The sequence below is a fragment of the Bacillus rossius genome, chromosome 1 (assembly GCF_032445375.1).
Source record: "Bacillus rossius redtenbacheri isolate Brsri chromosome 1, Brsri_v3, whole genome shotgun sequence".
NCBI classification, from domain to species: domain Eukaryota; kingdom Metazoa; phylum Arthropoda; class Insecta; order Phasmatodea; family Bacillidae; genus Bacillus; species Bacillus rossius.
Genome location: NC_086330.1, coordinates 100,839,324 through 100,911,412, shown reverse-complemented (window position 1 = coordinate 100,911,412; position 72,089 = coordinate 100,839,324). Strand labels below are relative to the sequence as shown.

At 38.8% G+C, this 72,089-nt stretch overlaps 1 protein-coding gene across 1 annotated transcript; it reads left to right on the top strand.

The window, feature by feature from the left end:
- The first annotated feature begins 12,867 nt into the window (after positions 1-12,867).
- LOC134540795 (U-scoloptoxin(19)-Tl1a) lies at positions 12,868-70,628 on the top strand. The gene is made up of 3 exons (XM_063383723.1): positions 12,868-12,979; positions 68,824-68,970; positions 69,642-70,628. The coding sequence occupies exons 1-3, from the start codon at positions 12,889-12,891 to the stop codon at positions 69,776-69,778; spliced, it is 375 nt and encodes a 124-aa protein (XP_063239793.1). The 5' UTR covers positions 12,868-12,888; the 3' UTR covers positions 69,779-70,628.
- Positions 70,629-72,089: the final 1,461 nt, after the last annotated feature.

The following is a 72,089-nucleotide window of genomic DNA, read 5'->3' as shown; positions in this document are numbered from 1 at the left end:
TGTTGTTGTTCTATGCTACCAAAAGACACAGGTTAGGACAGAAAGTTCAAGTTTACCAATGTGATCGGACCAGGGAGATTTGGGCCATCGCCCACACCACGCGTGACGTCAGAGGGCAACGTGGACCAATCAGCGGTCAGTATCCGTCGGACACAGTTTAGGACATTGCAATTCTAGACGGCCTTCATCCGCTCGTCTGTCAGCCACCGAGAGAATTTCATTTTGTTTTTAATTATCCCTTACGGCCAGAGATTCAAAACCTTAAATCGACATTCATTATAGAATCTTTATAATTATAATATATGCTTTCAGATTCACAGCCATGCCTTACCTGGAATTCGAACTCGTCCGTCATATTATTTTTTTTTTTCATTTCAACGCTGCCAAATGTTGAGAAAACTGAAACTTTCGAGAAAAATTAATTTGTTTAATTAGATTGTTTGAAGAATGCGCTTATAACTAATTGAACGCATTTATTTTTACTCTAGTATTAATTTAAACATGTTCGGAGTTACCATGCGTAATAAATTACACTTCTGTGCAGTGGCGGATTTACACATTTTCAAGGTATAGGCTGTAAAGTTTTTGCAGCCCTTGCCTCTACAATTTTCATGTCCTAGATTATTTTTACAATCCAACAATTTCGTTGAAATTGCACGTAAAATAATTTTTGGGTATATTTTTGAGCTAATCAAAGCCTAATTATGTACGATTAATAAGGCGGGGTAATGCATGATACACAATAATGTACATTTGGTAAACATGAATAAATAATCTTTATTGCGCTTACAAACAGTTCAAAAATATTCAACTCAGTCAAATTATAAAAGTTCTTTACAATACCTTTTTGCGCGATTTTTTGTTGGAAAAATCATCGATTATATCGTCGTAAGTAATATTGTTCATTATATACAAACCATCCAGTTCGCAGACTCCAACCAGTAGTAGGACTGGCATGTATGGGTCGCTCTTTAGACTCATTCAAAGTGTGGGTAGAGGGCGCAGAGGCCGATTACTGGTTGGGGGGCGGCTAACTAGCTGTTTTACTCTTGCTACACGGATTCACGGAATGTACAATGACAATGGAGAGGGGAAAGTCATCGGCAAAATTTGTTGCAGACTTCTATCTGTAAAACATCAGAAAACAGAAAATCTTCATGCAGAAATCTTTTCATTTCTATGAGGTAGTAAAAAAAATAAATAAATAAAAATTCGATCCTCAAATTTGCCGCTCCAAAAATCTGCCGCCCTAGGCTCAAGCCTACTCAGCCTGCTGGTAAATCCAGGGCCGGCGCGTCCATATAGGCGAACAAGGCAACCGCCTAGGGCGCCAAGTAGCTGGGGGCGGCGCAGCACGACACATAACAGCTGATATAATATGTTTAACGATTATTGAAACTAGATGAAAATGGGTTTTTGTAACACTATGGAATGTTTATGTAATTATTTAAAGTCCACGGTGACCTGTTTCTGATTTGTAATAAGTAAAAAAGTAAAAAAAACACAAGCCTGCTTACATTTGATTGTTGACAAAATATTAGGCTTACGTGATGTATTTTGAGGAAAGGAAAAAATTTTTGGGGTGTCCGGTTGGGGGGGTGGGAATTAAGGTTTTCGCCTAGGGCGCCAATTTACCTTGCTCCGGCCCTGGGTAAATCCGCCACTATAGCGAAGCGAAGCCAAGAAGACTGGATGTCAAGTTCTCGTAGGATGCAGAAGAGTCATGCCTGCTGTTTGTAAAGCTAGTGGGAGCTGTGCAGTAAGAAGGATGTTGCTTGCAAACATACTGCTGGAGTTACTTCTATGGGGCACCTTTCCCCTTAAATTCGGAAAACAGTTAAGCCGGTATTCCAACACACAAAAATAAGGATTTAAGAGTTGTATAAAATTATGTTACACCTGTAACCTAACCGCGTTCCTATAGTACACGATAGGAAACGGCCAGTCCCTTATTTTTAGGGAACGGATTTTGGTGTCCTATCCGTTGCCGATCTGCTTCCCAAATTCCGCACATGCGGAGAGCTCACTTTTTCGTTGATTTCGTCCAGATGGCGGATACGCGTCTGGCGTCATTAACTCGTATATAGTATTTTTTGTGATCATCAGGGTACGTACCAAGCGTGCTGGTGTGCCAAATGAAACTTTATGATAGCGGAACTATCATGGAATACATTTTGTACATTTTAATGGTCATAACAAGATATAGTCGCAACATAAAAAGTACTTCAGACAATTAGAAAGGCGGTTTTAATTTTTACAAACCGTTCGAACGGATTAAATTGTGCGTCTACTAAGGAAGTTATTAAGTTTTTTTATCCTCTAACCTTTGTTTCTTTCACCCCTCTCAGTTATGGTTTGTTGTATCATAAATGCAGTTTGACAACAGTTTTTGGTATTACTCCTTCAAGTACGTGAAAATGGAATCGATTTTCGTCATATTATGGGAGTTATAGCGATTTTTGAATTCGTTCTAATTTATTGCAAAACCGTGAATTATTATGTACAACTTTCATCTGAAATAATTTTTATACGACCTACCATTACTGCAAGGGGTGGAATAAACAGGGGTTGAATGACAGAAAAATTCAAAGCTCTGTTAGTTGTAACTTTATCAAATCCGTTCAAATTGGTTGCAAACTCTACAAATATTACCTAAAACATTTGTCTGAAACAATTTCGGATACAATCAACCACTTAAAATGGTGGGGAAAAATGGGTTAAATATGCGAATATAAATTCATAACTCCCTCAGTAAGCACATCATCAATCCTTTTAAATTGTTTGTTAATCTTATAATTTTTAGCTAAAACTTTTGTCTGAAACAGTTTTGATAATACAAAAAAATATTGCCAGGAGGTTTAAAAAAACCTGGGGTTGGAATAAGAAAATAAATAAAACTTCACTACCATGTACGCTAACGAATCCATTCTTATTTTTGTTTAATTTTATAAATTTGACTAAATCTTTTGTTAAAATAATTTTTTTTATCTAACCATTACGGCAAGGGGTGTAAATAACAAGGTTTGAAAGTATGTATACTATCAAATTCGTTATAGTAATTTTATGACCAAAATTTTATCTAAAACTTCGGCTGAAACAATTTTTGATAAAACGAATTATTACCACGAAAGCAAGAATTTAAATTTTTAAAATCAAAATTTAATTTAATATCAAATCCGTTTGAATTTATTTTAAAACATCTTATTATTATCTTTAAACATAGCGCAAAGCAAATTTTTATACGACCTCGTTATTACAGCAAGGGATGAAAAATAGTTTTTGAAGGTCAAAAAGTGAATAAATACCTTATTTGGCATAATATGTAATTCGTTATAAGCTATTCCATGCTGGATGCATTGAATTAAAAACATTCATAATATGGAAAATGAGAAAATGTTTCATCGATCATTTTGTAATATTGGAGAACATAAATTCAGTTTGCACATTAAGTTCAAACCAGAAGTTTCCAAAATATTTTTAGAAGAATTGGTAATTGAAATCTACCTACACCTGTAGGCTGTGCTGAAAGGTATTTTTTTATTTCAACCCCTGTTTTTACGGTAATAGTTCGATTCATCAATAATTGTTTCAACCAAAGGTTTTAGATAATGTTTATAAAGTGTACAGTAAATTATAATCGATTTGATAGTATACATAATAAACAATTTGTGATATTTTTTTTCTTTCAACCCTTGTTATTTACACCCCTTGCAGTAATGGTTGTATAAAAAATTATTTCACACGAAAGTCGTAGATAATATTTACAGGTTTTACAGTAAATAAAAACGGAATAATAGTGTCCATGGTATTTAAATTATGATTTTCTTTACCCTGATTTTTTCAACCCCTTGTAATAATGGTTCGTCTTATCAAAAATTGTTTCAACCAAAGTTTTAGATAGTTTTCAGTAGATTTATGATTAATTGTTATCTATTTTACAGGTTACCTAATAAGGGAGTCAGTATTTTTTTCCTTTAACTACTGTTTATTTCAGCCTTAGCAGAAATGGTTGGTGGTATCAAAAAATGTGTCAGACAAAAGTGCTTGATAATATTTATAAGGTTTAAAAACAGTTTGAACGGTTTTGATAGTGTATTACTAAGGTATTTTTTTAATTGTTTGGTATTTTACCCCTTGTATTTTACACCCCTTGCAGTAATAAATGATTGGTCGTATAAAAACGTATTGCAAACAAAAGTTTTAATTCATATTTTAATGTTCCGCAATTAATACGATTGGATTTAATAGCATACGTTGTACGGAAATCATATATTTTTTATTTCCACCCCTGTTTTTTTAACACTTGCAGGAATGTTTTGCCTTATCAAAAATAGATTCAAACAAAAGTTTTAAATAATGCGTAAAATAACTACAAACAATTTGAACGGATTCGACTGTGTGTTTAATCAGGAAGTTATGAGTTTTTTTTTTGTCCTCCAACCCTTGGTTTTGCACCCTTTGTAGTTATTGTTGGTCGTATCAAAAATGTTCCAGAAAAACGTTTTAGATAAAAATGATACGATTTTCAATCAATTAGAATGGATTCAATTGTAAGCCTTCTAAGGGAGTTATGATTAGAGACTGGAAAAATTCGCGAATTCATTTCGCGATAGGCTAAAATACAAATAGTTATACCTCAGTGCTGCCTCTGTTATTGGCTCACAACTCACCTGGATGACTCTGGGCCAATGAGAAACACCCAACCGAAGCTTTATCGAATCACAGGCTGCTATGTTGGGACGTTTCACAAGACAGCAGCCAATGAGTGGGTGGCATTTTACCGAGTGTACGTAGAACTATGGAGTTCATCCTGGAGGTCATTGAACCCGCGAATTTTTCCGGTCCCTAGTTATGATTTATTTTTTTTGTTCTCAACCCTTGTTTTTTCTGTACCTTTCAGTTATGGTTGGTCGTAACAAAAATATTTTTAATAAAATGTTTGATAGTACTTCTACGAGTTATAATACGTTCAAACGGATATGATATTTTTCATATTATGGGAGTTACAGCAATTTTTCTGTTTTTTTTTTTTAACTTTCAAATTTATACCTACTTGTCGGATTTGGCCCAAAAACGAACTCGACCGAGATTTTCCATTAATTTATTTTATGTATCAGTTTGTAAGTGATTTGTCTAAAATTAAGGCAGTTATCGTGGCCACAAAAATGTTATATATATATATATATATATATATATATATATATATATATATATATATATAGGGTACATATATATATAAATATATGTGTGTGTATACATTTATAAACCTAAGATTTGACGAAGGTTTTGGGGTCCATGGACAATGAAACGAAAAACTATATAAAAAAATTCCTGAAGTTGCACCATGGTAACGGCTACAATAGGTAGTATCTATCTAAAACATAAGCCAGTGCATAGCAGGCCAAGCACGCGACTGTGCACACAACCTGTGCGGAATGGGATCAGGATTGTAATATTAGTTATTTCCAGCCAATATAATTTCACGATGTATCTGACATCTGTAGGTAGTTTATTAAAAAACTACCTTAACCACCAAATTACTATCCCGTAACATATGACCAGCAATTTGCGAACACATTTTTTCAACTTATATTGACTAGGGTTATGTGAAATTTTTAGTTAACTTCTAACAACGAAACAATTGATTTACATTACTGCCCAATTAATTTTTATAATTAATAAAATTAATTAATTTTTAAGTAGTTTTTTCACCTGAGGATTGTAATATCTCCACAGATTCTCGCCACAATATTGTTACGATTTATGTAGTGTATGTAAGGGATAGCCCAATTATGTTAATTTTCACAGTTTTAACTACCAATATTTACATCACTAATAAATAATCTAACTTAAAAATGCCTAATCACTAATTTCTTGTACTTACATGTTTGTCCCCAAGTCACTCAGTGTATGTCAAGTTCCACAGTCCGCACTCCTCGCCGGACCCCCGTCGCACCCGCGGCACTCGCGGCTCTCACCGTCGCGGGACTCTGTCGCCGCAACTACCGTCGCGCAGGCCGGCGTCCCAGTTTAAGAAGTCTCTGGCGCCCTTCTAGAACTCACGAGTGCAGCTGGGGCCAGTCGCGTCACTCCGCGCCGACCCGACGCCCGAAGTGTCGAGAATAGCGTCGTCGCTCGCTCACGCGACGGCCCGCGGAATTCCCAAGGCCGCTCAGCGATAGATAACGGCGCCGAGGCAGGACGATGCGCGGGGAGCGGAGGGGGCGTGGGGGTAGCGACGACCCTTGTAATCCGGCCAGGCACGCGTGGCATGTCATACGTCAGTGGCGGCCATGCGATGCGCGCATGACGCTTGTAGCCTGGCAGGGCCGCCAGCCAGGTCCGAACTTGGCGCGCGCCGCGGTCTGGTCTCTCGCGTTCGTAACAATATGACTGATAAATATAAACAGTTCTCGGTCCCACCAAAATGGCATCTCACTCTTCTCTCATTGGCTGTTGCGCCACGCCATCCGTCACAGAAAATAAAATATATTCATTTCCTTCCTATGCGCATTACCTCTCAAGCACAACGACCGTCCTGTGCGGTGTTGTGAACCAGTAGGTTCGGAAACATGGCAGTCGTATCTCGTGCGCACGAATTTACTGTTACTACTACCGTTATTTTTTTCTGCTCTGCACCCGGCTTTATACTTCATTAACACTTCTTGAGGCAACTCTTTGCCCAGCTGATGGCGCGCGCCGTCTCGCGACTGTGTCATGTGGCAGTGACTAAGTTTAACAATATTATTTTATTCATAACTAGCTGCTGTGCCTATGCTTCGCTTTGTGTGTGTGTGTGTATATATATATATGTATATATATATATATATATATATATATATATATATATATATATATAATGTTACGATCCTGAGCAAGGCCACGTCACGCGCAGGTGCAGAGCTAGCTGGGCTGCATCACATGCCACCGTAACATGAGATGTGCCGTGCGCACCTGGGTCGACGCTTCCCCTCCCTCCAGCCCTCAGCTCCCCGCGCGGCGCTGTTAGTTTGACATCCGAAACCTGACAGCTGCGGAGTTACGCGAGCCGCCGACACGTGTTTCGAGAGATTTCTGCCGTCGTGTCGGCGCGGAATGACGCGACTGGCCCCAGCCGCGCTTAGGAGTTCTGGAAGGTGTCTGGGCTGATATAAAAGCTGGGGGACGCCGACCTCGAAGTAGTTCAGAGTGAAGTCGGGAGTTTTCCCGTGGTGGGGTTTCCGGGCGATAGAGCAGCGAAGTCTCTGGACGAAGGTTCCAGGGTGAAGAGTTCAGGGCGCGGCGGAGTTCCGAGCGAAGTTCCGAGCGAGGCATCGAGTGGGATCTCGGCGAAGGCAAGTGCGACGGCGGCGGCGGAGTGCGGCGTCGGAGGCCCACGAGGGGTGCCGCGGCGAGAGTTGCGCCAGAGGTGCGGCCCAGCGAGGTGTGCGGTGTGTAAAAACGAGTGATTGAGGAAGCAACATTTTTAAGTACATTTGATTAATTGGCATTTTTAGATTATTTGCTAGTAATGTAAATAGTGGCAATAAATAAAACTGTGTGTGTGATAAAAATCTTTAATTGGCCTATCATTTTACGAACCCAGTAAATCGTAACAATATATACATATACATGTTAATGGAACATACATATTTATGAAAAATTACAGATATTTGTAAGTTTGTGTATTCTCATGAAAAAACTGTATCACTGTTGTATCACTGTTCGCAGTGATACTGGGTTCGGATTCTTACCTGGGCATTTATTCTTTGTGTTGTCCCAGTACCTCCAATATTTAATTTTCCCTGAATAGCTTTCCAGTATTAACTGGGCACATTACTAAGCATAGTAAAATAAAATAAAGTCCAATCAATGAATATACAATTTTCTTCCGTGTTCAAAAAATATATACGCTTGAATGACGTATTATTTAAGATATAAAATCATGCACCAATTTTCTTAGGAAATAATCAGTATTATCTCGAAAAATGTATTTCATTTATGCAAAAACAATCATAGCCATGAGTTGTACAAAGATACAATATCTTGGCAACTAATTTCCAAAGGAATCTTTTGTAGAAGTACTGATTTTTTTTTCTGTGTGGGAGTCTAAAGGCAGAACACTCTCGCACTGCTCATTTTACATGCCCCTTCTCGTTGGTACGCCACTGCCGCGTCTCTTACCAAAAAAATCGATTTTGAGAATCAACCCAAGAAACAAAAAAAAATCATAATATTAAGATAACCGAAAGAAAAATTGATTCAACAGCTTTCCAAGCATCTTCAAGATCTCAATTATTTAACCAACACACCTGGATGCGATACCCGACTCCATGGCAGACTGATTGCCCTCTTCCACTCCACTAGATTCAGCCGGAAGCGTGGCCTCCAACCCAGACGCCAAGAGCATCATTCCCTTCCAGCCCTCAGCCCTCAGGCCTCAGCCCTCATAGTCATTCAAAATAGACATTTCAAATAACAAAAATTACGGCAGAGCTGAATTTTTGTACAGACCTTGGGTACACCAGTAGAAGTAAAGTGCCAAAAGTCCCCATAGAGCCCATGTGTGCTAAAAACGTTATTCAAGGTCAAAGGTAAAGATTTTCTGTTTTTTGGATTTTTCTCAAAAACTGTAAGTTTTATCAAACATATAGCCCAGACAAAAATTGTATATTAAAAAATTATCTGCAAAAATTGGTCTTATATATTTTTTCCTTAGAATCACCATTTCTAATATATCGCCATTCTAAAAGTTGAAAGAGTTAGAGTTAGCAGTTTCGAGACGTAGTGGAACGTTCGTCGCGAGTCTCAGATGCTGAGAAGGGGAAAAGACATGCAGGCACAATCTACAGTTCCCTAGCCCGAACTCTTTTTCCTGACCATTAGCGATGGAGAATTTTCCGGGTTCGACCATGATGAATTGGCGGCACTTGGATTTCCATGACGTAGTTTAATTCACTCTTTTGCCTCACCATCGCCATATTGCAACACCCATGACACTGCGGAATCGGTGCTTCACCAAGCCTGATGTCTAATAAGTACGAATTAGAGTTATAGTCTTTGACGGAGTGCCTCCCATTTCATGTCATTATTTTATGTTTACGTTAACCACAGATAAACATGTAGACTTTTTTTTTACGAAATGAGAAAATATTCACATCGCATACTTTATAATGAGTAGCGGCCAAAGTTACATTTTTAAGAATAATTAATTGGATTTCAGATCTAAAACATTTTAGGTCTAAAGGCAATGATACTGGCTAATTCACGATAGGATTGCATGTCTATTAAAAACACTTATTTTATTTTACTTAGCTGTTAACATCCTCTCAAATTTGAGGATTTTGAAAGGCCAGGTAAAATTAAATAAAATTTTCTGAATGAAATCACAATCGTTTATTGAATTAGCCAGAAGCATTGCTATTAAAAATTAAAAGTTTTAATCCTATTTAACAGTTGATTCTCCTTATTTGTACACCCCAAAATCGTTAAGAATTTAACTTTGGCAACAAATTATGCAAGTATGTTTTTTTTTTTTTTTTTTTTTCAGTTTATGGAAGTTAAAACATTGATAAAGGGTACAAGTTTACTGGAGTTTAATTTGGCTACAAAATAATGACCTGAAATGTGACGGACCCACTTAAGTGCAGTCACTTCCATAACATACAGTAAAATTAAATTTGTTTCCAGAATACTTAAATTCACCCGATTTCTTTTGGGTACTTGGCAAACATGGTGTGTGCCATCATAATTACAGACAAGTGGCTTCACGTATTATCCATGTAGTAATTGCATTTACTGCTACCTCTCTGGTTTCAACCATACATTAATTACCTACGCCTAAATAGACCTGCTTTTATAAAATATAAAGTTTTATCCTGACGCACTATACACATATTATTGTAAAAGTCACGTATTGCATTAAGGGGCCCGCCTACCCGGAGTATATTTGTTCTGTCCGGCTGCCTTTGTGACCAGGCTTCCTCGCGTCCGGAAGGTCGTGGGTTCTAGTACCGAGCGGAAAACTAGGGGCGGTGTTCCAAGACGTTCGGGTAAGGTAGCGAATAAACACTGCCTTGTTGGGATACAACCGTAACCTAACTCGCGGGCCGTATTCCAGAACGTGTACAAACCGAATCACAGCAAGGGAACAAATCGGCAACAGTTTTAATAAACGGTGCCCTGCGCGAGCCTAGAAACTGGTTCCAACGCATTAAAGCCGACATTTGGGAGCCATCGATACAATTGTTACAGAAAAAAATACTAGAGATAGCAGCGCCATCGCATACAAATTAGAACCGCCTTTCTAATTGTCTGAAGTACTTTTTAAGTTGTGACTTTATCTTGTTATGACCATTAAAGTGTACAAAATGTATTCCATGATAGTTCCGCTATCATAAAGTTTCATTTGGCACACCAGCACGCTTGGTACGTACCCTGATGATCACAAAAAATACTATATACGAGTTAATGACGCCAGACGCGTATCCGCCATCTGGACGAAATCAACGAAAAAGTGAGTTCTGCGCATGTGCGGAATTTGGGAAGCAGATCGGCAACGGATAGGACTCCAAAATCCGTTCCCTAAAAATAAGGGACTGGCCGTTTCCTATCGTGTACTATATGAACGCGGTTAGGTTACAGGTGTAACATATACAACTCTTAAATCCTTATTTTTGTGTATTGGAATACCGGCTTAACTGTTTTCCGAATTTAAGGGGAAAGGTGCCCCATAGAAGTAACTCCAGCAGTATGTTTGCAAGCAACTTCCTTCTTACTGCACAGCTCCCACTAGCTTTACAAACAGCCCGCATGACTCTTCTGCATCCTACGAGAACTTGACATCCAGTCTTCTTGGCTTCGCTTCGCTAGCCGATATTACCAGCAGATCACGCCCAGCCAAACGTCAGCAGGTCACATCCTCGGATCATGAAGTACTTCGGCTTCTAGAAGTTTTCAGAATTCCAGGGGCACTCACGCAGATTCGTCCATTGGTTTGTACAGCACGTTGTGCAAAGTAAACTGGTTTATGTACACGGCCGCTGATACATCAGTATCTTGACGTCATCACATTTGTCCACAAGCATTGTCTACGCATCAGCAAGCCAATTGCGTGTATGCCATCCGAAATGAATAATAACTACAAAAATACTCCTTACAATTAAGTATTAACAATCTGAACAGTTAATCTTAAAATTAAACAAGTCTTATACATTTTATTTGATATCAATAATGTTCTACACTTTAATTTACCATGTCCCATCTGCTCGTCACCGGATTCTAGTGTTGCATGCAGGACACCACGCTGTGTCTGTGAGGCGGGATGATAAGTGCGACGCTCGCTGGTGCTCCTACCGCGGTATCGCCTCTAAGCGCGATGCAGTGAACTGGCGCGTCGTGTATAGGGCAACTATGAAATTTGATAGTTAGCCATAATCTCATTTGGCGGAGAATTGAAGATATAAGTGTAATGTGAGGCCCTTGAGAGTTATAAAAATATTTACCGGGTGGTTTATGCCCTAAATTTATTTTGAAAACATGCGTTTTCAAAATGAAACACGGTAACATTACTATTGATACGCCCTTTGTGTATTATTGTAGAGGATGCTCTTCGTAAACAGACACCACTCTGATATCTTACGTCGTTTTCAAGTCGCGTTTTTCTTCTGAAGCTCTGCACACCGTATGTGTTCCCAGGTAAGCGGGAGCCTTAAAACTGACATGAAAAAGTGAACGAACTTATATAACCTCAACGTTCTGACTGCGTCCGCCATGACGCAAGCTATTTTGACAGTTTCTGTTGTCGAATTACCCTCTCAAAGTCAGTATCATAAAAGTTTTTCATGGTAAACTTGCGCACGCGGTCTAGCTCCATCTTTTATTTTATCGTGTACACGATCTGCTGGCTAGACTGCACAGTTCTTTATGCAGTGTGAATTTCTTTTGTATGAATCGCCGTTGCCTTATTTGGAAAGTGTATTATTTTAGCTGCGACTGGACTCGGGTTTTGCTACCGGCTCCGAGGTCATAGGAGATGTCATATCATCTGTGGTTCAATCGTGGAAGTTAACGTTCACCTGCAGGATTTTGGAGCGATGCTTGTTACCAACCGCCGAGCCTTCATATTGCCAGCCGGGGCATTCAGTGTGTGCGAGACCAGAAACAGGAGTTCATATAACTCGCTCTATGCACTTCATTTCAAGGTGTTCTAGTATCTCTTGTATCAACGGGCGTGGCGCGTGTAATGCGGGATAAGTTGGCACACGGGCCTGAATTGTGGCTGGAGATGTAATTTTGTTGTGTAATGCTAATTTTAAGTACATATTGGTGTACAGGGGAGTGTGGAGTTGGGAGGAGGGGGTGAGGAAAGAAAACTCCCCCACCACTTAGCTCGGCTGTCACCGCACTTATTACGTGAAAGTTCGTATTCTGAGCTCATCGCTCATCGGACGTCTACAGTCTAAATCCGTCCCTGAACCTTGCGGGCGTGGGTAAATCCCGTCTAACTACCTTCCCCCTCCCCATTAAGCGTGGTTCATGGTCAGGTACCAACCCCTCCGTCCCTCATCCAGTCACCCCGGTGACCCAGTTGGAGGTCGGGACCCCTCATTGGTCGTTGCCCCTTCGAGCTTTCACCGGAGCCGACCCCGCGCTAACTACATACGGGTCTTCCCCTCTCCGACCGCGTCATGTCTCCCGGCGAGCTCGTTACGCAAAGAGAAGTTGGACCTCCTCCTCGCTGGCTGGCGCGTGCTGCGGCGTCGAGGCGCAGATAACACCCCCTCCCTCCCCCTCCTTCATACATCACATCCCCCCCTCTCCTACTAGTCCCGTCCCGTGTCGCTGGAGGGGTATATAAACATTAGTCTAGCCGCGCCGACTGCACTTTTCCTCAGTTCTCAGTACACCATGCTGCAAGCCACCCGTCTGCTGCTAGCGTGCGCGGTTCTCGCCGCCGCCGCTTGGAGCGCCACCGCCAGGCCGCAGAAATCCGCAAACGGTATACTTCGTCACTTACCGTGTTTTCACTGGAGGAAGTGTGTCTTCCGGTTTGAAATAACGTAGACTCTAATTGAGGCGGACTGATTTACGTTGTCTGCGCTATGACTTATATCCTATAATATATTGGAACGCTCGATTACTTTTTTTTACTAGTGCATGTCGTGCAGTTTTTAAGCATAAGTAATATTATTTGTAAAATAATATATTTACAGGGTGGAATTTAATTGCAGTAATACATAATAACGAAAAAACATATATCCATATTCTCACTCAGTACAGTGGCGTAGTCAGGATTTGTGTATGGGGAGTGTTAAGAAGCATTGCCCCCCCCCCCCCCCCCACCGAATTAAAGCGGTGGGTCCGGGGGTCCTCCCCCGGGAAAATTTGGATTTTAAGGTGTAAAATAGTGCTATTTTAGCAGTTTTCGGTTCTTAAATTTAAATATTGTAATGGTAAAAAGTTTATTAATTTTAATATGAAATTTGTTTGAGTAATGAATAAGAAATTAATTGAATCAGGAATTTGCAAAAGGTACCAAGTCCAAGTAAGTAGATTGTTGGGAAACAACAGAAAACATATTATTGTCGACCTGGTAATGAAACAGGTTATCAGTAATGGATCAATTGAAAGTATTGTGGGTGTGTGATGATTTTAAACGTAATTCACATATATACACTTTTGTCTGAAATATATTAAAAATCAATAAAGTTAGTGGACTTGGTACTTTTTGCAAATGAAGTATCATTCATTCAAACAATGGCACATAGAACATAATGTTTTGGTTCGATAATAGTACAGTGTTGGTATATTATAATGCAAAAATTATTAATATGATACACAAAAACATATTTTACAACAAAACCACCTGATACCATTTACCCATAAATAAATGTTAAGTATTAAATTTACACATCTGAGAATGCATAGTGTCATTGGTATAGATTAGTGGAACCTTAGTACATGCTATTGAAATAAATACAAACAACATGAAAACAGATCCTTCAAAAACAATAATGTAAGTCATAAACAAAATAGTGCACTTGTGGCATACATGGGCATGTCTGTTAGTCTATGGCAGGCCAATGTAGTATATTGTCGTAGAATGTGAGAGCTTCATCATGAACTGCAATGTACCGCAAACATTTGTGAATGTCTTTAAGTTTTGTTTTTTTAATTGGTACAGTTCTATTTCTGTAAGCTTTGTTTGTAGGCATTACAATGTGTCTCAACTGTCCTGGGAGCTGGAGATGAAAGGTATGATAAACCAACCCCTGTAGCTGTTCAAATACTTCAACAACACCTTGATGAATGAACATTATTATAATGCCCTGCCCATGTTCATTAACAAAAGATACCAAGTTCAGAGATTGATATCTTCAACAAAAGGTACCAAGTCCAGGACTTGGTACCTTTTGCAAGTTCCACATATATTTACTAGTCCGTTAATCGTATTTCTTATACAGGACTTGGTTCCTTTTCCTGCTGACAGCAAAGAGAACACTTTGGAGATTCGGAATCTCGTATAACACGAATTTGCTCAAAAAGTGGACTTGGTACCTTTTGCAAATTCCTGATTCAATTAAAGATTTGGAGCTAAGGAGGGGGGGGGGTTGAACCCCTAACCCCCCCCCCCCCCTGGCTACCCCCCTGCTCAGTAGCCCTTTGTAGTGGTTAAAAATTATATTGGCAATTAGCCGTTGAAGTTAAGTGCCATAATCACATTTTAAAAACATTTATTAATAGAATTTTGAAATCATCACTAAACATCAAAATAGTATATGACCGACCTATCTGGATTTATTTTGTGGGTATGAAGTCTATCGGCTTCTTTGCCTGTGCATGCTATATGCAGTATTTTGTCGTTCTGCGTTCAAAAATGAGCCTGCAGTTTTATTGCAAGCGACGAACAATGAAGTTTAGATTCACACAAGGTTATAGAATCTGAATTTCCTAATCGAGAGATCATTTTGAAAATAATCGTTTTAGCTAATTATTTTAACAAAATACGCATTGGTGGTAGGTAATGTTGTGAAAACGTTTGTGGACCGCTATGTTGAATGTTGTTTTAAGCCAGGGACTAAAACAGAATGTTCATTGGGTCTAACGGAGAATTTGTCAGACTCAATGAAAATTCAATTTGACGATCGCAACTGCGGATGTGGTTTCGTTACGGATGAGTCAGAATTCGACTGACAAGCTTCGCCTGTAGGTTCATCGCGTAAAAATAAGTATAAAACATAGGCACATATGTGCGACTTATAGTCAAATTTGCTTTCCAAGGCTGGTACCTTTACACATCTGATGTGTCTGCTGTGAGGTGCCATCCCAGCATATGCCAGAAGTTATTTCTGGTAACCACTAAAACGTAGCAAACAATTAGAAAACAAGCTTGAACGAAGTGGACTGGAACATAGCTTAAAAATTACAAGCACATTTTGGGGGGGAAAGTTTTCATCCGCATGTGCGCCGAGCTAAATTGCGATAAAAATTAAACGACAGTCGTTTAAAAAAAAACGATTCTTATTAGTTTTAAGTTTATTTTAAGACGTAATATGGCTTCACGTCTCGTAGATAAGGTTATTTAATGGCAATAAGGGTGGCGAGATGAAAATGTAGTATTGACAAAACTAATGGGTTGGAGAAACTGGAGTACTCCGATGAAACCAACCGCCCCACGACAAAGTCCGCCATGTTACTCACTTTCGAAAATACTGGTGTGATCCCGCCTAGATGGGGGGGGGGGGGGGGGGGGCGAGTAACATGACTTTTCGAACAAATTTTGGTGTGTAATACCTTAGCTCTCGGTATACGACATTTGGTTGGAGTAATTGTGTGAATGCGACGGAAGTAAATCAACGGAAATGTGTAAAAAATAAACACGGTGCTGCCATCTGTGGCGGATTGCGCAAACCAAAGTTCATAAGGACGAAAGGGAAACTTTACAGTATTAATCGTTAACTAGATGGGGAGTATTTTAATAACATTCCTTGTCGGAAATCATATCCAAAGCCAAAGTTTAGTATTTTTTTCCAAGCCTTTTTCATTTTATCGGAGCCGTTTCATTATACAGTTTAAAATTTCGCTTTGTAAATGAAATGACTCAGTAATCGACGTAGCTGCTCCGGCAGAATTCTAGATACGGGTGCGGACAATACGTGTGATTCGCGTCAAGAAATGTAGCTGAAAATACAATTTGTGTATATCCATCACGCTCGGAATCATTAAAAAGAATTCTGCCTTAAATTTCGTGTCTGTGTATCTTATTATAAGTTTATTTGCAATATGCGAACACATGAATTTTCTCGTTGCCGTGGTTAGATGTCACACATCGCTGGCGAGAACTGAAAGACTCTCACGTGTTTTTTTTATTTTATTATTACCGAGACTACCATTTCTCTTAATGACTCATGATCGACAACTTTAAAATTTTGACGATTGTAGTGATGGTGACAAGGCTCGAGACTTACTTGAACAAGCACACATGTGCCTTGCGCGGGACTCGAACCCAGATCTCAGCCGGCGCTCGTCCGACTGCGCTACCGAGGTGACGTCTCTGGCCACCGAGACCTACCCAGGACTAGGTACATATAACTTCCAATTAAAAACACTGATTTAAGTCAGAGTAAATGATAAATTTTACATGTGAAGCCAAAAGGTTTCGCGAAGACGAATAGAAGTGGTATGGGATTCCTTCAATAAATATTTTTGTACATATTATCTCATCTGGGCTACGAAGCAAGGACACCTATTACCTTAACTCGGCGTGCAATAAACCAAGTCATATAGTAACCACTCAAACTCAGGTCCTTGTAATGCAGGGTTTGTACACCTCCTTGATAATCTTAATAAGCCCTTAAGTTATCTTTAATTGAATAAGGGTCCTTAAAAGTCCTTTAATTTCACCAATAAAAACTTTTTAGCGTGCATTTAATAGATAAATGTAGGAATTTTAATGTTATTATGTTTCCGTCTTGACAGAAAAAAACGCTTTGATCATGCACAGTACAATTGACAAATATTATAAACATAAAAAAATTCTATTTCATGTTTTTGTATTTTGAATCACACCTTTAAACTGAAAACGTGTATTTCATTGTCTTTCTTTGAACTTATAAAGTAATTGTAAATGTGAACAAATTAAATATTAGGGCTTCAAATTTCAGATGGATACTATGCTTGGTTTAAGTGTGTGTTCCAGAGATAATTATGGGCAATAGTGGTGTATCTGTAAGAATTTAACTAACCAAGGAAATTATTATTTTTTGCATTAAATATTTATCATTGTTATTTTCTTTAGAGTAGTTGAGATATAACAAATAGATTTATACCTCATGGTAGTGGTAAAGGCGATGAAGTAATTAAAAAGGCCTTAATTTTTTATTGCATCTCATGTCATGTAAGTTGTCTCAAATCTTACAGTTCTCAAAATAATCAATTTTCCAAATGTTATTCGCAGAGCAAAACGTGATGTTTCTTTACGAACACTGACAATTGCATTGAGTTGTAAATGGAACAAGAGTGGCGGGAATATTCTTAGACCATTGGCAGGCCTACTTATTTTGAGGTATATCAAATCTGAGACTATTTACATGACGCAGCCTGCACAGAAAAAAAATCGGTACTTTTACAAAAGATTCCTTTGTAAACCAGATGCCAAGAAATAGTTTGTAATACTACAAGAAAAATGCAACCTTGTATAATACCTAGTTATGGTTATGTTTGCATATATGAATTACGTTTTTTCGTGATGATACTGAGTATTTCTTACGAAATTTGGCGTAAAATTGTATATTTTAATTGATGTTTCATTCAAGCATAATTTTTTAACCATCGTAAGAATAATGAAATATTCAATAATTGGACCTTTTTATGCTTATTAATGTGCGCAGTTAATACTGAAAAGCAATTGAGGGAACGGTTTTCAAATAACTTTTAACTTTTGGAGGTACTGGAACAATACAAAGCACAAATGCGTGGTTAGGAATACATTTGTTTTCATATAAATGTAAACATTTATAAATAGGTATCTATAATTTCAGAACATTTCCGTTCCATTAAAAAAAATTAAAGTGTACGACAGAAACCCGCGGATCGGTCAGGAAGAAATCTCTGTTTGTATCGTTAGAAACATGATGTTTGCACGTTCCTACGCTCAGATGTTGCGCTTTTGTAGCGTGTTTGTGAGGGAAATACCCAGAGATAGGATATGAATGAAGGGGAGAAAAAAATGAAAACGCTGAGATAATTTTATGGAGTGACCTCAGAACCTGAACTAGCATCAGACTTGCTGCGCATTGCACAATTGTGTGCAACTGCTGTTTTTGAACACTCTAATAGCCATACTAGCTTTGATACTAGTTTCCTGTTTGTCAAGGGCGTACGCAGGATTTCATTTCCCTGGGAAGGGGGGCGGGAGGGTGGAATAGAATCACGTTGCCTGCTGTTTGCTATCAAATTCTTTCCTTTCATTGCCTCCTTTCGCTCCTTTCATCAAGATATTTTACGATTTGTGTGTCTACCCCCGCCCCTTCTTTCCTATTACAGCGAAAATGCACGTGTAGGCCTGTAACTTCTGTTCACACGAACAAAAGTTTTACAGAATAACGATAAATGAACTCGGCGTTTTTACAGTAATTTAACAATCTCGCTATTTTAGTTTTTTTCACATTTCCTGTTTTTTTACGTTGTTTTAATTGTAAAATTCCTATTTTGTGACAGCAAATTAATTTTAAAAAATTTCGTGCAAGTTTTATTTGAAGTGTGTGGACACTTCAGTTGAGTGTCTGCAAGACATTACATAAATAAGTTAGTAAAATAAAACTATACGAAGATGTATTCGTTCCAACTTCAACATATAAATGACCTTATCGGTACATAGGTATCAGTTTTACACACATTCACTCCAGTTTATATCTAGGAGTTTTATTAAAACCGCTTTCAGCATTGGCTTACTGCTTTGAGAATTTGATACTTGACTCTCACATGCTTAAAGGAAAAGACACGCCTCGTTATAGATGATCGGTAAAACACATCTGCCACTTCGGTTACCTTTTGAACGCATAATTACGTATTCAGCCAGTCACATTTTGCGACATAGTATAATATTTATGCCAGTGTCAAGTTAAGATTAGTTTGCATTAATAAGGTCATATTTAATTACTTATATGTAAACAAGCAGGAGCACACGCTAGAAAAAAAAAGGAGGTGATATGACAATTATCCCGCTATTTTCTTTCAAATTCTTTCCTGTTGTTGGTGGGAATGATCGATTATTAATGATCCGGGGGGGGGGGGAGAATATATCCCCCAATTTCCCCCTTGCTTTCTCCCCTTTCGATGAGACATTAAGCTAATTGATTAATTCGTTCATTCAATAATAAATTAAGATTATACTACACAAGCTTCGAATGTTTGATCACAAAATATCCCGGGGTTGATCCCAAGTCAGAAAATTTCCTTCCCAAAACTCAGGACTGAATGTTATGTTGTAATCATCTAAAATTCTGCAGAAAAAGCGACGGTAACGAATGCGTGAACATAGTATTTTTGCCTCTTCGTGTGGGTATGCCGCTCTAGCAATCATGACCACCGATGTTTCTGACATTGCAGATAACACAACTTAACTGTTTAGTTTAACTATGATTAAATTAATGACTACATTTATTTTTATTTGAACAATCCTTTCTCATTTCGCCTATTTTCTTCGCAAACTGATGTAAGGCTTATGATGTATAAACGTAAAATTCCTACGTATGGATGATTACGACCCCGGCAAACACAGTTATCATAACGTTGTTTTCTTTAATTAACTTATATTCATGCCAGAGGATTGAACATGAGGCGAGTTTCATGCTAGCATACGCGCTGAACATAACTTAACAAGTCGGGCTGCACATAATAAAGTAGTCTACATTTCCTGTTCGATACTTCTTTTGTTGAAGTTTTTTCATTGGCTGAGAGTCCTTCAGGTAAACGGTAGTCTAATCACTGAAGCAGCACGAAGGTGAACGAGTTTGAAGTCTAGCCTATCGTGACATGAATCTGCGATTTTTTCCTGTCTCTACCTACTAATTCTGTTTCTCAGGCTAATGTTTTATTTAACTGGCTTTTTTCCCATAACTTATTTTCATTAAAGATTATTTGTCTAAAATTAATTTGCGTTAAAATAATCGTGTTTAAAGACGTTTTGCCTATGTGTGATGAGTGATCTGCTAAATTCGCATTATTAGGGCATGTATTTTTCGCGAAGTAATCTGTTTGCGATACGTAGAGTCAGACAGTTTTCGTGAAAAAAAATATGAACTCCTATTATACTGCAACAAGGTATAACCGCAAGATCAGTTTATTCCGTGGGATTGGCGGCCGTCTGCAAGATAAGAAGTTGCTTTATTTGGCCGGACAATTCCGGACGCGTTTGCTTCCGCACTGGATGGGTAAAATTGGTGTATTGACAGTACACATGTACCTGAAATAAACCCAGCGAACCACGAAACAGATAATGCTACTTAATTTAACTCACAGCTGGTCTGGAAATCTTAACGCGAATAATACTTGGCCTTGTAGGTTATTTTCTGATGTTGGGCTAGGATCCACACACTTGTACACAAACAAGTAAATGTCTTGAGTTTATTGGTTGCTGCCAGATTTCACCTGCCGTCCAGATTGCATATGGTTGGAACCTTTAAATTTTTTCCCCAGGGTGTGTTAAAGTGTCCACGATCCAATGAATATTCCATCTGAAATTTGCAGGTATATTCTGAAGATTTTTTTTGTGTGTAAAATCTCATCTCTCGGTATAGGTACTGAAATTAATAGGAGTAAGGAAAGTCGCATGGAACGAAAATGAGTAACCACGGTGCTGCCATCTGTGGAGAATGGCACAAACCATAGTTCAATAAGACAAAGGAAAACTTCATTGTATTAAATGTTAAATGAATTTTAACAATATGGGCAGTATTTTTGTAAAATGTCTTGTTTGAAATCAAGTCCAAAGCCGAGGTTTAGTATTTATTCAAGTCTTTTTTTTTTGTTGCTTTTATCGGAGCCGTTTCATTATATAGTTTAAAATTTCGGTTTGGTAATCAAATGATTCAATAGTTGACCCGGCAACAAATTCTAGCGGCGGGTGGTCCCCGTCAAGAAATTTAGTTGAAAACACAATTTTCGTATATTTATCACGCTTGGCATAATTTCAAATAATTATAAGTTAAGTTTCGTGTAGGCGTTTCGTGTTATAAGTGTATTTGCAACATGAGAACACGAGAATTTGCTCGTTACGGAGTTCTTGTTACACATCACTGTGCGAGCACTTCTTTTTGCGAAACTTGCGACACCTCAGCCTACTGCTCGGCGACGTGTCCTCGGTCAGAGGCGAGCGCGCGAAACACACCGCCAAGGTCGCGCGGGCGCGTCCCGCAGCCGCCCGAGGCATCGCGAAGGACGTGGGTGTGAAGTCACCTTGGGCATTCTCGGTCTGCGGGGAGACTCCAGAGTCGAGACTCGCCGGGCGAGTTTGCCAACACGTTCGTGTGACGTAGCGAATAAACCTGCCTTGCTGGGATACAATCGCATCCTAACTCGCGAGCCGTACTCCAGAACGTGTCCAAGCCGAATCCCAGTAAGGGATCGTCCATTAATCACGTGAGGCTCGAAAAGGGGGGGGGGGGTCGGGAAAAATCACGAAATATCACAAGGGGGGAGGGGGGTGTGTAGAGAGATATCACGTGTATTTATTTTTTCACGCGATTTCTACTAAACCGAAAAGCGACACGTGACCTTGACTCGCCGTAGACAGGCAACAATATCCCCGCCCGCCGCAACATGAACCACCCGGCTCGGCTTGCCAGTCGCCAGTAAGACTGTGATTTTGGCGCTGAATACATGCGTAAATCACATATAAGCCTTTCCTTTATTATTTTTATGCCAGTGAGAATAAACCTGCAACCTTAATGTGTGTCTGGCCATTTTTATCACTGTGCTTAATTTTCCAGAATTAAATTAGATTATACCTATATTTAAAGATAATATTCAGAATTTTTTTTAAAAAAATATTTCATACCAAAAAAATACACGTGATTTATTGGGGGGGGGGGGGGGGGGTAATTCTAAAAACTCACCATAAATCACTAGGGGGGAGGGGGGGTTAAAATTTTGCTATAAAAACATCACGTGATTAATGGACGACCCCTAAGGGAACAAATCGGCAACCGTTTTCATAAACGGTGCCCTGCGCGAGGCTAGAAACTGGTTGCAACGCGTTCTAGCGGACGTTTCGTAACCATCGATACCAAAATACTAGAGTTAGCAGCAGCATCACACAAAAATATGACCGCGTTTCTAATTTCCCCAAGTTAATTTTAAGTTGCGATTTTATCTTTTTATGACCATTAAAGTGTACCGAATGTATTCCAGAGTAGTTTCGCTATCATAAAGTTACATTTGGCTCACCAAAATGTTTGGTACGTCCCCTAATGATCACAAAAGTGACTATATACTAGTTAATAGCGCCAGACTCAGGTACGCCATCTGAGCGAAATCAACGAAAAAGTGGACTCTGCGCATGCACGGAAATAGGATAACATTTAGGTCACGGATACGACACTGAAATCCGTTCCCTAAAAATAAGGGACTGGTCATGTCCTTTCATGCACTAGGAATGCTATTGGGCTACAGTTGTACAATATTCAACACCTAAACCCTTATTTTTGTGTTTTGGAATACCAGACTTAGATTGCGTCCTCTTTCCCATTCGCAGCTAAGGCCGTGTGCGAATTCGCCTGAATTGTGTGTGTGTGTGTGTTTGCATATATACACACACACGTTCTTGTCCCCGGAAGTGACATCGCAAGGGCTGTCTGAACTTTAAGTGAAGTATGCGAGTACGTAAGTAAACGAATCTGTTTACTTCTCGCATACTTTGAGTTGAAGAGACGTCGCCATTTAAAAAAATATATATTTTTGTAGGTTATATTTCATATAACATTTAATTAATTTAAAAACATCGTAAAATAATTTTTTACTTAATATTTTACTGGTATTAATAAACTGAATATCCAAGTTAATATTTTAACATGTTTATAAGAAAGTTTCAACCTCAATATCGTTAGTTTCAACCAATACATGTTCATAATGCCGATCTAACTACGAAATAACTTGAATAATGCAGTAAATTACCATAAATTCGTGTGGTAGCAATGACATGTTAAAATTACAATTTTTTTGAATATATAATTGTTTTGTTTAAAAAGTATAACGGAAACAACATGTTCGGCTGGCTGATACTACATTGAACCCATCCGTGTTCGTCAGGTACGCCACAAAGGCAACTGAAGTACAAAGGTCGCAAGTACAAAACTGCGTACTTGAATGCAGGCACGGTCTTGGAACTTAACGGTTACAACTCAACATCAATGTTTTCGAATCTTTTCCTGACAGTTACTCCCGTTAATAATTTTGCATGATATTTAATTCAAAGTTTTGAAACAATTCCAGTCCTAAATTAGTTACAACCGAAAACATTATACCAAGTAGTTTAGCATTTCAGTGTCCTATTGGCTGAAATAAAACATTTTGCAACAAATCAGAATTGTTGAGATTGACAATAATGCAAGTAGAGATTCGTTTCGCATGATTATGCGAATCATTAATGCTGGGACCACAATTATGCGACGGAAACGACCGTGCGACAGCTAAAATGTGAATATGCAGTTTCTACCTGAGCGACAAAAAAATAGATTATATAAAAAAAGTTTTTGGGTGTTATGTTTATGTATGCACCACTCTTCAGATATTCATCAAAGCTGACAAATTTAATATTATCCGGAATGTTTGAGGATTTTGTTTTAACCAAATCTAACGTTAATTCACAAAGCCAAAGGTAAACTTTATAGTGTTAACTGTATAATGAATTTTAACAAGATGGGCAGTATTTAAAAAAAATTACTAGTCGAAAACCAGGTCCAAAGCAGGTGTTTAGAAGTGTTTCAAGTTTTTTAGTTTTCACTTGTATCGGAGTCTTTTTTTATATAGTTTAAAATTTCGGTCTGCAAATAGAATGATTCGATATTTGACGTAACTGCTCCGGCAGCGAATTCGAGCAGCGGGAGTGGAAACTACGCGTAATTCGCGTTCACAAATATAGTTGACAATACAATTTGCATATATTTATCACACTCGGCATTATTTTAAAGAATTATACGTTAAATTTCGTGTCCGAATTTCGTATTATGATTATATTTGCACTATGAGAACACATTAATTTGCTCATTACCGAAGTTAGATGTTACACATCTCTGACAAATACTTAAAGACTTGCTCGTATTTTGCCCAAACTGATGTTTAAATTTTTTTAAATCATACGTGGCATATTAAACATTTTCCTCGCTTCGGTTAGGGGAAATAACAGCCTTAATAATTAAGTTTTAAGCGATAGAACACTGTTGCACTCTGTCGCAATGGAAATGAGAGCTTGAAAACCAACTGGTAGGTTTAGTGTTCAAACGTCAACGTGCAAAGATATCCGCTTGCCAGTCACAAAGGGATAAGATAGCAGGTATACCGTTTGTTGCATTTTCTTTCGTTGTCGGAATGGCACATAAATCACATACACTGCACAATGGTATTTTTGTTACAGTTTTTATACCAGTTATTTTTTTATATCTTTTCTAATGTTCACAGAGGCTTGCCTCTGGGAATTTTTTGTGTACATTGCTTTAGATTTTTTTTCTTCTTCTCAAAAACTACAATTTTGAAGTTAGGTTATGAATTTATATTCGTCCGTAGAACTCGCAGTCATCCTACCCTGTACAAGGGCACGGATGGAGCAGATTGGCGCAGTGGTAAGACACCTGACTCGGATTCTAGAGGACGCCGGTACGAATCTCGCGGTTAGGCCATCCTGATATCGGTTTTCCGCTGTTTCCGTGAATCTCCGGGCCGATGCTAGGTTGTTTTTAACAGGATAGCTGACAGTTCAGTGATGAAAGCCACAACCCGAACAGTTCCGACGTTTACCGAAGTAAAAGGTTATTTAAAATACTCTATAACCGCAAAATATATAAATCCTCGCAATATGGAGTTTTTTTTTTTTTTTTTTTTTTAACGAGCGCTCAGTGAACATCGGAGAACTTAGGAACTGTTCGGGTGTGGCTCACATCCCTGTGAGCTGTATGCTTCCCCTTTCAGTAGTCTAGATCAGGGGTCGGCAGACCGCGGCTCGCGAACCTCATGCGGCACTTTTCATAGGATTTTGCGGCTACAAATAACCGCGCTGTCTCAGCAAAAAAATAAAAGATTAAAAAATTAATCCCTATTTGCACAGTCTACAGGCGTAGGTAGATTTCGAAGTAACTGTTTTTTTTTCTGGAGAAGTTTTCAACACTCTTTTAACTCCTGGAACATTTTAAGAACATAATGTACATAACAACCTATATGTTTGCCAATATTCAAAAAAATATCGATTTAACATTTTCTCATAATACATGCAGCGAAAATATTTTGAATGTATTTAACTGAATGCATCCAGCATCGAATGTCTTAACGAATTTCATATTATGCCTACTAAAGTAGTCATGCAATTATTTTTGTTATACAAACACTAGTTTTAATCTCTAACACTAATACATGGTCGAATAATTTTTTTTGAACAAAGGTATAAGGTAATATTAAGATGGTTATTAAAACATTCTAACGAATTTGATAGTAAAAATTTATACCTATCTTTAATTAAACCCCTATTTTTACGGTAATAGTTCTTTTCATCAAAAATTGTTTGAGCCAAAAGATTTAGATAAAGTTTAGGAGTTTTACAATAAATTATAATGGATTTGAAATTATATTTATTTTAAAAAGCAAACTTTTTTTGTCTTTCTACCCTTGTTATTCCTTCACCTCAGAGTAATGATTTGTTATTTAAAATGTGCTTCAGATAAAATGTTTCAATAATATTTAAAAAGATAAAAATTAACATTAATTCGATAGAGTACATGGTAGGGAAGTTTTATTTATTTTCTCATTTCAAGCCCAGGTTTTTTCAACACCCTGCAGTAATAGTTTTTATTATCAAAAATATTATTCCATACAAAATATTTTGATAAAAATTATAAGATTTACGAACAATTTTAACGGATTTGATAGTGTGCCTACGAAGGGAGTTATGATTTTTTTCCCTCCAAATATTGTTTGTTTCTTTCAACCCCTTGCAGTTATGGTTGGTCGTATCAAAAAACGTTTTCAGGCGAAAGATTTTGGTATCACTCCTACTAGTTATAATACGTTGAACCGGGTGTGATATTTTCCATATTATGGGAGTTACAGCGATTTTTATGTTTTAATAAAACCTTCGCAATTTCTACACCTTTAGTCGGATATTGTTCAATAACGAAATCGACCGAGATTTTCTACTACTAGATTTTATGGATCAGTTTGGAAGTGATTTGTGAAAAATTGCGATAATTATCGTGGACACAAAAAAGAAGTCATATTTAAAAATAACCTTTGAGTTGACGATGGTTTTGAGGTCTATGAACCATGAAACGTAAAACTATATAAAAATTATCCTGAATTCGCACCATGGTAACGGCTGCAATAGGTAGTTTTTGTTTTAAATCTAGCTAAAACGCCGAACAAAATCAAACAGCCCAATCACAAGGCATGTCCTCAACCTGCGAGCGCACCATCGTACCTACAGCCACAGTACTCGCCCGGGAGAGCTTTATTGTTTTAATAATTAATTAATTAAAATAATATTTGTCATTTGTTTATCAGTAGATTTCTACAGTACAATATTTTTTAACTACGTGTTTTTCCCTCTTGTAGCCTTTATTTTTAAGACAATGTTGAATTCGTGAATACCATAATTTGATTTTATATATATTTTTTTTACGTCTTAAAATTCCACTTAGATCCAGAGAAAATACGTGTTGCGGTTCTCTAAAATCTGTTTACTTAATAATAACGCAGAATCTGTTTACTTAATATTTGGCTGATCTCACTAGAAAGTCTGCCGATCCCTAAGTTAGGGTAACTAAGTACCGGACACTCTCTGTAAATTGTGCAAACTACTGTGTTCAGCGATTGTAGCGAAAGTTGTTAGGTACCTAGTATTGAAGAAGATATGTTATAGTTATAAATTTCTGTAATATTGAAATAATAGAGTATATTTGTATAAATCGTTTTGAATAACTATTTTTACGGCTCTAAAGTGTCTTGTTAATATATCAATAATTTTATAATTACGTGATCATTTGGTCTGTTTTATAATGTGTGTGTATGTGTGTGTGTTCTCGCAACGTGTACCGTGATGTTATATTAGTGTTGATATCAGTTGGTATGTAATGTTAGTGAATCCGTTTCTAGGCAAAACCGACGCAACATGTGCTATTTACGGCTGCAACAATTAATTAGCTAGTGCAAAATAAAGCCAAATCAATTTATTCGTTTCCGAATCTGACTTGTACGTATATGCTTGTAAACCTGTTTCACTCTGTTATATTTTCCCTGTAAAATTATCAAAGAATAAGAAACGTCTGTTGGTCATATAGACATTTAATAATTAACATCAGCTTTACACAACGATTTGAAAAATAAATATAAGTATATTTTTCTGGAATCACTGTTTCCATTAAGCATTATGTCAAATAGGTTATGAACAGTTTGGTTAAGAAAAATTAACATTGAGATTTAACATTAATAGTTCTAGTAGACATAAGTAGTGATAGCATTATCTTTCTTTCAGTTCCAAGGAGTGGGTCCGTATTTGTCATAACTATACTAGCCCGCGGAGTGATTTCAAAGTACGTGATGAAACATGAAACGTGCCATAAAAGTTTATGATCGAAGGATAAGAGGCAGGGTTAGATTTCATTTTCTCTCCACTTTTCTCAACAAAGTCACATTCAATTCTCACGAGGTAGCGCTGTTTCTCCATGCTAAACAGACCGAGTGTCCAGCATTTAGTTCAGTAGTACTTCGCTAGTACCGATCCTACCTTCCATGTCTGTGGTCAGACAGGAATGTCATGTAATTGTAGGCAAAATTGTGATTGTTCTACGATCCTTCATCCGGAAAATTATCAAAGATAGCAGTCAGAAACTTCGTCAGTTGTATAATTTTACTTTAATTTATATACTTAAGTAGAATTACAAAACAGTTTTTCATATAATTTAAATGAGAATATTTTATGTACAATTTTTTTGTACATAAGTTTTGTTTCCAAAAATTACTTATAATATTTTTTTCTATTCATATTTATGTCGAGTTTCTACTTCAGTCAACTGAATAAATGTTACTACATAAGCTGTATAAATTTCACAGTCATGTCTCAAATGGCTGTAAAGTTACAGGAACATAAACTTGACTTATCAAACATTGGCAGCATACGACTTACAGCACCCCCCTTTATCTCATGACTTTGTGGTCGATAAGACGTTAAAGGAGAAAAAATAGGGCAACACCAGACAAGGCCGTGCTAAGGGGCCCGCCTAGTCACAGGTGTGTTTGTGTTGGTGAGGCGGGATGATAAGTGCGACGCTCGCTGGTGTTTCTAGTTCGGTGTCTCCTCTATGGACTGGCGTGCAGTCTTCTCGTCGTGCATATAACTATAAGATTTGAGTGATATCCATAACATTATACGGTGGAGAAAAGAAGATAAATGTGTAATGCAAGTCCCTTGAGTGCTTTTAAGAATATATACCGGCTGTTTCATGCCTACAAATTATTCTGAAAACAAAGGTTTTTAGCCTTTACCACTCTCTAAAAAATGCATTTTAAAAACTAAGTGCGGAATCAGAACTACACATTCACCCTCAGGCGTATTCTTAAATTATTTTCGTAAACAGACACCACTCGGATATCTCGAGCAGTTTTCAAATCGCGTGGTTTCTTCAGAAGCTCTACACACAATATGTGTGCCCGGGTAGGCGGGGGCCTTAACTCTCCCACTTTGTTCCTAACGACCCCACTCATTCTGCAGTCGGAGTTTGTAACGCAAGTCGATAAGTTTTATTTTCTTATTCTTTCCCGATTAATTTTCCTCTATTTAGTAGTCGTGGCCTGCGGTAACGTATAGCCACTCACAGAAAGCCACTTAATTTAAGAGCGGTGTCAAAACACCTACGTATTTACCAAATTCACGATGCGGGAAATAAAATTAATCTAGATGAACGCGTAATTCGCACCTTATAAAACAGCCAACCCCAGCGACCTCGTCAGGCAAAACGGCGCAGCGCTGTCGGCTATAAACCACCGGCAAGCTGAAACCGGCTGTGGCAGATTATGAGAGCCACTTTCGTGTTTGGCGGAAGGTCGCAGAAGGCCTTGAGCAGGCCATCTATCGGCAGCGATACCACGGCACGTGCAACAGTCGACTCATTGCCGTGTTAACAGTCTACATTATCCACGACATTAAGACTTGTGGGTGCTGAGGAGGCTGAGGCAAGGCCGCCTTATTACCTGTAAAGCCTTGTTCGTGAAGTACGTCAGCCAAAACTAGCACAATTGACTAAAAATTCGCTGAAATTGGCTCAAAATGCGCTAAAATTACTCAAAAATGTCCGATTTTAAGAAAAAATATTTTACCAAAATTCTCCAAAAAGCTGAAGATTCAATCATTTACATTTTTGATGCAAAATTTATCATAAAAATACAAAAATTTGAAATTATAAATTCCTCAAAATGTTTTTGCCTTTAAAAGAACTAAATGTCCCCAAAATTACTTGTATTTCCCATCTACCAGCTGCCATTTTGCTGCTGGGGACCTTTGACCTAACCTTTGACCCTGGCCTTAAACCAGGCCGCCATGTTGGATTCTATAAAGTTACATAATTTTAAAATACATCATTTCGGATTATGACGTCACATCCGCCATTTTGTATTATATAACTTTCCGCCATCTTGGAGTTCCCCATTTCGAATAAATGACATCTCCGCCACATTAAAAATCCGTATTAATTTTAAAAAAAAATAATAAAATATTTTTTTTATACAAATCGTTTGATTAAAATTTTAACAAAATTGTGTAGTTTAGAATAATTAAGCTTACAAACAGACAGACGCGGATAGAGAATTTGTTTTAAACTATTTAAAGCTATTCAACTCGTCTTAAAATTGCCTGGACAAACGATTTTCTTTACCAAAGTCCCCGTGTTTAATACTAAGTACAACAGTTATGTATTAAACATAGAAAAGACAGTCAAGTATAGAATAATTAACATTGGATAAACATTTTATATTGTTTTAACATGAATAAATTCTTCTTTGAATCGCATCTCAAATGAAATTTTTTTGACAATTAGTGTCTCATCATATATTATATTTTTATAAGTTTTCCACTACTTGCAATTGCAAAGATATAGCCTAATACAATTTAATTTTATCTTTAGAATTATATATTATTTTTAAAAATTACTTCTCTTATGAAACAAAAAAAAATACACCAAAGACTATTTCATGATTGAGTTGATTAGGAAGTAACATTAAAAATTAGAAAGTATTTCTGTCCCTAAAATATAACTTTGTATGCGAGTGTTTATGAAGTCGACCATAAAGTTTTATACTCGTATGCACATTAATATTTTAAGGACATGACTAATTATTACTGTTTTTCTTAAGAACTCAATCGTAAACTGACCTACGATACCTTAGCTCCTAAATTTAGCGTTGTATGTGTTTTTATAACCTTATTTTTCTGACAGTTTCTTTACAAAAGAAAATTACTAAGGTGTCTAGTGCCATGTTTAATTCACACGTTAACAGTTATGTTTGCGTGTCAAAACAAATTACTATCGTTTTGACAGGCATGCGCTGGGCGGACAAACAGGAATAACTTGATATGCGAAACAAATAAAAAAAATAACACTCCGATTTTATTTTATTTATTTTATTCTTTGAACATTCCATACCTTTTGAAAATAAAAAGTTGCACCTCATGCGTAACGTCAAGGTGTTTTATAATGCTAGCAGCGCCAGTAGAAAAAAGGTGCGTTTTCGTATAGGGTGGAAGGAAAAAAGAAAGGAAATAATTATCATCCAACGGATGATGAAGTTTTGCGTAATAGGTGTTGCGGGAGGAATTTATTTCCCTAATCTGCCGCCACACACGCTAGGGGTGCAAGTACCTTTAATTTAGAGTCTCGTGCACATTTGACTTGGGAGCATAAAACTTCACTAACCAGCTTGAGAAAAAGATATCTTTCGAAAATAATGTTGACTAAAACTGGCGTGAAGGGCGAAAGAAGAAGTGGCTATTTAGGTTGGTTACATAACCTGTGCGAAAATAAGACACAGGCTATTAAATAAGGGAAAAATATGATATTAGTAATTGAAGATTGTCCCCGCAATTTCGTTTTAATGGGCAGAATAAATCACACAGGTTAATATTATAGAATAAACAATTATTGTTTAGTAATATGTCCTCTAAATTATAGTTTCCAGTTTATTGATTACTTACTCCCGAACTCGACAATACTGTCCTAATTTTAAAAACCACTTTAAATAATTTGTAGAACTATCCACAATGACTCAATTTACTGCATCAGAATCATTTATCAATTTATTTACAAATCAATAATTTTTTTAAGACTTTAAACAACAAAGATCCCTCTCGGTACAGTCTACAGGCCTAGGTAGATTTCGAAGTAACTATTTTTCTTCTGTAAATATTTTGGAAACTTTTATTAACTTCTATGACACTATAAAACTTTATGTACATAACAACATATATATTTAAAAATAATATATTTAACATTTTATCATATTCCATGCAACGAAAATATATTTAATGTCTTTAACGTAATGCATCCAGCATTGACAGTCTTAACAAATTTCATATTATGCCTACTAATTATTTTGGTCATCCAAACACTATTTTCCATCCATTGCACTAATACATGGTTGAATAAAATTTCTTTTGGACACAGGTTGAAGGTATCTGATATTAAGATGATTATTAATAAATTCTGGTGAATTTGATACTATGGAAGTTTTGTATATATAATTTACACTCCCGTTTTTACTGTAATAGTTCGTTTCATGAAAAATTGTTTGAGCCAAAAGATTTAGATATAGTTTAGAAGTTTTGCAATAAATTATAATGGATTTGATTGTATATTTATTTTAAAAAGGAATGACTTTTTTTTTGTATTTCTATCCTTGTTATGTCCACCCCTTAGATTAATTATTTGTAGTATACAATTTACTTCAGATAAAAGTTTTCAACAATATTTAAAAAAATAAACATTAATTCGATAGAGTAGATGGAATATAAGTTTTATTTATTTTCTTATTTAAAGCCCAGGTTTTTTCAACACTTTGCTGTAATGGTTTGTGTTATCAATAATTGTTTCAGACAAAAAATTTCGATAAAAATTATAAGATTTACGAACAATTTGAAAGGATTTGATAGTATACCTACTAAAGGAATTATGGAGTTTTTAAAATTCTAACCCCTCATTTTTTCAACCCATCGCAGCAACGGTTGGTCTAATCAAAAATTGTTTTAGACAAAAGCTTTAGATAAAAATTATAAAATTAATACATCATTTGTACAAATTCAACGTTATGCCTACGAAGGGAGTTATGATTTTTTTTTCCTCCAACTCTTGTGTTTTCAACCCCTTGCAGTTATGGTTGGTCGCATCAAAAACTTTTTGAGACTAAAGATTTTGGTATTACTCCTACAAGTTATAATGCGTTCAAAATGATGTGGTATTTTCCATATTATGGGAGTTACTGCGATTTTACTGTTTTTCAAAAACCCTTCACCATTTTTATCTTTTTGATTAGATATAGCTTATTAACAAACTCGACCAAGATATTCTACTACTAGATTTTACGTATCAGTTTGTAAGTGATTTGTGAAAAATTACGACAGTTATCGTGTCCACAATATTGTGATATATATAATATGTAGGTATAAATTATTGAATTGACGATGGATTTGGGGTCTATGGATCATGAAATGAAAAACTATATAACAATTTTCAGAAAGTCGCACTATGATAACGGCTAGTATTTCTTTGAAATCTACCTAATAGAATTAATGAAGCTTGCTATTTTATTTTGGCATATAATTATCAAATCTTTGGAAATAAAAATAAGACAAAATTAATTTCGCGGGTAACTGTCTAAGACTTGTGTGTCTTTCAAGTCAGTAGCATCAGTAGTTTTTGAGTTAAATATTTTCGTACGCACAGACATGTCTTACCGAAATCCGTTCCGCCGAATTTATTACACGCCAGTCTATCCTCTGCGGGACCCGTGTGTGATGCCCTCACGGGCAGAACTGGTTTGGCGTGGGCTCATGGGGCATAGGGAAACGAATACGCAGTTTCGTCGCGACCAGGAGGTGTTTGAGGAGGAGCCACAATGAGTGGCTGAAGCCACCCATCCCAGCATCACTGCCACCCACTCCCCCTTGACTTAATTAGGCTAACCTGTGGTTGACTTACAGATAAACCCAATCCTGAGAGCATCACAAGGCGCTAATCTAAGTCTGTCACATCTCTGGGACTCCTCAGAAAGAGCCCGTAGCCTGGCAGAAGTAGCCTACATCCAAACTCAACAAGCTGTCCAGACTAGTGCCGCTCACTGCGTCCGGCCATCGACGCAGTCGGGACTTGTCTGGACTTGCTCTGAGCGATACCTCACCATGCGACCTGGGCTGGGAGAGGAAACCTCAGCGGGACTCCCAGCATCAACAACGTTCGCCCTGCACTACTGCCTAGTACGGTCTGTCAACCCGTGAGGTAACACCATAACTTCCCCAGTCCAGGACACAGGGGACTCCTGGGAGACTGGCCTCGCGGGGCCAGCCCCTCGCATGCTCCACCGGCGTTCTTTCCGCATGGTCGTAGCCATTACCAGAGAGAAGCCGTGTCAAGACTACCTTTTGCCATTACGCCACCGGGTCTTCACAGTGAACCAGGTTCTTTGGACCCGATGGCCTGAGGGCCCGGCAGTGCTGTCTCCCCCTCCCCCCCGGTCAAGTTTCCTAATTTCCTAACCATCTGCTGTGGCCTGCAGAGAGGTCTTCTCCACCTCACCAGATACCTCTCTCCAACATCTGAGGACGTCGAGGGACGATGACTCCCCGGCAGAGCTCACTTTGGTAAACATCCTTGGTACCGTGAGGAGTCAGCAAGTTGCCTTGGTACCACGAGGAGGAAGTGAGTTGCCTTGGTGCGGAGAGGCTATGATTCGCATCCATGCAATCTTCTCGTGACCCCGTTGAATTCTTCCTCGGATAGTAGAGCTGGCCACAGCTCCAACACCTCAAGCAGTAGGCACCTTCCCGCAGGAACCAGTACCACTCCCAGTTGCACTTTACTCACAGACAGACAGGGAGAAAAACAAAATATAACTTTAGATTTGATTTAGGTATCTAGTTGGCTAACATAATAAGTAACATGTAATTATTCTAAAAATCACAGAGAGACTCTCCGATGTTATTTGTATTGGTTATTACACATAAATTTTTTTTGCATAAACATTTCCAGTTATTTCCAGTTTTTATCATAAGCTGTGCTGTTTGTTCCAGTGACGTATTCGTATTCTCATTGGCTCCGGCACACTTGTCCTTGGTGTTCGAAGCAGCCGTTCATAGGTGTTGTTCGCGTGATCGGCTCTTTCTGCGACTTCTGCTCTTTTGGCGCTCTCTTCTGTTCTTGTCGCCGGAAACAGTTTTTTAAATTTGTTTTTATGTGCCGTTCGCGTCGCAGGAACACCGCTCTTTTATTTTTTTCTCTCTCGGAAAGCGGAAACAGCGATTGCAAGAAAATAAACGAACTCGCGTTCTGAAATGGTTTTGAGTCGTGCCTTGAAGCGAGTAGATGGCATTGGGACGGCAAAAAAAAAAAAAAAGGATCGCTTGATACTGTAAACTGAAGGCGTGATGATGTTTGGCAACCTGCTTTAAGAACTCTATAAGTTTTATATTAAAAAAACTGTGAAACTAAGGGGAGGCCATGATGCGTGAAGCCGCTTCTTGTTCAGCTGATGGTTCACACCATGTTTGCTGGACATACAAAACACTGGGTGAAGTGTTGTGTTGGCAATGTTTAGAGTGTGGCAATATGGCGGCGTTGAGGTAGAAAGTGACTTGAACTACGTCACAGGATGCCGTCTCCAGACAATTCCTTGCAACATGTTATGTAATCTTGCTGTCGTCCACGAAATTCACACGTGACTTTTAATTAATTAACTTACTTTATTCATCGTAATTTTTAAATTATGTTTTACTTCAATGGAAAAACGAAAAGGAAAACTCTGACTGCTGTTGAACGCTGGAGTCTTCAACGCCGAGTGCATACATCTGAGATATAACACACGCTCCCTAGAGTTAAGACACGCGAGCAAACCTCATTCCATGCGGGAGCGAGTTATGGGAACGACCACGTAGATTGTAGAAGTGCCAAAAGCGCGGAGGCGAGGTAATAACAACCGGCTTCCTCTCCTCAGAGGTGTACAGTCCTGTGGAGCGTGCCCAACCTCTACATCCCTCCCTCTTTTAAAAAGTAAAAAATAAAAATAAAAAAATTAAAAAAACTTTTTTAACCTCCTCGGGGTTCGACGGAATCGTGAGATCACGAACTGCCTTTGGCAGCGGTACTTCCCCCACCCACTCTCACCCCTCAGCTCTCCATCTTCCCCCCTTCTCCCACCTGCCGTAAGCCCGAGCCGTAGCACGTGCGCGACGGGAAGACAAGAGAGGTCAGGTTTTCCCGCCGGGCTGCACCATTCCGCTGTCGAGATAGTTCCCGCCGTTCAAGACAGAGCGCTCTCGGCGTACTGCCTGTTTCCATAACCAGCTGGCTCGCCGTCTGCTTTAATTTTAGTTTACGAGCCGACAATCGTAAACCGTTAAACTCGTATAAACAGATTCATAGTTTAAGGACAGCACAGTACTCTCACTTTTTAAATTCACAATTCATTATCAAATGCTGTGACCATACTTATTTTTACATTGCTATGACCCAATCTGCAATAGTTTTATTTTAAGTGGTTATTTTCCATTTAGCTGAAAATCATGCGCACAACTTTTATTTGCGTTATTTGGCATCACTGAAGTAAAACATAAATATAACTGTGTTCAAATAATATTATTTATTAATTGCACAAAAAAAATAGTTACTATTTCAAAAATACAGTTAGTTCAAGAAATGAAGAGAGAATAAAAAACACGGTGTTTATCTCGCTCAATATGGGACTCGTAATGCCCGTAATAAAATGGCACGGAAACGGAGACGGATCACCTAAACGAAGACGGATCTCACGGAACAGTTTTCTACAGTAGCACGCAAACAGAGACGGACCCGTGTGGATTAGCTAGGCAATACTGAGTTCATCCGTTTACGTTTATCCGTGCGACCAATAGAAGCCAAGTATTTGGCTGAAATTTATTTATGTTCTAAATACGTTAAAATTGTTTTAAGTACAATAATACCTAGTGTTCTATTATCACTTTGTGGTTTATTTTCATTAGGTATACAAGAAAATTCTGCCCGTATTGATATCTCGAAACATTATATATACTTAGAGACCCGGAAATTTCGCGGTTTCTTCTGGCCTCATGATAGAATTCAAAGTTATAGGTGTGCTCGACCCATATTTAGTTTACCATTGGTTGATTTCTTAGCGAGAACATTTTTATCCTTGTTATTTGGCACTACCTGATTCGCTTACTTCTCTCCTAGCTGGGCATCATTGGCTCACGGTCGTAGACGGGCGTTTCCAAACAACTGCGGGCCAATCACAAATACAGTGCGAGAGTGTAAAGTTTGAATTCTAGCTTGCGACTAAATGAATCCGCGAAATTTCCGGGTCTCTATATATACTGGATACACTGGAAACATAATAATGAGGCAGCGACTGAAAATAATAGGACTACACAATGATGTCCGAGTGCCTCTTCAAACAAATAAAAAATATACGTACATAAATGACTTTTATAAATTGTTACTGTCATTAATCCTCCTCTGAAACTAGTTGTGAGGTAGACGTCCGCTCGCCCGCCGAGCAGCACTCTCCTTGCCTTGGTTGGCGGGGACAGCTGGACAGCTGGACAGCTGGCGGGAGCTCCTAGAGACGCCCCTCTCGAAGGCTCGACCACTGGCCACGCTTCTCCTCTCTTGACTCCCCAGCGAGCGCACACTCGTGTGCAACTGCCTTACTTTCCGTGCGTAGTAGCACTATCAACACCGTGTCAACATGGCCTAACGTACACACCGAGTCCACTGCACGCAACAAAAAACTTGTTATTATTCGTACTACTGTCTGTACCCTGCCTGTCCTGGCCAGCCTGACTTGTCGCCGGCTCGTCGCTTCTGTTGACGTACTTAGCCCCTTTCTTCACCAACACTCTTGGCTTACTCGCTTCCTCACAACTCGGTCGGAGAGTAAAAAGTGTCACATCATCGGCGAGTCTTTTAAAGTATCAGATGCTATTCCGACTACCTAACTGTGCTTAAATCCGATGAGCGAGTTTTTGCAACTCAACCGCTCAGCGAGTACCAATTCGCAGGGCGAGTTGAGTAAGTCAGTTTTCGAGCGAGTTACCTTCGTACACTGCTGCACTCACTCTCCGACGACATTAGCTTCCTTCCCTCATGGTCTCGGGCGCTAAGTTCGAAGTAATTAATAGGTAAAGTTTCCCTTACCACAATCCAACATCGGGCATGGCGGCGTGTAGGACGATGGTGTGACGTTCTTCTGTGTTTCTGTGTTTATGTGTTTCTGTGTTTCTGTGATTCTCTGCTTCTCCTTGCTTTGGGTCCGCGGAGGGGTATATATACCCAGCAGCTCGGCGTCCAGAACGAACCAGAACGATCGCGCACCGAGCGGAAGTATCACTCCGCGCCCACAGTTAGGCAGAGGGATCGCGAACAGTCTCACATAAGAACTACTTGCTGGTCACATGACTCGGTCACATGACTGCCTCAGAACCTCTTCCTCTGGTAGTTACACAACTGGAAATACTTCGATGTATGGCTGGTGGTAAGCACACAGGGGTCAGCATGATACAAAATCGAGAGGGACGGAAGAGCGTTGTGGGCGGCAAAATTAAACCCACAACAATAACACTAAGTATATGTTTTTATAAGTTTACAGTCTGTAAATACTTCCTACAAACAAAACTAAACCTTATCGAGATGATTCAACACATCAAAAGGATATACGTACGATTATAAAGTTATGGAAAAATAATGAGAGTGATGCGCGCGCACCATGCAACGACATTTTTAAAGGAAGATGGCGGATCCACGTGTATGAACATAAACCCATATATAGTACCTTTCATAAAAATTAAGGGACGTACAAAACATATTGGTGTACCAAATGAAACTTTATGATAGTGAAACTACCCTGGAATATATTTGGTAAACTGAAATATTCATAGTAAAGAGTAATTTCAAATTTTAAAAACCTAATATACTGGTATTACAACAAATACAATACATATCCTCCATAAAACCTTCTGCAAGATCTTCAAGTGCAGTGTTTATAGTACGCTGTTAATAAGCTAATGGGACGTGGTTCAAATCTCGATGGTGGATATATTTTTCTTTTTGAAAATTATAGATTATCCACATTGGGCTTTAAACAAATATATATGAATATATTTTATTTGTTTATCGTATTGCTATAATGTTATTAAATTCACAGGTAAGTCCATTGAATTGATAATTTCTTACAAGGTAGGACTATAACCTCTAATTTTACTTAAATTAAAATTAAATTAATTACATTTTTTAGGAAATGAGTGTACATGAATTCGCATAGGTTATAAAAATACAGCACAATAATAGTACAACTATCATTCAATACTTATTAATTTATAGTTTATAGTGCGAAAACTATATAGTATTAACTTTTTAATCAATTTTAACAAGGTGGACAATATTTTAATAATTTTAACGTTTAATCTTCAAAATATGATTTCGTTGAATTTTATACAATTGTTTCAATGCCTGAAGTTAATAGTAATTGGCTTCTATATAAATAGCTTCCTCTGTAAATGTCAGTGACGTTTAGTAGTGAATTTATTGGGAATGACTACAACTGTTTTAATATTGTCCATAGATTTTCTTTGTGTTTTGGTATGAAAATATCCTAATCTCTGATCTTTGTCATGTTCAATCGTTAAAATTCAAAAAGATTTTATGGCATAAAAAAGCCGTTGAAACCAACTTTGGTTCTTATCAATTTCCATAAATAAGGCTGTATTCGAACACCAAATAAATGCGTGGATGATATATTATTGGCCTCTTAGATGCTACAATATAGCACTCACCTGCCTTCCGTCTTTCTGTGCGTAACGTGTTTAATGATTGGCCAATTTTATTTCAGGTAAATAAATGTCTTCTGTCAGCACACCAACCGCAGTGCAGAAGCAAACACGTTCTGAATGGTCAGGCCAAATAAGGCAATGGCTTTTCTTGTAGACGGCCGCCAATCACAAGGAAGAAACAGCTGGTGCGGCATGCCATATTGCAGTCTAATGGGCGTTCAGGTTGTTGTTTTTTTCGTGAAAATTCTCTATCACCTCATACATACTGTACTCTATTTGCTATTTTAAAAAGTCAATCAAGCATTGTTTGCTAAAACTTTTTGAAGTGAAACTTCTTTGGGTGCGATAAGAGGAAAATTTCAAGGCCGAATTTTAATGCAACGTTTTCGTGAAACATTGTTGTGAAACGTTTGACTCGAATAGGACAGAGAAGTTGTACTTACTTGGTTAAAGAGATATAAAATTATCACTATGCTATACGTTGCTGGACTCATTTCGTTTTTCTCTTTGTGCAAAGATTCGTCCCCGCAAAAAAAAAAATAGTGAGAGATAGATGAATGAAAGAATAATACACAGAATGTGCGCAAGCGCTTGGTTCAGGCAATATGTATAGGAATTCTATACAGTCAGTTGTGAATGCCTTGAATTTTATATTTGCTACCAGCGCTCTCACATTCCTCCTTGTTCAACCAGCAGCGTATAGAGCACTGTTGAGGCAGTCCCTGTATTTCCCGCATATTTGGCGCTACCTGTCTATGAATTTCATATTTCATTCAGAGATTTAGTGTGTTACAAATCGCAGAATTGTTTGAAGAAAGAGTGTCACGCGAAGTTTTCTTTATGGCGTATTTTAACAGTGAGTAATATTTTTTGTTAGTTAATCATTATTGATTAATCAATAACTATTAATATATTGAGCGGTTACTTAGAAGTGAGTAATTATTTTGTAAATTAATGTTTATTTAGAAAATTGTCTTCTTTCTCTATTTCTCTCTCTCTCTCTCTGCCGTTTTACCTCTTGCGATATACTTACGTGTCGAGGTTTGAATTGCTAAAGAAATCTCACTTCTATCACATGCACTGAGATTTTTATTTTTGTTTTACTTAAGGGCATCAAAAGGCACGGTGATAATTAAATGCCTTAATAACTAATTTTAAGATTTATACTAATTTAAGGATATAATTTTTTGAAAACATTACATAATTGGAAAAACCGCCGAGAAAACGTAATGCACCCTGTGCATGTAACCGAGTAAGCCCAAGACGCAAATAATCCTAGTACTATTATAAATGCGAAAGTTTGTGCGTGTGTGTGTGTTACCACTCTGCTCTTTAACGTCTGAACGGACTTTCATAACATGAATTATATATATATATGCGTGTGTGTGTGTAGACACTGTACTTATAATTTTTACTTTACTTGTACTTTTAAAAGAAAAATCCTTGGAAACCCATTTGCCAACAATGTCACCTGTAAAACTTCGATGCAGTGCTTTTTAAATTGCCAATGGTTCCAAGCTCTTCCTTGTAGTTTTACAAGTGATATCGTTGGGAACTGAGTTTCCAAGGAATATCCTTGTAAAAGCATACGATTTTTTAACGGTGTTTAAAAAGAGAGAGAAAAAAATACTTTGCTATTGAATTGTTGATGCTTTCTTTGTGTTCATTGCTACGGGCATTGCATCGTTTGATTTTTTTTTTTATTTCATTCGAGGCGCGGCAGTGGCGTACCCACTAGGAGGGGCATGAGCGGCGCGAGTGTGTCCTGCCCGTAGTCTGCCGTAGGGAAGCGTATTCATTTCAGCTATTCCTAAAGTTATATATATATATATATATATATATATATATATATATATATATATTCCCCTCATGAACTTAGCACTGCTCCAGTTTAAAGTTCTGGCATGAGAATTTTTTGTATTTTTTATGTTTTGGATAGAGGTATATTTCAAAATATATCTTCCTTATTTTTAATATTGCAACTGCTATGTCTATAGAAACGTTTGGTAACTGCATTGGAGACTGTCACATTTCACAATCTCTCTCTCTCTCTCTCTGAATATATATGCATATATAAATACACACACGCATATAAACGCCACGAGGCTTCAGAGTGTAAAGGGATGAAACACGAAACACGATGGAGACGCAGAGCATCGAACGGCACGTATTCGCGGGGCTGCCAACCGCGCCGCGGCGCGCGCCTTCATCGAATTGTAATTCTCGGCCGGTTCCCGAGAAGCCGTTTCTCAACTGCTTGGCGGGTGAAAGGCCCCGCGACGCATCGTCGGGTGAAAGCGTTATCACTGCTCGTCGCTGGATCCTCGCTTCGGAGACGCGCCGCAACTCCGCCCCCCCCCCCTTTTCCCCTCCTCTAAATTCCACACTGTCAAAAAGTTTCACTTTAAATTTATGAAAAACGCTGGTTGTAAATTATCCAGGTATCTTCGTAAATTTGCGGATTATCTTCAAAAATTTACGGTACTGGGTTAACGTATATTGAACATGAATCAACAATAATAATCTAATTATACTAACAAATTACTCAGAATCTTTTTGAATATACAGCCAAAAAAAACAAACTTTTTTTCCTCCAACAAAACCATTTACTCGATGTTGGAATCAGGCTGAATTTCTACGAACGTCCAGTTATCCGAGATTACGAAGAACGCTCTCTTTATTTCAGGCTGATTCTTTGTTGAAAAATCCGTAAATTTACTGTAATTTCTAAAAGCGCAGTAGAGGGTGAGCGTGGGATGTCTTGACCACAAACATCAACGCTCGTTCTCATAAACGAATTTAATGGTGTGCCTACGAAGGGAGTTGTGAATTTTTTTTTGTCATAAACCTCTGTTTATTACACCCCTTGGAGTAATAGATGATCGTTAAAAAAATTATTTCAGACGAATGTTATAGATATCTAATATTTAAATGTTTTAAAATCAAAAACAGAACATATTTAATAGCGTAGGTACATAATACGGAAATAATGATCTTTTTTAAAATTGTACCCCTTTAGTCTTTCAATCCCTGCAACAATGGCTCGTCTTATGACAAATTGTTTTAGAGTTAAGTTAAAAAAATAATAATGTTTATAAGGTTTTACAAACAATCTGGACGTATTTTATAGTGTAGGTACCTACTGATGGATTTAGGGATTTCTTTTTAATTCTACCCCTTATTTTTTTCAACCATTAGCAACAATGGTTCTCTTAATCAAAAACTGCCAAGACAAAAGTTTTAGATAATAATTATAAGATTAACACAGAATTTGTACGAATTTTATGTTGTGTCTACGTAGGGAGTGATGTTATTTTTTGTCCTCCAACCCTTGTTTTTAAAACCCCTTTGGAGTTATGGTTGGTCATATCAAAAACTTATTCAGACAAAATATTTTGGTATTATTCCTAAGAGTTTTAATACTTTCAAACGGATGTGATAGTTTCCATATTGTGATAGTTACAGCGATTTTTCTGTTTTTCAGAAAACCTTCCGCATTTCTACCTCAGTAGTATACGAATGGCGGAGCTGGGACAGGCGCCAGGCGCTGGTGCTTGGTGCCGATCCACATCTCTGACGTCACGTCCATCTCTGACGTCACGACGGCCATCTTGGATGGTTGTGACCTTGACCTTTGACCTTGACCTTGAATTTGATCCTCAAAAATCGCCAAAATCCGCCAAAATTGGGCAAAATTTGCCCAAAATTCCTCAAAAATCGCCAAAATTTCCATTTCTGTGGAAAAAAGTTCCGCCAAAAAATCTCAAAAAATTCCACAAATTAAAAATTTCTCATTTCGAGGGAAAAATTTCCCGTTTCGAGGGAAAAATTCCCGTTTTTAGTCCTTAAAAATCCCAGCGGCTGAAAATTCCTAAAACTGGCTTAAGCATCCTTAACTCAAGCCTCAGTTAAGCCATTTCTAGGAATAAGGATACCATGACCGCCATCTTGAATTATGACGTCATCGTTGCAATTTCCGTTACGGCCGCCATCTTTAAATTTATTATCCGATTTTAATGAAAAAAAAATTTAAAATTCATAAAACAAATTAAATAATAAAATTTTTAATAAAATATTTAAAAAACAAACATTTACGACACGGAGCTCGGAGTCCTCGGTTCGAACCCGACGAGTGCAAAAAAAATAAAAATGGCGACCGATCCTTCCCCCGAGGTGGCTGCAGGCATACTGACTCCCACCACTTTTTATCATCATCTAGTATGACGTCATGGCCGCCATCTTGTCTTCGATGCTGGAAGCCATCATCATTGTATCGTCGGCTAGAGTGCGCCGATGACATGTTAGTTTAATTCGTATCCGCAAGAGTGCAGTAATCATTTATTACTGTGACATCCGCCATCTTGTCATTTGGCCGCCATCTTGAAAATCCGTAATTATTTAGCTAGAAATTCGGGAAAAGTTCCAAAATTCATTAAATAAATCACTCGTTAATTTACATATTGATTCGATCGATTCCCGTCCTCGGTTCGATACCCGATCGTTGCAATAATGTTTAATCTTATGTAAAAAAAAAATAATTTAAATAAACCATGTTCAACATTCTTAAAGAGACTTTAAATCCTCTACTACCACCATCCTATCAGACATCAAGACCACCATATTGGAAATGTGTAATTTTAATGCTAGAGATCCGGGAAAAAGTTCAGAAATCATTAAATAAATTTCCGATCAATATACTGATTAATTAGATCGACTAAGATTCTTGGTACGATCTAGGATGATGCAAAAAAAATTAAATATATCATCAATTTAACATAATAGTAACAGGTTCGAGGAATTAAACACCGCAAGTTCTTTTACAAACATAATATTTATTACATAATTTCTATTCTACTACAGGATCACTTACGAAAGCCAACAATCTTATAATCATTTAGTTCCGCAGCGGTGTGAAATGACTAATTCTTAGCTCCAATCGGTTTATACTAGACAGAGTCCAGCCAGAACCTTTACAGACATAGTCCACCTCTTCTTGACAGAGTTTCTGGATACCGTTTTTAACAGTTTGCTTCACATCGTTAGAACTGTAAATTACTGCAGCAGATGTCTTGAATGCACACTTCTTCACTTCGTCATCGAACGGATATGGCTTTCCATATATACAGTCCAACCACAAGTTATATTTCAAAGGTCCGTTTGTTGCTACATCATCAGTAAGCTGATTGATTATCTTCTGTCTGATATCGTCAAGAAAATTACAAATGTCCTTCGACTCACCGAACGTATTTAGATAATAGTAGTCTTTCAACGTTCCACGAAATGCAGACTGCGCCAAGTAGAAGCCATTATCGTTCACTTGTAATGCTACGAACACAGTCTTAGGTTTAGTTCCATGTTCAGACGTCATAACAATCGGTTGCTGGGCATCTGTTTTTTTGGTTGTACGCTTTCGTGTCTCCAATCTAAAGCGAGGAGTCGAAATGTCGGCAGGTAGTTCAGCAGTAGGAGCACAGACTCCACCTTTACATTTTTTCGCATGATGTCGCAAACTGTCAATTCGAGTAAACCATTTAAGGCACTCATCACATCGAAACTTCATGCGAGAAGGATTCTTCGCGCATTTGCTCCGCTCATGTCTTCGTGCATCATGGTAAAATGCGAACGACGTATCACAGTAGCTGCAAGGATACCGTGGTGATGAAGACGATCCTTTCAGACCCGATCCAGATACAGGCGTTGCAACAGTAGTACCATTTCCAGGCATTCTCTTATGCACATCGATGCATCGTTGTTGCGCCGAAACCTTTACTTTCTGCCGCACAGCAGGACCTTTGCATGCCTTCATGTGCGTTTTCATATTATCTTTTCTGGCAAACTGCTTATGACATTTCTCACAAACAAACATTTTACGATATAGGTTCTTGGCACATTCGCTCCTCTCGTGTCGCCGAGCATTGCTGTTGTTTGAGAAAATCTTGTCACAGTAACAGCACCGATGTTCGCTAGTTGTCAAATCAGCATCCATTGAAGTCTCCATCGAGGTCGTATCGTCGATCGTCGTGGTTTCCTGCACATCCAGCTCAGTAGTCATTAAGCTATCTTCTGCTGGTGGTATCACATCTGTTGAAATCTCCTCCAATGTTGACATCGTCGTCGTTGCCAACGGGATCTGCTCCACCATTGTCGTCGCTGTCGTCAAGGTTCCCGTAGACGATGATACAACGTCCATCGAGTACGACGTTAAAGTCGGTAAATATGCCATCGAGTTCTCAAGAACAGGTAATTACGCGACTTATTCACCAGATGAAATAATCTAGGTGATCCTTACACCGTCGACGACAGTAACAAACTGAGCGACCTGCTGTCTAGGACTCGCTTATATACATGCACCGGATGGAATAATACGCAAGTCAAATCAAGAACCACTTACTATAATACCAGAGTCAAAACAACATTAAAAATAGAAGGACCATCAACGAAAAGGCAGCACATTTGGAAGCACCGACAACGAAAAGGCAGCACCGACAACGAAAAGGCAGCACATTTGGAAGCACCGACAACGAAAAGGCAGCACATTTGTAAGCACCAACAACGAAAAGGCAGCACCGACAACGAAAAGGCAGCACATTTGGAAGCACCGACAACGAAAAGGCAGCAGCGACAACGAAAAGGCAGCACATTTGGAAGCACCGACAACGAAAAGGCAGCACCGACAACGAAAAGGCAGCACATTTGGAAGCACCGACAACGAAAAGGCAGCACCGACAACGAAAAGGCAGCACATTTGGAAGCACCGACAAAGAAAAGGCAGCACCGCCAACGAAAAGGAAGCACATTTGGAAGCACCGACAAAGAAAAGGCAGCACCGCCAACGAAAAGGAAGCACATTTGGAAGCACCGACAACGAAAAGGCAGCACCGCCAAAGAAAAGACAGCACATTTGGAAGCACCGACAACGAAAAGGAAGCACCATCAACGAAAAGGCCGCACCGCCAACGAAAAGGAAGCACATTTGGAAGCACCGGCAAAGAAAAGGCAGCACCGCCCACGAAAAGGAAGCACATTTGGAAGCACCGACAAAGAAAAGGCAGCACCGACAACGAAAAGGCAGCACATTTGGAAGCACCGACAACGAAAAGGCAGCACCGACAACGAAAAGGCAGCACATTTGGAAGCACCGACAACGAAAAGGCAGCACCGACAACGAAAAGGCAGCACATTTGGAAGCACCGACAAAGAAAAGGCAGCACCGCCAACGAAAAGGAAGCACATTTGGAAGCACCGACAAAGAAAAGGCAGCACCGCCAACGAAAAGGAAGCACATTTGGAAGCACCGACAACGAAAAGGCAGCACCGCCAAAGAAAAGACAGCACATTTGGAAGCACCGACAACGAAAAGGAAGCACCATCAACGAAAAGGCCGCACCGCCAACGAAAAGGAAGCACATTTGGAAGCACCGGCAAAGAAAAGGCAGCACCGCCCACGAAAAGGAAGCACATTTGGAAGCACCGACAAAGAAAAGGCAGCACCGCCAACGAAAAGGAAGCACATTTGGAAGCACCGACAACGAAAAGGCAGCACCATCGACGAAAAGGAAGCACATTAATTTGTCATTGACTGCAATATTCATTGGTTCCAATATTCATTGGCTCCAATATTCATTGGCTCCAATATTCAATGGCTCCAATATTCATTGACTCCAATATTCATTGGCTCCATCAGTCATTGACACCTACAGTCTTTTGGTCCCAAAAGTCTTTTGGCTCCAAATATATTAGGCTAGAATTCTTCGAGTCTAAGAGACTATGAGACCACATGGTTACAGAACTACGTGACTACGAATCTTCAAGTTTACGAGACTGCGAGGCTACAGAGCTACGAAGCCTCTAGTACACAGGTTTACGTGACTGCGAGGATACAGGACTACCAGTCTGCATGAGTACTTGACTACGAAGCTACTCGTCTACAAGGCTACAATTACAGCATCTGTTTTCGTCAGAATTTTCTCTTTTGCTCCAACTGCACCACCAGCATTATGTTATAAGATTACAAGGCCGCCTGCTTACGTAGCTTCAAGTCTACGAGGATACTTGGATACGTAGCTTCAATTCTACGAGGTCCTAAGACTTCATGACTACGCGACTTCGAGCCATGAGGTTACGAGATTACGTGACTACGAATCTTCATGTTTACGAGACTGCGAGGCTACAGAGCTACGAAGCCTCTAGAAAACGAGTTTACGTGACTGCGTGGATACAGGAATACAAGTCTGCATGAGTTCTTGACTACGAAGCTACTCGTCTGCAAGGCTCCAATTGACACATCTGTCTTCGATGGAATTTTCTCTTTTGCTACATCTACGCCATCAGCATTATGTTATAAGATTACAAAGCTACTTGCTTACGTAGCTTCAAGTCTACGAGGCTCCAATACATCATGACTACGAGACTACGAACCATGAGGTTACGAGACTATGCGATTGCAAGTCTTCAAGGTTACGTCATCGCGAGGCTATAGGACTACGAAGCTTCCAGAACGCATGGTTACGAGAATGCATGACTAATTGGCCGCATGGCTACGAAACTTTATGTCTCTGACTGACTACAATAGCACTATTCAGTGGTGAGAGTTAATTTATTTCATGCAAAGGTACTTGCTGCAAGCAGTTCCGCTTTTCAACATCAGATGACGTCACGTTTTGCTTGCAGGTAAAATAATATTTATTTATTTTATGCGGGATGCGGGTTGTTCACTATCGGTCGCATAAGAAGAATGGCATCGATAGTCTTCAAGGAGAAGGAAGTTCGTCCTTCCTGCTAGTGCTTCTCAGATTTCTCACAGTCCGCCATCTTGGATTGCGACGTCACGGCTGCTATCTTGGATGGGTGTGACTTTGACCTTTGACCGAAACCGCAGGAATGATCGCAAGCACACGGATTAACCATCATAATATTGATAAGAATAATCAGGAGCACACGGAGAAAACCATCATAATATTGGCAAGAATAATCAGGAGCACACGGAGAAAAACGACACATGTTTTCTTTGATATCATAAAATTACAGAAAAAAAATATTTAAAAATAAAAATAAATTAATAAAAAAATTTAAAATAAAAACAAAAAATACATAAAATTCTGGCTTGTACTAGAACTCTATCTTTGCTCAACAATGATAAGTTTACAAGCTAGCAGAATCAGTTTATGTGCTTCCAAATGTGCTGCCTTTTCGTTGTCGGTGCTGCCTTTTCGTTGTCGGTGCTTCCAAATGTGCTGCCTTTTCGTTGTCGGTGCTGCCTTTTCGTTGTCGGTGCTTCCAAATGTGCTGCCTTTTCGTTGTCGGTGCTGCCTTTTCTTTGTCGGTGCTTCCAAATGTGCTTCCTTTTCGTGGGCGGTGCTGCCTTTTCTTTGCCGGTGCTTCCAAATGTGCTTCCTTTTCGTTGGCGGTGCGGCCTTTTCGTTGATGGTGCTTCCTTTTCGTTGTCGGTGCTTCCAAATGTGCTGTCTTTTCTTTGGCGGTGCTGCCTTTTCGTTGTCGGTGCTTCCAAATGTGCTTCCTTTTCGTTGGCGGTGCTGCCTTTTCTTTGTCGGTGCTTCCAAATGTGCTTCCTTTTCGTTGGCGGTGCTGCCTTTTCTTTGTCGGTGCTTCCAAATGTGCTGCCTTTTCGTTGTCGGTGCTGCCTTTTCGTTGTCGGTGCTTCCAAATGTGCTGCCTTTTCGTTGTCGGTGCTGCCTTTTCGTTGTCGGTGCTTCCAAATGTGCTGCCTTTTCGTTGTCGGTGCTTCCAAATGTGCTGCCTTTTCGTTGTCGGTGCTGCCTTTTCGTTGTTGGTGCTTCCAAATGTGCTGCCTTTTCGTTGTCGGTGCTGCCTTTTCGTTGTCGGTGCTGCCTTTTCGTTGTCGGTGCTTCCAAATGTGCTGCCTTTTCGTTGTCGGTGCTGCCTTTTCGTTGTCGGTGCTTCCAAATGTGCTGCCTTTTCGTTGATGGTCCTTCTATTTTTAATGTTGTTTTGACTCTGGTATTATAGTAAGTGGTTCTTGATTTGACTTGCGTATTATTCCATCCGGTGCATGTATATAAGCGAGTCCTAGACAGCAGGTCGCTCAGTTTGTTACTGTCGTCGACGGTGTAAGGATCACCTAGATTATTTCATCTGGTGAATAAGTCGCGTAATTACCTGTTCTTGAGAACTCGATGGCATATTTACCGACTTTAACGTCGTACTCGATGGACGTTGTATCATCGTCTACGGGAACCTTGACGACAGCGACGACAATGGTGGAGCAGATCCCGTTGGCAACGACGACGATGTCAACATTGGAGGAGATTTCAACAGATGTGATACCACCAGCAGAAGATAGCTTAATGACTACTGAGCTGGATGTGCAGGAAACCACGACGATCGACGATACGACCTCGATGGAGACTTCAATGGATGCTGATTTGACAACTAGCGAACATCGGTGCTGTTACTGTGACAAGATTTTCTCAAACAACAGCAATGCTCGGCGACACGAGAGGAGCGAATGTGCCAAGAACCTATATCGTAAAATGTTTGTTTGTGAGAAATGTCATAAGCAGTTTGCCAGAAAAGATAATATGAAAACGCACATGAAGGCATGCAAAGGTCCTGCTGTGCGGCAGAAAGTAAAGGTTTCGGCGCAACAACGATGCATCGATGTGCATAAGAGAATGCCTGGAAATGGTACTACTGTTGCAACGCCTGTATCTGGATCGGGTCTGAAAGGATCGTCTTCATCACCACGGTATCCTTGCAGCTACTGTGATACGTCGTTCGCATTTTACCATAATGCACGAAGACATGAGCGGAGCAAATGCGCGAAGAATCCTTCTCGCATGAAGTTTCGATGTGATGAGTGCCTTAAATGGTTTACTCGAATTGACAGTTTGCGACATCATGCGAAAAAATGTAAAGGTGGAGTCTGTGCTCCTACTGCTGAACTACCTGCCGACATTTCGACTCCTCGCTTTAGATTGGAGACACGAAAGCGTACAACCAAAAAAACAGATTCCCAGCAACCGATTGTTATGACGTCTGAACATGGAACTAAACCTAAGACTGTGTTCGTAGCATTACAAGTGAACGATAATGGCTTCTACTTGGCGCAGTCTGCATTTCGTGGAACGTTGAAAGACTACTATTATCTAAATACGTTCGGTGAGTCGAAGGACATTTGTAATTTTCTTGACGATATCAGACAGAAGATAATCAATCAGCTTACTGATGATGTAGCAACAAACGGACCTTTGAAATATAACTTGTGGTTGGACTGTATATATGGAAAGCCATATCCGTTCGATGACGAAGTGAAGAAGTGTGCATTCAAGACATCTGCTGCAGTAATTTACAGTTCTAACGATGTGAAGCAAACTGTTAAAAACGGTATCCAGAAACTCTGTCAAGAAGAGGTGGACTATGTCTGTAAAGGTTCTGGCTGGACTCTGTCTAGTATAAACCGATTGGAGCTAAGAATTAGTCATTTCACACCGCTGCGGAACTAAATGATTATAAGATTGTTGGCTTTCGTAAGTGATCCTGTAGTAGAATAGAAATTATGTAATAAATATTATGTTTGTAAAAGAACTTGCGGTGTTTAATTCCTCGAACCTGTTACTATTATGTTAAATTGATGATATATTTAATTTTTTTTGCATCATCCTAGATCGTACCAAGAATCTTAGTCGATCTAATTAATCAGTATATTGATCGGAAATTTATTTAATGATTTCTGAACTTTTTCCCGGATCTCTAGCATTAAAATTACACATTTCCAATATGGTGGCCTTGATGTCTGATAGGATGGTGGTAGTAGAGGATTTAAAGTCTCTTTAAGAATGTTGAACATGGTTTATTTAAATTATTTTTTTACATAAGATTAAACATTATTGCAACGATCGGGTATCGAACCGAGGACGGGAATCGATCGAATCAATATGTAAATTAATGAGTGATTTATTTAATGAATTTTGGAACTTTTCCCGAATTTCTAGCTAAATAATTACGGATTTTCAAGATGGCGGCCAAATGACAAGATGGCGGATGTCACAGTAATAAATGATTACTGCACTCTTGCGGATACGAATTAAACTAACATGTCATCGGCGCACTCTAGCCGACGATACAATGATGATGGCTTCCAGCATCGAAGACAAGATGGCGGCCATGACGTCATACTAGATGATGATAAAAAGTGGTGGGAGTCAGTATGCCTGCAGCCACCTCGGGGGAAGGATCGGTCGCCATTTTTATTTTTTTTGCACTCGTCGGGTTCGAACCGAGGACTCCGAGCTCCGTGTCGTAAATGTTTGTTTTTTAAATATTTTATTAAAAATTTTATTATTTAATTTGTTTTATGAATTTTAAATTTTTTTTTCATTAAAATCGGATAATAAATTTAAAGATGGCGGCCGTAACGGAAATTGCAACGATGACGTCATAATTCAAGATGGCGGTCATGGTATCCTTATTCCTAGAAATGGCTTAACTGAGGCTTGAGTTAAGGATGCTTAAGCCAGTTTTAGGAATTTTCAGCCGCTGGGATTTTTAAGGACTAAAAACGGGAATTTTTCCCTCGAAACGGGAAATTTTTCCCTCGAAATGAGAAATTTTTAATTTGTGGAATTTTTTGAGATTTTTTGGCGGAACTTTTTTCCACAGAAATGGAAATTTTGGCGATTTTTGAGGAATTTTGGGCAAATTTTGCCCAATTTTGGCGGATTTTGGCGATTTTTGAGGATCAAATTCAAGGTCAAGGTCAAAGGTCAAGGTCACAACCATCCAATATGGCCGTCGTGACATCAGAGATGGACGTGACGTCAGAGATGTGGATCGGCACCAAGCACCAGCGCCTGGCGCCTGTCCCAGCTCCGCCATTCGTATACTACTTACCTCTTTGGTCAGATATTGCCCATTAATGAACTCGACCGAGATTTTCCACTTCTAGATTTTTTGTATCAGTTTGGAAGTGATTTGTGAAAAATTGCGGCAGTTATCGTGGCCACAAAATGTGTGTTTTTTTTTGTGTGTGTGTGTGTATATATACATATATATACATATATATAAACTTTTGAGTGGTCGATGGTTTCGGGTTCTATGGACCATGAAACGAAAAACTATATCAACATTTTCTGGAAGTCACACCATGGTAACGGCTACACTAGGTAGTATTTCTTTGAAATCTTTCTAATTAGGAAATAATGGATATATATGACTTTCGTAACATAATGTAAATCTGTGTGGGTATATATTATAGGCCTATAGTACTTTTTTCATTATCTTGGTAGTTGTAAATGTATTCTGACAAATATTTTGCACTTTTACAATGACGCATGTTTGTACCTGTAGTTACAGTCTACTGACAAAAAAAAAAAGAACTCTGATTAATGTACAATTTGTTGTGTGGATAATTTCATCTTGAAGCACATAAATACATGCTTCACGTTGACGAGTGGACTGCAGTGTTGTTGACACGCCCTTGACTACCCCGAGCCAGACATAAGCAAGGAGAAGAAGTGGTTACCCAATCATATATGTGACCTTGTTACAGAATAATGAAAAATGAATCTGCGAAATAAAAGTGGCTCTATTAATAAAACACGTAAGTTACAAGACAATCACCAACCCTGTAACTTGAAACTGTGAAACTAGAAGAAAAAAATATTTCAACGGGCTCCTTTTCATAAGTATTTTTCACATACACATGTAAAATTCGTATTAATTTTATTCAATTCCGTAATTTGCTTTCAATGTGCCATGGTTTAATGAGAGTAATTTTTCTGACACATATAAGAATAATACACATAACCCACGGTTTAGAATGTTCTGCTTAAGGACAATTCATGTGCTGGTGTTGAAGTCTGCTTGTAAACCTAGCACAGAACTGTTAGGTCGCGCTTTCTTTGGTCGCTTCGGTAAGTGAAGTCCTCATCTTACCTTGAGAATTCCTCACATGTACGTATCACTTAACCACATCTGTACAAGCGAAAAATCTTTCAAATGCTTTGGTTTTAGTAATGAAACTTACACCACAAAGTAACCAAACATTTTCTTTTATATTATTGCTGAAGTTTGTGTAGAAATATTCAACAGAACGTTTTACTTCGTGTAGTGTAAAACTATCTAACATTATTGCTGTTACGTGAGCTCCTAAACTACGCACATAACACATGAGCACGGTACTGTATCGCAGTATCCATAACTACTTTTGACTATACATTGAGAACTGGCATTCTCTTTCATTATACTTGCTGCCGATCCAACTGTATTGTACAAAGGCAATATTTGGTAAATTATATGCAGTGAAGCGAGCGTATTTTTTTCTCCAGTGGTTGGTTCCAAATGTGTTTACATTAGCATGAATAAGTTGCAACTTAAAAGAATTCCAGTTTCCGTGGGGGTTATGAAAAGCTTGAGGGGGAGGTTTAGCATAAAAACGGTTGTTCGGAACGAAACGACAGGTATTTTGTGTTTTCCTCCGAAACAAAAGCCTAGTTGTTCTCTCTCATGCCGCAGGCTAGAGTCTGAACCATGATGAGGGGTCGGGGGAGAGGGTAGTAGGATGAGAAGGAAATGGGGTAACGTGGAGCCCATTTGGACCTGTGAGGGTGCTCCCCCCCCCCCCCCCCCTCAAGCGATGTGATGAAACCAGTTTGTTATAAATGTGCGTGGGAAAACATGTCAACAGAAAATATCAGGGCTGTCTGAGTGCCCACAAAGAAATTTTTCCTAATATTACGTCCCCAGTTAACATTTTCGAGACACGGTGTTAAAAAAAAAAAAAAAAAAAAAATAGGAAGACGGTAGTGAAAAAACAAAATCTAGTGCATACTGGTTTTCGCGGCAATTGTCTTGTTCTAAGTTAGTTCATCTCGAACTTGTCTATTCACATAGCACAGCTAATACGTTTTACAACAAGCTGTTGAATATATTACCAACAGTCAAATTTTCCCGTCAAGTACATGTGTATCCAGGCACAGTTTAATTTACAGAGCACTGTTTCTGAACATTTCAGAACTAACGGTTTCCTTGTGAAGGGAATACGGTTCTCACTGGACGCTTGCTAAAAATTTTAAAATAATTTTGGTTTCACTTTCCTATTGCTTATTCAAACGGAAATGAATCGAAGTGAGGTATATAAAAAAACAGTCCTAAGATTAACTAAAAAAAATTCTTTAAAATTTTCTAGTTAGCGAGGTTAACGTACGTACATCATTCCCATTTAGGCCTAATGTAATCTTTCGCTTTTAGCAAGACAGGTGACATACTTGAAAAGGAATATCTTTCGTTGTATTTTTGTGGCTTTAAGAAGCATTCTTCTTGCTTGTCATGATTCAGTATTTAGTTGTTTTTTTTTAATGTTCTTAAAACATAATTCTGAGACAGTGAGAGTTAATTACAGCTTAAAAAATTAATTGACCGCATAGTTTAACACAAAGGCACTGCCGACTGGTTGTGAAGCGATGCCTTCATCATACTATATAACCATAGACTAATGAACCGACTTTTAATTCACACGCAAATGGAAATCGGTCCTTTAATTAAGATTCGTCAATAGAACTGTTCAATCCATTTTTTTACATTTGGCGCAACAACAAACCCGCGCGCTTCTTTCCAAAATTGTACGGTGCATGAAGTATTTTGATGTATTGGGAATTGTAATGTTCCTGCACGGCTCGAGTGCGCACTCTGCTCCATATTTTGCCCACAATTGGTGGCGCAGGTTCTCCACCATGCAAAAATATTTCGTACCAACTTTGGCAGGAGAAATGCTCTAGATCTGAAGAAAAAGTACACAATTGTTATTTTCTGTTGTTTCACAATATTTATGCAATTTTGCGATATCGATAGGCTCTTATAAATAAACTAAAAATGAACTAACAACTATAAACAGTGTAATACTTACATTTGGCACGATTAGTGTTTTACTAAGTAAAATTTATAGGAATTAAAATAACTAAGTATACATTAATCTGTTAATTATTTAATAATATATTTACACTTTCATAGGGTTTAACTCAAGAGAAAGAACGTAAATTACTAATTTATTTTTTCACAACTTCCTTAATAAAACCTTTATATAATGAATAATTCAATTTATGGTTAAAATAAGTCCATGTAACTAAAGGAGTCTGTAACGTGTTTCTTAATTTAATTTTGTTTAATTTCACTGCTGTTATAGGTGCTGCAGGAAAAAAAAGAAAGCGAGTCTTTCAGTTCTCGCCAGTGATGTGTAAACAACTAACCTCGGTAAAGAGCAAACTCATGTGTTCTCATGTTGTTCATTTTGCAAATAAACTTATAATACGAAACTCGGACACGAAATTTAAAGTATAATTCTTTAAAATAATGCCGAGCATGATAAATATACAATTCAATAAAATATTCGCTTTTCAAGTTCATAAGAAAATTTCTAGTCGCGAATCGCACTTCCTGCGCCCACCGCTAGAATTCGCTGCCTGAAAGGTAAACGTTTCTTGCCACCATCCCCCGCAGATGGCAGCAAGAAACAAACGGAAAATTTAAACTATTACTATTATAAACGGCTCCGATATAAGCGAAAAAGATTTTTAAAAATTCTCTACCGTCTGTGTATCTAATTTTTGACAGGGAAGTTTATTAAAATACTGCCCATCTTGATTAAATTAATTAAACAGTTAATACTAAAATGTTTTCGCACACGTGAGAAGTTTTTCTTATATGGCATTACTAAATTATTAACCGGAAACATTAAAAACACATAGTATAACACTAAATGTATGTTTGTATATTTGATTTTGCCTAAACGACAGAAATCAGTTTGTAAACTTTTTACTAACAATCCTTAATCTTATTACACTTATTCACACTGTTACTATACCTATAATATTTTATTATAATGTTATTAAAAAAGTAGAAATAATAGAAGAGTCTAGCGACAGCAATGCTACCTTCCTGCAACTGCCGCACCGCTTACGCTCGTTCCGGGGCCGGTCATATATAGCCTCGTGGCTGAGCGCTCAGCGGCGCTATCATCTGAATGAAAGGTTGACGGTTCGAAGCCCGACAGGTACGAAATTTTTTTTTGTACTTGTAAAAATAAATACGATCACGTAACATTTCAAAAGTAATAAATATATTTGAATAATGAATGCAAATAAAAGTATATTTATTAATTAAATTGTAATTTTCAGGTAAGGACATGATAACTAATGGTCAATTAGGTTAGGTTAGCTACATTATAAATACTTTAAAACTTTGTGGACGGTTGATTTGGTTAGGATAGCTACATTAAAGATACTGTGAAATCATGTAAACTGTTTCCTAGCGCTGGATAGCTACATATTAAAAAGTTATTTGCTAAGCAACCATAAAATGATTTTACAGTAATTTTAATGTAGCTATACTTACCTAATATAACCAACCATCCACTAAACAGTCTATGTGGCATTTTTATACTGGAGAGAAAAAACGCGCGCTTAAAAATAAAAAAAAACATCCAGGGGGTAGGCGCTCCCGATCGGCTAACTTCGGAAAGGATCGGCATTTGCGGCCAGTTGCAGGAAGGTAGCATTGCTGTCGCTAGACTCTTGTGAAATAATTGCCGCACTGACGAAATTAGAACTACATCCCTTGATGTTTTACAAGCGCACACTCTACCGCTGAGCTACCGAGCCTTTTGACATGCATATTGCAAGGATAATATGCATTATAATAATTTTAATGTCAGTTTTCTTAGATATTTAAAAAGTTAAGATAACCTTTTACTTTATAGTTTACCAATTATATTCCGGGGTAGTTTCACTATCATAAAGTTTAATTTAGCACACCAATACTTTTGGTATGTCCCCTAATATTTACGAAATCGACTTCACAAGTATTTAGGTTGCTACACGTGGGTCTGCCATCTTGTTTACACATTTATGTTTATCAATTTTCGTTCCATTTTTACAAAATTACTGCTACCAAATGCCGTATACCGAGAGCTAAGATGTTTACACCTCAAAAAAGAGGCACAGAATAGCTTGTCAAAAAAAAAAAATTTTGCTCTCATACAGGGTTTTAAATTTATAAAAGAGGAGCCCTAGATCTGTTGGTAAACGTAGTAAAACACTAAACAGAAAGTACTAGATCCAGTAGAAAACTTGCAGCGGAGACTTGCGAGGTCTGAGGACGTGTCCCAACCTCAACCACCGGCGTTCCCGTCTCGCGGAACACGGAAGTAGAAATAAAAATAAAAAAATAACTGGAGGAAAGGGTATATAAAAAAATGTTTTTTATACGAACAGCGAGGCGATGGGAGGCACTACTCGTGTGAAATTTTTCGACGGCAAACCTGAAAGGATGGAGGGGAAAAAATGTAGGGGAGAAAGAGAGAGAGAAAGAGAGAGAAAAAAAGTCAAGTGGTCAGTGGGAGGCTGGGGTGAAAAATTCCTTTTGATGCACGTCATGAATTGGTAATGTGGCTACCCACGGGGTAAACATTCTGTAACGCGATGTGGCTACCGGCGTTACGTGACGCCGCCGAGGGAATTCCGGTAGCGAAAAGTAACCTTCTAATGTTTTCGTGCGAGGGTGGCTACAGGCCCTTGATGGAGGGGGGGATCACGGGCGAGGGGGTGTAATTCTGGTAGCCCGCGCGTTCCGGCCTGGCGGGCAAACATGGCGTGCGGCGCAAGTCCGCTACCGGTCACGGGGCGGCCACGCACAACCTCCTAATTTCCGCCCGAACTGGCGGGGACCGACTCTTGGGAGGGGGAGACCAGGACTGCTGCACGCACAGGGTGGCTCTGAACGGCTGTCAACCGCTCTCCACTTCACGGCAGTAGTATCCAACATCTTTTTTGCTTCCATAATTTCGTGATTTTGCTCGTTGATCCCTAATTAATATTATAAATGCGAAAGTGTGCTTGTCTGTTTGTCCTGTCACGTAACGGCGGAGAAACTGATCGACATGATTTTTTGCAAATAGATTGTTCATGGGTCGGAGAGTGACATAGACTACATATAATTTCTAAATTCCATCCTAAGGGTGTGAAAAAGAGGTCAATTCAGTATTATAAGAGAAAATCATAGTAGGTAGGTCATAGGCACACAAAATGTGAGTTTGAGTCATTTCTCTATGTCCGCCACATAGTCATAAAGTAAGGTATGGCAACTTCCTATCCTTCTCCTTGGCGAAATCCAACGACATATATACGTCGTTGGCGAAATCCACCCGTTTAGTGTAAATCACGGCTGCTAGCGAACTAAAGGCGCTAATAACGGTTTATTTTAGAACTTCGTCAATAGATGGCGTTGCCTTCAATTTGTAACGCGCTATCGTTTGTTGAGTCCGTCACGTCTTGCATTCTCACAATAAAGCTGAAGATTGGCGTTCCGGTTTTGCTGATGCGTATCCATGATGCACCGAAATTGTGCAATCAATATGACTTTAAAATCAAAATTTATTTTTATTTTTAAGTGTACTTCCTACAGTCTTAGAACTCGGTAGTGATTATGATGTGTTTAGCCAGGGCAACGCCGGGTACTAGTTATAAAAATATATATAACTATCGTTAATTGTTTATAAAGTGTTTTATAAATCTTAAGCTGTGGTCACAATGCCACGACAGATCCGATTATACGTCGTGTGTCGTTCCAGCACAACTGAGTTAATAGCGGAGGGTCACCATACCGCGACAACATTACACGACGAACTCTAAATGAATATAGGAAGAATCTTTATTTCCTATTGATAGCTTAAGTGCATAACAATATAACATTTAGTCGTCTCTTACACAAAGTGAGATTAAGTTTATTTTGGATACAAGGAAGCAATCTATATATAGGTATATATAAGGGACAGAAAATAATTCCGCTGTTAGCTGTGCTAAAAATAAAAAAAATGAACGCAATAAACAGTTGAAGGCACACTACAAATGTAAAAATGTACCCAAACATAAAACGGAATTTCGTTTTTCAGCATAAAGATTTACCAAGTAGGAAATAAATTTGAATTTTCGTTTTGAAAAGTTTCCTTTTTGCTTTCAGAAATGCGACATGACACGACGAAATTGGAAATAGACTCTACTTCTTGCGGGCAGACGGGACGCGTGTTTCGTCGTGTTGTCGGCAACCGTGTCTTTCATTGGCTACTGAGCGTGTCGGGCCTGTCGTGTCGTGCCCGTCGTAGCAATGCGACTCCCGCTTAATAGATATTTATTGATTTAATAGTTTTCCTAAACTTAAATTCCCATATTTTATGTAAACCCTAGCATGTAATCAGTTTGTAAAAGGTTTCAAAATTAATCGTTTATGTGTAGCCATTGACATGTATTACTTAAATTTATGTAAAATTGATAAATCAGTAAAAATTGGGAAATCCCAAAACCCTGAAAAACTCAGGTTTGTAGGATTTGAGGGAGAACTAATTGTTATTAATTTATGAATGATATAAAAAATTAAGTAATACACGACAAAGGCTCCACAGAATTAGGTAATTTAAAATAGCATAGGTACAACACGATTACGAGCTCTTAGTTCATGCTAGGGTTGACATTTATAGTTTAAAATCCATTAAATAAGTATTCATTAAATTTATAAAACTTTTTATTAACTACTGAAGATAGTGGTATTATAAATTTATGTAAAATTATTAGTAAAAACACGAAATTATGGAAGCAACACGGTCTCACACGTTGAGTTGGTTGGTTCCTTTGCTTGTCATCGCTGTCGTTCGAGGGCTTACCTGGAAATTCATCACATTAGCGCTCTTTCATTTTATACTCCGTCTCAAATTTTCTAAACAGATTTATACTACAGATTACTAGAAACTAGAAGACTTCGCGCGGTTTCAATTACCTCTAGGATAGACTCCACGATCCTCTATGTACTAGGACAAATTACACTTGCTCATTGGCTACTGGCTCGTGACACGTGTTACCTGGGATGCTTGTGATTCGATACTTCTTTTGTTGAAGGTTTTTCACTGGCTCAGAGTCCTTCAGGTTAATGGTGGCCCAATCACTTAAGCAGCATGAAGGCGAACGAGTTTGGAGTCTAGCCTATCGCGAATTTAATGAGCTAATTTTTCCTGTCTACAGATTACTTATTTAACGGTAAAATAGACACGTGAATGTTAGTAATAATGATCGCTTGCGTGTTAAAGCTCCAAAATAACGTTTGATAAAACTATCTATGTAGAAAATTTGTGACACAACAACAAATGCAAGCTAGTTATTGGAATAACTTTAAAAGAAAAATCCCTTTATTAAAAGTATTGCTATAATTAAGATTCTAAGCGTTAGAGTATTTAACTGATTTTCTGACATGATAGGTCATGAATAGGGTCAAGTACATTCCGCGAGAAGATTTCCCGACCACCTGTGTGTTAAAACTTTGTAGCATTGTGTGGTTTCGTGGTTGGCTGGGTTATTTCAGGTGCATGTATTCTTTCAGCGCACCAATCATAGCCATCCAGTGCAGGAAGCAAACGCGTCCTGAATGGCCCGCCCAAATAGCAACGGGTCCCAATTACAAGGGAACAATCGCTAGCGCAGGCATGCCTTATTGCAGTCCAACCCGCGATCAGATTATTCCACGAAAAGTACATAGGCTGGTCATAAATTATGTCTCCCTGAGTTTTAATACTTTAGCAAAGCCTGATATTTACTAACAAGTTACAGCGCTGGGGGACAGTGACTGAACATATAACTTGGGCAACTTCAACTGTCATAAGTTATTACAAGTCTGTGCCACGTAACTTGTCTCAGATTTCGACAGTTCTCGACAGTAGTACCGACGTTCTACGTATCTTGTGCAACCATTGTTCTGACGACAATGCTTGAAAACAACTTCAAGTGTTGCTTTGCGATTGCTGACGTCAAACGAGTCCCCAAAGCTTTGGCAGTACTTCTCCACTATCAAGCTCGTCAACCAGTATTGCCACGAGCTTTGGTTTAGTATTTTAAAAACTAAGATGGCGGTGCTCTAGTCCCCTCGAGGTCCTCTAAAGGTGGACTCACAATGATCCGTCGCATCCGTCCTTCAGCAAGCCGAGCGATTCACAACACTTCGCACATCCGTCAAATACTTTTCCATTTTGATGCTTACAACAGACCAGAGGGCTTAAATAGTGGTGATAATTTATCTTATATAGAATATGTATAACGATCGTTAATAAATCATTAAACTGAATATATTTTCAGTTGTTAAAAGTGTGTTCAAACGTAAGTTAAAAAAAACATTTAATGGCAGCTAAACAAATAAACTTAAAAACCTTTAAAGATAGTAAACGTTGCTGGCAATAAGTATCTTGCAAAAAATTCGGAGGTTATTTTATTCGCCCGTCCATCGAAAGTTAAAGCTTGGTAAGGTTTTGAAGGACGAACGGATGGAATTCTCCGGGCCACCTGATTGGCTGCAGGTCACGTGATGGCGTAAGAAGGGTGAAGGGGAGGGTGGCACGGCGACGGGCGCTACTAGAGAAATCCCACCGACCTACGGCAACGTCCGCCACGTTTCTCTCCTGCGGGAGGTCCCGGGCCTGGTTTTGGCCGGGAATCGAACACGAAGCACCCCCGCGGGAGACGAGTGCTGCGATACCTGGCCAGTGGCGGCTGCAGCCCCAAGGGGGTGGGGGTTGGGAGGGGGCCGCGCGCACCAAGAGCAAGTGCCCACATGTCATTTTTTTTTTTTGCAAATGGAACAGGAATATTCATGTAAAATCGCAGATTTCTTTTGTAAATTTTTATATTCACACGAAAAAAAAATTCTGTGTCACTACAAAATAGTGTTCGCAGTAATTCTGGGTTGGATTCTTACCGGAGAATATATGCTTTGTGTTGTCCCAGTTCCTAAAATAGTTATTTGTGAACCGTACTCTGAATAGCTTTCCGGTATTAACTGCACACATTAATAAGCATAACAAAAAAAATACAGTCTGATTGAATATTCGAGTGTCTTTTCTGTGGCTTAAAAAAAAAATGCTTGCATGTCACATCAATTAAAATGTGAAATTATCGGCCAATTTTCGTTAGAAATACACAGTATTATCTCGAACAACTTATTTCATATATGCAAAACTAACGAAAGGCCATGTGTTGTACTATTTTACAATATATTTCTAGTAGTATTAAAAACTATTTCTTGGCAAATGGTTTTCAAAGGAAAGGGGCGGATCCAGGGCCGGGCGACCCGGGCAATCGCCCAGGGCCCCGCGCCTAGTGGGGCCCCGCGTCTGCCCTCACCCTAGCACCTGTCATGTAAGGTGTACACCCCTAATGTCTATTAGAACCTCTTTTATATGTATTACCCGCAACATGCAGGGGACGAGTGTCAAATAATCGGGTTGGCAATATGGGACACTTGCCAGCCGGCGATGCTGATTAGTGTTTGCTTCAGGTTACAGTTATCACAGATACAGCGACAACAAGGTTTTGCTCTGAGTGTCGTTTTCCTCTGATATATCTCTTTGGAAGGGTGGTGAAAAATACATACAGTTGTGCTATATATATATATATATATATATATATATATATATATTACTTCTGCCAGTTATCAAAGGAATTGAAAGTATAGGTCGCTATGTAAACCCTAAACTTCCTCTCAACCTTCTAAATTTACGTGACTTTAGTCAGCGGCTGATAATTAGCCATCCCTTCCCTTTTAAGATATTCAAAAGTGGAGGGGGTGTGAACGTACGCGTTACAGACCGATTTTTTACTGCAGTGTGCCGCCAGATCAGTGGAAATATTAAGTCATGTATCGTGCAGTGCACATTTTGAATCTCTATTCGTTCGTCCTGTTATTTTGTTGTAACAACTTTCAATTATATTTATTAATAGGTATAGTTATTTTCAATTAGACAGTTTCATATTCAAGGCTGAAATTTTTTTTGTTAGTTTCAGTCAGATTAATTTACAATGACCTCTCTTGATCGTGACTTTGGTAGGAAATATGATTCTGGCAGTTCCAAACGGAAAAAAATTGAAAAAACGCAAAGAACTTGAAAAAAAAATTAAGTAGTTCTTTAACAAAATATTTAAAGACTGATAAAATTACTGGAGATAAAGAACAGTTGTGCGTTCAAGATTCAATACCATTAACAGAAGTTAAAGACATAAAAATACCCAGTAGCCAAGTGAATCTCCCCTGAAAAACAATGAAGTGTTGTGTTCCGAGTTTATGTCTGCGTCATCTGAACATCTGTGCGTGCGAGATTCAACGATGGCAGAGGAAGAAGTTACTGTCGCTGCAGAGGTAGGACTCAGTAGCCACAGCCACACCTTTCGGAAGCAACGAGGTGATGTACCCTGAGTCGACGTCATCATCATCTTCACGTGTGCCATTACAGGATAACGATGCGGACTTCGACATCCGTGAGGAAATCGATACCTTACCTACCAATGTAACTGTGAGCGACCCTTTTTTATGGCCTAAACAATTAAGTGTCTTACAAATAAATAGTTAAATAGTTCAAAAAGGCCCCGTGAGGGTATACAATAAATCTTACCCCAAAAATGAAAGTGGTTTACATTTTACAGACACACATATAAAAACACTTATAAATGGTGAAGTGCAAGATAGGCGATGGTTAGTTTATTCAAATTGGAGGAGTTAGGCTTGTCCATTGTCAACTGTAGGGGTCAAGGCTATGACAATGGTGCTTACATGCGTGGGGAAAAGAGTGGTGTACAAAGAAGGCTACTCAACATTAATCCTCTTGCATTCTTTGTACCGTGTGGAAGCCACAGCTGGAACTTAGTATTGGGAGATGCAGCTTCATCTTGTGCTCAAGCGCAGACATTTTTTGGTCTTTTGCAAAGACTGTACACAGTTTTCTCTTGCTCAAGTGAACGATGGGGTATTCTGAAGTCGCGTGTACATTTCTCTCAAACCTCTTTCCGAAACCAAATGGGAGTGCAGAATTGAATCTGTAAAAGCTGTGAGGTATCAGCTAAGCAATGTTTGTGATGCTTTGTCAAGTCTTCGTAAGAGTAACACAGACTGTGGTTTAATAAGTGAGTGTCAATCGTTAGAAAACGAAATTACTACATACGAGTTTGTTGCAACTCTTGTGGTGTGGTACGATATTCTTGTCAAAATAAACACCATCAGTAAGGTATGGCAAAACGTAAATGTGCATTTAGGTGTGGCAGTTAAGCACTTAGAAACATTTGTCAAGTGGTTAGATGAATATCGTCTGAGTGGCTTCAATACGGCATTTGTAACAGCAAGAGAAGTAGCAGAAGAAGTTGGCATCAAAAGCGTGTTTAAGAACAGCAGAAGACGGCGTAAAAAGAAAATCTTCTTCTATGAAAGAGAAGATGAAGCTCCCGAGCTTCCACCTGAAGATAATTTCAAAATAAACTATTTTCGGGTGGTAGTAGATGCAATACGAATGAGCTGTCAGCCAAGATTTGCAGCTTTGAAGACCTATAAAAGCAAATTTGGCTTTTTGTATCAAATCAAGGGCCTACAGAACATGAGTGATGAAGATCTGATGAATAATTGTCAAGAGCTACAAATTTCATTGAGCGCCGGAGATACAAGTGATATTGACGCTGTGGAACTCTATGAGGAATTAAAAATGTTGGCCCGTGTCTACGATGGAGAACACGACGATGCATTTTCAGTTCTTAAGCACATTGTACAAAATAGCTTGATAGATGTATACCCAAACATTTTTGTAGCATTGAGAATAATATGTACAATTTCTGTGACAGTAGCATCTGCAGAAAGGAGTTTCTCCAAGTTAAAGCTTATTAAGACTTATATAAGAAACTCCATGACACAAGATCGACTATAATCTTTAGCCCTCCTCTTCATAGAAAACGAGTTGGCAAACATTCTAGATTACACTGATCTCATAGAAGACTTCAGCCGGAAAAAATGTCGCAGGGTTACATTTTAATAAAGTGCAGCAACAGCAAAAAGTCACAAGAGCTTGTATTGTGAGATGAGTTGGTGTTGTAATATTTTGCCTTGAAATGTTGTTGTTGGTTTTTTTTCCCCTAAAACCATTTATTTTCATAAGTGAGGGAAAAAATTCACCCATGTGATTTTTTTACCAAATTAATTTTACGGCTAATTTACATAATTATATAGCCTAAACAGCTATATAAATTAACCCTCATTTACATGTGGCATATATTTGAGTATTTATACAAAAACAATTAAAATTAATTTTCGTATTTTTATTTTTCTTGTTTGTATAATTTTATTTTATGTGAAAAAATATCGTATGTATGTAAATGAATAAAAAGGAAATATTATTGTTTTTTGTTTTTGCTTTTGATTTTTTATATATTTTTTTTCTGATTTCACTTTTAAAAATATTCACAACTTTTATAGACTAATAAAATGACGATATTTCACCAGAATTAAATTGTATGCATTAATAAAACTAACCCAATTACAATTTCTACGAAAGAAAATTTCTTTACCATCGTCGAAATTTAGGTTCAATGTAGGCTCAAAAGTTTAATTTTCTAATTTTCCGGGAGAGTGACCACAAATCCCCCTTTCCCCAGTGGTATTCCATACTCCAGTCTGATAAGACACCCCCCCCCTCTCCCTCCGAGATACAAGGGCCCCGCTGAAATAGATTGTCCAGGGCCCCGCAGAGTCTAGGTCCGCCACTGTCAAAGGAATTTTTCGTTAAAGAACAGAAAAATGTGTACTGTGTGGATTGAATGCTATTTGGGCGCTTAAAATTTCCCCTGTGAGTCACCATCTCTAGACTTGTATCTTGTTGGGTCTGGCTGGGCAGAACCCCTTGTGACGCATAAGGACCGCAGGCTTTCGCGGCAATTGTCTTAAGTTGCTCAGCTTGCTGGTTCTAGCCGCGATGATGTTTCGGTCGAAGTTGTAGTCGTCATCTTTAGAGTAGCAGTTACTTACTGCTGTCCTGAAGATGGCGAATGTAAGGTTGACCGAAACGACGAGGGCTAGAACTCAGAAGCCAGGCAACTTCAAGAGTCGGCGCCGTTTCTGAAACAGCCTGTATACAACACCATCCTTCCAGACCCTGGCGGATGTTGGGGTTCGGGTGAAGGGAAGACGAGCGAAAAGCGGAGAGATCGCTGTCGAAGGGAATGAATTCCCGCCGAGGGTCAGCCAGCCACTTCCCGTGAGGCCGCGCGTGTGCGCAGGCGCCAATTACGTGGCTCTCCGAACCCTCCCCTCCTTGCCCCTGCAGACCCGCGGGGCAGCCGACTTTCCGCCCGCCCTGCAGCCGAGCCTCGTGCCTTACTCCCACATACATCACCCGCTGGAACACCAAGGCTTTCCCACCTAGAAGAATTCACACCCATCGGGAAGGTTTACACCGTGTACCCTAGCCGCAGTTTCTCTCAACAGTTGCTTTTGTTCAGACTGTTCCGCGGCAGAGCGTGACGCAAACTGACTGTACTTTCGTCAGAGCCCGTGTGGGTCCGGAGGGGGGGGGGGGGGAAGGAGACACTAAATAGGTGCTACGAAACTCCTATCAGAAGTTGGCTTCACACCAGTCCATTCCTAGGTCGCGTTCGTGCCAGTTCAGTTTTTTTTTACTCGCGTTTCTCTCTCTGTTTACTTAGAATCAACATGTGGCCGTAGATGATTTGAATTTAAATTCCATTTATAGAGTTTAATGTGTATTTGGTTAGAAGATTTGTATTGATTGGGTAAAAAAAATAATTCTGAATGAAAGTTCCATTTCTTAAAAAAAATTCAAAACGTTTGTAGTTTACTACCTTTTTAATGAGTGGTTAGGTTAGGTGTGAATATTTCAAATTTGTGATATCGTGAGAATGGTCTGTTTGGTTAGGTTACCTGCATTAAAAATAATTTTAATATTGTGAATGGTTGGTTAGGTGTAAATTTATGTTGTGCTTTAATGCCGTACCCGAGACTATTTTCAAAATTACAGGGGTGTTTAATGTCATTTCGTTATGCCGGGTCCAAGACTGTTTTCCACCTTAATTAGTTTTCTATTTCAAGTGGACATTTAATAATTTTTATTCTATAATACTTACGAGCGAGCGTTGAACTTCGGAAGTGTTTGGGCCACGGAATGAACTGGTACCTTAGGCTTCCCTCAGAAATTAGTCCCTATGCTATTACCAACCTTAAAATAAAGTACCACAACAACCCGTATGATTTAAAGGTATGATTTGTATTAGAGCGAAAATAATTGTTTTCCGATAACCTAATAAACTTTATTTTGCATTTTAAAATATTTAAGGGTTAAAAAGTTTTTTTTTTTTTTTTTTTTAAGTGTATCGAAACTATCATCTTTATTGTGAACAATTAAAAAATTATAACTAAAGGGTGGTCTCACTTTTACACTTTAGCAAAGAGTGCAAAAATGTATTTTAGAATACAATTGCGTGTATATTCATCATGCTCAGCAATATTTTAAAGAACTCTAAGTTAAATTTCGTGTCCGAGTTTGGTATTATAAGTGTATTTGCAACATGAGAACACACGAATTTGCTCGTCACCGCGGTAAGATGTTACACACCTCTGGCGAGTACTAAAAGACTCTCTCACATTATTTTTATATTCGTTGACGGTTTGGTTTCCCGTATTTATTGCCTGAGGTAAGTAGGTACATACAAGAAGACCTACTACCCACCCACCACCCCCAAAAGAAACCAGCCAACAAGGAAGGTACGTGACGTCATTGTCTCTGTCTACTTACACTGTCATCACAGTAGCTGCGGGCATCGTGGTCCAACTGCCACAACCGGGAATCGAACCACTGTCCAGAAAACCCAGCAATAAATATTCCCTGACTTTTCCTTGACTTCTCCAGGTCTTTAGTGAATCTTCACTGACCAAAATATGTACCTAACACAAAACAACCAATATCATTTTTTTTTTTTTTTTTGCAATTCTTCCGAACTCTTCTATAGTCACAACGTAATTACAGGTTTAATTATTGTCGTGTAAAAGCTTTACACGGTGGCAAAAATCTTGAAAACTATGCACACAGTAATGTTTATTCCCATGACTGACGGAATACACATTCATGTGCCAAATATATATGTATGTATGTATGTGTGTATATATATATAAAACTCTGCTCAAAAATATGTGGCACATTCTTGCAACAACTGAAGCCAAAGTACACCGTTCCATTACACAGTTAACGGATTAGAAAATTAGTTATGTCCCTTATTATTCCCTGATTTTTCCAGAAATTCGAAATTCTCTGTCAATTTTAGGCCTATTTTCCTTGAAGCTGATCAGTCTTTATTTATAAACATAAAGGAGGTTATGAGACATTATCGTTGACTGTAATTTTATAACCCCGCGCTACAGTAAGGCTGAAAGCTTGGGGACAGTTGAATTTACTCCTTTATTTTTGCATAAATCTTTCTGACGTGTTGTCACTTCCAGTAAATTAAAAAATAATAATTTTACGACAACGACAAGTTTTGGGGTCGTAGTTGTGTCAAAAATTGTTCTGAGAGTCAGTGTTCCGTTAAAAATACTTTCTCCATTATCTTGAGTAAAAAGAAAGGGTCGATGAGCTGCAGCTTCAAAGACGCACGCCCGCCTCAGAGAGCAGCTGTATGCTGGGCAGGCACACGGCTGGTGTTGCAGCGGGCAATGGGCAATGGGGCTGTGCGCAGGCACCAGCTCGTGGCTGATGGAGGAGCCGTGCGCGCGCACCGGGGGGCTGTGCCTCAAGGAGGACGAGTGTCCGGAGGGCTCGCTCACCGCCCAGAAGGGCCTGTGTCCCGAGCAGCAGGGCCTCGGCGTCGAGTGCTGCCACGGAGGTACGTGCATACACACCACCAGCAACGAACTGCCTGAAAAACATAACATAGAGACACATATATTGGAAATACATAACTTAGAATACAACAACCTAAAACAAGCAACTTATACACTCCCACTTAGAAAAAATGACTTAGAAATTCACAACTTAGAACCGCACATTTCCGATACACACAACTTAGAAATGCATTGCATAGAACAACTTAAAAAGGAAAAAAAAATTACTAACAAGATTCTTAGAAACACACAAGCTAGAAAAACAAAACTCAGAAACGCGTATGCTAGAAACACACAACTTAGAAACATGCAATTTATAAAAGAACCTGTTAAAAATACATAACCTAGAAATACACAACTTATAAACATTATATTAGAAAAAACACAGCTTCGAAAAAATGCAACTTATGAACTCACCGCTAAGAAACACACAGCTTAGAAACACGTAACTTTGAAACACGCGGCTTAAGACACGCAGCACTTGGAAACACGCTACTAAGAAACAAACGAGATGAAATGTTGCAAGTCATGTGTTTCTAGCTTGCGGTAGTTCTGAGTCGCGTGTTCATAAGCTGTGGCTGTTCTGTTATTGCAGTTGAAAGTTATGAATTGTTGAAGTTTCTAAGCTGTGAGGCGGTGTGAGTGTGACGAGGGCGGCGTGTGTGCGCGGCAGTGTCGAGGCTGGAGCGGCGCTGCCACGCGCGAGGCGGCATCTGCCGGCCGGCCGGCGAGTGTCGCTCCCGGCAGCTGTGGCTCACCGAGGCCAAGGACTGCGCCCGCGGCGAGACGTGCTGCGCCCTGGTGGCGTAGGGGCCCCTCGCCGACTGCGCCCGTCGCCCCGTCCTGCCGGCCTCCCCTTCAGCTGACAGTACCGCCTGGTCGGCATTTCAGTCGCGGGAAGGTCAAATAAACTGCTTGCTGTATTGTGCATTTAATGTAATGCCTTTTTTTATTTTAAAACATTTTCCATAATTTTCCCCCTATAAAGCAAGGGCAACCAACTGCACACCTGATATTACATCAGCATGGAGCCTTCCATGAGCGTTGATCCGGGAAGGGGGGGGGGGGTAGGGAAGTAGGCTCGCTTGCGCTTGCAGAATCGTGACGTGTGAGACGGGGTTGGTACACGTCAACCTGAAAACTATGTTTTATGGAAAACTTTCCGTGCATTTTAAATTGTTCTGCTTATTGCATGCATGCAGGCCAACACACGGGAAATATAAAACACAGAATCATCCTATCCAGAGATGTATCGGTTAAAACACCACGCGCAAAACTCGGGCCGTCCCCCCTCCTCTTGTGAATCCTACACTTTTGCGCCCCTGGAGCCTACTGCAGTTAAAAAGTCGACTTTGCGCATTTAGGCCGTTTCACTTTTGTGCGATGGTGCTGCTACCACTAAGATATCTGTCGTAAAAATTGTATCGGTGGATGCGAATCGTCCAGCTAGAATGCGTTGGAACAAAAAAGTCTGTTTCGTTAGAAACGTCAGGCGGTACTGTTTGCTAAGCGACAGAATATGTTGTCAGAAGACAGTGTTCAGACTACACTATTCTAACATAAATATTGAAAATATGTTCTTTTCCTTTGTATTGTTCACGTTGTTTCATGGCTATTCTTAGATTTAAAGTTTTGTTAGTAATTTTTTTCAAATGCTATTTTTAATTGGATTTTTTTTTTTTTTTCGTTTCTTCATCACATGCCACACATTGTATACGTTCGTTATTGCAGATGATAACAGGTGACTTAAAATAAAGTTGTTGTAAGTAATTTAATATCAATATCATCTGACCTTCGGATTAGTACCTCTCAAACCCGCATTCACATTCTCTCAGAACTGCGCAGTTTGCTTCAAGTGTAGCTTTGAATCAATCTGCAAGTGAGCGAGCAGGCGTACTCGATTGTTCTTCCGCCTGAGGACGTGAGTTTGAAGTTGTGCCGGCGCAAAAGCAGTCGAATATTGTACTTTATTACGTGCCTTCACGTATGTAGCGTTGGCATCAAACTTAAATTATAACGTATTCACTTGTTAATTGCTTTTATTTAAAGCATGTAAGTACTTTAAACTCGTATATCGGGACTAACTGTAACCAAAGGCAATCCGGACAAAAGAAAATCCGGATGATCAGGGTAATATGGCTAATAAGCAAAACAAAATCCTTAAATAAGCAGACTTACCGTTTATTACGATTAAAAAAACCAAGTTTTATAACAAAAATACCTAGTATACATGCTCTATATTGTTTGCAAGACATTTAAAAAAAATATAAATATAGCTTTTCACGTCATTTCTTAGTAAAGCATTGGTCCACTCTCTTCTGTTTCAAACACGTATGACGTTTGAATGAAGCACGATGACGCAATCACTTGATCATCAATAGCTCAGCTGGAGCGGTGTCGGGCTGACACTCCAGTAGGCCATGATGTTAGTCAGCTGGCGCGCTTGCTTTAACTCAACAAAAAGCATTTTATTACCATAATTCTGCAATCCGTGCAGGAACTGCACATTGATTCAAACTAAAAATGGAATATTTGTCGTACTTATAGTTACGTTCTTGTTAAAACAGTTTAAAAATTTTTATGTGAACATAATGTGTTGTTTCGTAAAATTTCTACAAATCTGATCCGGATTCTCCAGAGATCCGGATCAACGAGGGCCGGATGGACGAGGTTTTACTGTAACGAACTTTTGAAAATGTGTAAGCTTTTTAATTATTCGCGTGTTATGTATTCATGTATTTACACTTTATGCATTTTAAAATTTAAGATTTTGAATGTGTCCACAATTTGATTTATTCATGTTATGTGCACCTTAAATTTTGCTACAGTACATACACAGTCCTTCTCAAGCACTGAAAATACACCAATGATCATTTGCATGGGTCCAGCGCACGTAGTGGATTACCTGTAACATAAATTGACTTACTTGAATTTTAGATAGGATCGTAGGAGATTTTTACAACCCAAAGATGTTGCTCTTGATATATAATTGCTATTGTATCAGTGTGCATGCTACCTAAAAAAAATATTCCACAGATAATTTTATAAGAAAAAGAGATAGGTATAATAATACCAACGAAAATAATTGGTTTGTTTCTTATAGGAAATTATATTAAAAACA

Coding starts and splice junctions, on each gene's coding strand:
- LOC134540795 (XM_063383723.1), top strand. CDS start 12,889: ATGCTGCAAGCCACCCGTCTGCTGCTAGCGTGCGCGGTTCTCGCCGCC. Junction 12,980..68,823: donor GCCGCAGAAATCCGCAAACG/GTATACTTCGTC, acceptor GGCTGTGCGCAG/GCACCAGCTCGTGGCTGATG. Junction 68,971..69,641: donor CGTCGAGTGCTGCCACGGAG/GTACGTGCATAC, acceptor TGTGCGCGGCAG/TGTCGAGGCTGGAGCGGCGC.